Genomic DNA, 71,188 nt, shown 5'->3' on the forward strand with positions numbered 1-71,188 from the left:
AATACAAACAATGCTCTTTGTAATAACACAATAATACAATGATTATGCAATTTACATTGATTATCCCTATGTATAGTGCAGTATTATTTCCTAGAGGTTTTACACCACATAACAGATTCAGCAACAAAACAGCTTTTAAAACATTAACATTTTTGTTATAATTAAATACTTCAGTCAAGCATATCACATCACTGATCTGCCATAATATTAAACCACCTGCCTAATATTGTGTAGGTCCTCCTTATGCCACCAAAACAACTCTGACCCATCAAGGCATGGACTCCACAAGACCTCTGAAGGTGACCTGTGGTATCTGGCACCAAGACATTTGTGGCAGATCTTTTAAGTCCTGTAAGTTGTGAGATGGAGCTTCCATGGATCGGACTTGTTTGTCCGGCACATCCCACAGATGCTCGATCAGACTGAGACCTGGGAAATTTGGAGGCCAAGTAAACAGCTTGAACTCTTCAAGTTCCATCACAACATTCCTCAACAACTTTGGATGTGGCAGCATGCATTATCCTCCTGAAAGAGGCCACTGCCATAGGGAAATACGACTGCCATGAAAGAGTGTACTTAGTCTGCAATGATGTTTAGGTAGGCGGTACGTGTCAAAATAACATCCACATGAATTCCAAGACACAAGATTTCCCAGTAGAACATGGCTCAGAGCATCACGCTGCCTCTGCCAGCTTGCCTTCTTCCTATAGTGCATCCTGGTGCCAGCCCTCCCCCAGGTGAACTACGTAGACATACTCAACCATCCACGTGGTGTAACAGAAAATGTGACTCATTAGACCAGGCCATCTTCTTCTATTGCTCCATGGTGCAGTTCTGTTGCTCACCTGCCCATTTTGGGCCCCTGTCGGTGGTGGACAGGGGTCAGCAAGGGCACCCTGACCGGTCTGTGGCTACACAGCCCCATACTAAGCAAGCTGTAATGCCCTGTGTGTTCTGACATCTTTCTATCATAGTCAGCATTATGTTTTTCAGCAATTTATGCTACATTAGTTCTCCTGTGGGCCTGGAAGCGATGGGCTATAGCTACTGCTCCCCAATCACATCAAGGAGCCTTGGGTGCCCATGACCCAGTCACAGGTTCTCCGGTTAGCCATTTTTGAACCAATTTTGCTAGATACTGACCACTGCATACTGGGAACACCTTAGTCTGGGCTAAATGTAAGTGAACAAAGATAAAGGCCATTTAAACTGGGGTAAATTAAATCTCACAAGTTATCCAGGTAAGCAAGAAATCTTGCTTTTTGAAATGGGTCCCTGGTATTGCTAAATGGCTTTCCAACTTGCTGTACTGGAACATCGTTAAGTCTTTTGTGACGTCATTCCCGGTTCCAAGTTCCAAAAGACAGCATATGTAACATTATCCCGCTAATAGGTGCTTGTAAGTTCCACCGCCATCCCAGTAATATTAGACAAAAGTGTATTGGAGACACAAGCAAAAAAATGAATTAATTGATGCATTAAATGTAACTGGAATACAAAAATAATTCCATCTGCTCAATTTTTGCTCCGCTTCATATTTTCTGCACTTCCGTGTAACTTCCAAGATAGCACCGGTGCTTGTGGTCAACAAGTCAGCAACCAGTAGTTTGGGTTCGAACAAAAAGTACCTTAGTCTGGCGTGGGATCTGCCTCTCAGGAACTACAATTGGGGCAGGTTTTTCACGTGTGAAAAAGACAAAAGTCCCTGATACCAGAAAAAGGTTCTGGTTCCAGAAAAAAGTTCCAGCCGCATGAAAGCACCTAATGTTACCTTTGACAGGTGCCATTACAACAAAATGATCAATGTTATCTCACCTTTCAGTGGTGTTAACTGTATGGCCGATCGGTATATATCACATAAGCATATTTGTATACTTTGCTGTCTAGTATTACTCGTTTTGTCCTGTATACTCCTGCAATTTGCATTATCTAAATTGTAATGGAAAATCCTTTTAATTTCTCCCAGCAAACAGCAATACGTCCAGAGGACGTCCTCTGGCTGTCCCTAATTGTTTGTTGGGCTGATACCTGCTTGCTTGAATCTTGAATGCAGGCCTAACTATTGCATTCTGTGTAAGTATTTTTGTGCAACTATTGTATTCGTATTCTTCAACTTTGTTACATTTCTTTAGACATATCCAGAGGTGTGTGTGTGCGTGTGTGTGTGTGGGGGTATATGCCTCCCCTCCAATACTCCAACTCATCCAACATCAGACAGGGTTCATGTACTGTATGACAAAGAAAAGGGCACCCATGACAATCGGTGGTATTAACAATAACACAAACAGGGGCTATTTACAGTTTTCCCAGCATGCTCCTGGGCTGTTACTGGCATCTGTCATATGCGGAGACGTTAAATACTGTGCAGCATTCACCAAAGTTACTATAGCAGTGTCACAGACGCAGGTGCGCAGGCTCAGCATGCAACGTGGGTTTGTATTGTGTGGAAAACATGGCAAAAGGCAGTGACGAGAATTTTTCTCATCCGTGTAAGAGGACTAGGCACAGCCGGATCTTGAAGTGGCCAGGGGCAATGCCCACCCAAATTTCTGCTCTGCCCACTCATTTGGTCAACTTCAGCCTGCGCCAACTGAATCTGCCAATCACGTTTATTTCATTGGTCCCATCAGATACTCTTTGGTGGAGCATTTGTAGCCCCCTGTCAAAATGCATGGAGGAGTAATATGTTACTTTATTCATATTAAATCTCCTTCTTGTTAAAGTATATGTTTTGTTGCTGCAGTCTGTAATGTTGTGTTGAATAAGGATCTTTGCTAGTACTTTTATCCAAAGCACCTGATGAACAGTGCAGAAGCCACCAACTGTCTGCAGAGTCAATAGCTACAGACCTCCAAACCCCATGTGGCCTTCAGATTAGCTCCAGAACATTGAGTACAGAACTTCATCGAATGGGTTTCCATGGCCGAGCAGCTGCATCCAAGCCTTACATCACCAAGTGCAATGCAAAGTGTCGGATGCAGTGATGTAAAGCACACTGCCACTGAACTCTAGAGCAGTGGAGACGTGTTCTCTGGAGTGACGAATCACGCTTCTCTGTCTGACAATCTGATGGACGAGTCTGGGTTTGCCGGTTGCCAGGAGAACGGTACTTGCCTGACTGCATTGTGCCAAGTGTATAGTTTGCTGGAGGGGGGATTATGGTGTGGGGTTGTTTTTCAGGGGTTGGGCTTGGCCCCTTAGTTCCAGTGAAAGGAACTCTTAATGCTGCAGCATACAAAGCCATTTTGGACAATTTCATGCTCCCAACTTTGTGGGAGCAGTTTGGGGATGGCCCCTTCCTGTTCCAACATGACTGCGCACCAGTGCACAAAGCAAGGTCCAAAATGACATGGATGAGCGAGTCTGGTGTGGAGGAACTTGACTGGCCTGCACAGAGCCCTGACCTCAACCTGACAGAACACCTTTGGGATGAATTTGAGCAGAGACTGTGAGCCAGGCCTTCTCATCCAACATCAGTGCCTGACCTCACAAATGTTCTCCTGAAAGAATGGTCAAAAATTCCCATAAAAACACTCCTTAACCTTGTGGACAGCCTTCCCAGAAGAGCTGAAGCTGGTATAGCTGCTAAGGGTGGGCCAACTCCATATTAAAGCCTATGTATTAAGAATGGGATGTCATTAAAGTTCATGTGTGTGTAAAGCAGGTGTCCCAATACTTTTGGCAATATAGTGTATGTTCTATATGTGTATTTATTGCAAGTTGCCTTTGCATCTGTAATAGTACATTTCATAAGAAGTGAAGTTTATTCTCACTTTAAACCAGAATGTCTGCCATTCGTTATATTTTGTTATTTATTAATTTGTTAATCTTCCTCGTAAATCTCACAAAGGACCGGATTTGGGATTACAAGGTAGGTCCAGCCTACGTGAATTTAGATGTCAGGTGCAGGAACATTTAATACACCTTGTTTATGGTCAGATTTTGTCGCTTTCATTTAAATGCGTCTGCTAGTTTAAATGGTGTTAAATTTTGACAAAACGGTTTCCTGTTTCAGTCGTTCTAATAATAATACGTGGCAGATTTCAATAAATCCGTAAAAGTCACCAGTGGGACCTCGGCGGTCCTGTGCCTAATTTTATCCGTTAAAAAAACGAATCGTTTCGGGAAATGGTATTATCGGAAGCCCATCAATGAGACGCTCCGCCTCTACGGCGCTGGCAACCGTATCTAACAGATAGAGAGTCCATGAGTAACCAGCTAGGTGGGGGTGCATTAAGGAAATTATAAGAGGAAATTATAAGGCATCGCTGATGACGTACATATCGGGAGAATAATGATATATTACAGGCGGACTTTTACCTTTAGAAGAGGACACTGTGTTACTGCTTTGTAAAACTGGCTTTTAAATGCCATCGTCATGTAAGGATTACAGGACTGAAGATAAATGAGAACTCCAACGAATTCCGTTAAAATTCCTTTTAAAAGGTGGATTAAAGAAGTATTTTACATCCACTAAGAGCAGTAAAGGAACCGTCAGAGAAAATTGATCCCCACTATAACGGTAAGATGTATTTAATACGGTATAAAAACTTTTTTGTTTTTGTTATCTATCAGCCATGGTAACTGCTGAATGTGTTAAGTCAGATTTAGCCTAGTTAGGGAACATGGATTCTTCGTTCATTCCTTACATAGCCTATTGTAGGCATAACATTGTATTTGCCTTTAATGCTGGCAACTGGCTGGGCAATGTAATTATTTAAAAATAAAAAAATCCCTTATAAAGCGTGAACTACTTAACATGTTTGCTGCTATAGTTGACGGAACACACTGGTGACATCAGAATTTAACCTGTAAAACCTGATAACGTACAGTACTGTGCAAACGATTTACGCAGACAAAGAAAATGTTTAAGGATTTTTATCTGGGTAGTAAGTGAATATTTGCTCAGAAAAATTACATTTAACATTAGAACATATGCAAATTAACAGTAACAAAACAAACAAGAACTACTTCTGCATTCCAAAAAGTTGCTGATATCTTGTCGGATGCCTAGACGAACATCCCTCTTCAGCCAATGCATTGAGTGTTCATTAAATTTCACCACCAGCTCAATTAATTAATGGACTTCATTAGCTGAATAACTCGATAAGAGAAGTTTTAAAATGGTTAAACTGACGCACTCTGACAGACATAGCTTAACTATCACAATGTGCTTAACACCAATATGAAAAACGTACCATACAAGACACAAATTATGTATTTTTCTTCACCCATCAGTGTATTTTTGTTTGGAGGATTTGATTTTTTTAAATTATCCATCAGTCTTTATCCATATTAAATGGTGTGTTTTATGTTGTATATAATGTGTTTAATTTATGTTTCAGTGGTTTTAGAGAATGCACATTACAGAAAAATGCCATTTTATAGTAAACTTATCATTGTTACTCTGTTGCTCTATGAGGGCACATTTCATGTACACTGTGTGTGTGTAGGTCTTTTGCATAAGCACACAGTATAGCTTAGACAGAAATGTCAAGAGGAAAAGCAAAATTGTGTTGTTTGTAAAAGTAAGCAAATACTGTGGGTGATGATGATGTTTCAGAATGTGACATTGCACTTAAAGCTTCCATCTGCAGGGATGTCCCTCCATGCATTCAGACAATGCACTGGTATTCTGTTATCTTTTGGCCTGCCGTGGCATAATGAAACTATATACCCCTCATTCATTTCCCATGAGTTTCTCTGAGGGATTAGTGAGGATTGAATTTCTCTGTAAGCAGAGAGGGAGCTTCAGGGAGCAGACATGCAAACGGGCTCTGTTTACATTCAGTCTCATGTGTCAGAACAATCAGTGAAATCAGAGGGGAATTTATTAACAATACAGCCTACAAGACAGACGTCAGGTAGAAAACATTAATTCTGGTTGGGCTGCTTACAGGAAGCTCGAGAGGGTCCCAGCTGGAGCCAGCACATGGCGCACTGAGAAGAGGCTAGACCACAGAGTGGAATAGGGGTACGAAAGTGAAAGCAAAGGAAGGAGCCGGACATCACCATGTCATATTTTGATGGGGAGGGCCTCTTCAACCCTGCCTACCATGACTCTGAAACACTGGAAATAGACAGGAGGTCTGTCTCAGCCGCTCTTGAAATCTGTTTCCATGTAACACTCGAGGCTGTACTGAGCTTCGGACATTGTGATAGTTTCACTCATTGAAAAACGTACCATACAAGACACAAATTATGTATTTTTCTTCACCCATCAGTGTATTTTTGTTTGGAGGATTTGATTTTTTTAAATTATCCATCAGTCTTTATATTTTTCCTGCGTAATAAGTTATTCATGTGTCTATACAGGGTGAGTATTGTTAAAATGGGACACTTTCTGAAAGTTTGCTTTCTGGAAAAATATACTGGATCACCTCAAAGTCTTGAATACCAACTTGATACCATTCTAAATACATTAATGCCCACTGAACAGTACATAGAAGAGTAAATAAAGTATTAAACACATATATTGACTGTCCCATTATAATATATACTGTGTGTGTGTGTGTGTGTGTGTGTGTGTGTAGGGGGGGCATGGTGGTGCAGTGGTTAGCACTGTTGCCTCACACCTCTGCCCGGGTTCCATGTGTGTGGAGTTTGCATGTTCTCCCCGTGTCGTCGTGGGGTTTCTTTTGAGTACTCCACCCCCCTCCCACCCCACAATCAAAAAACAAGCTGAGGCTAATTGGAAATGCCAAATTGCCCATAGGTGTGCTTGTGTGAGTGAGTGGCAGGATAAGCTTTGCCCCCCCCCCCCACAACCATGAGTATGATAAGCAGTTTCGGAAAATATATATACAGTGGTACCTCAGTTCTAGAACTCGAATTTCTTGAAAGTTGAACAAACCAGTTTGACCTAGAACTCAATCTGAATATCAGAAGTTGAACCGTGAACGCTGACCTAATATAAATTGTAAGCGCCAGGAAATGAGTCATACTACAATGCAATTCTTACTTGAATGCCTTCTTCACAGACTGGACGATTAACCAAATAAAGCAGCGCAACATTACAGTAACTAACAATAAATAAACCACTAACTTACGTGTACTGTTAGAGCATTTATGTCATTTATTTAAACTTTATTTTACCAGGTAAATTAACTGAAAACCAGGTCTCACTGCTTTACGTGATATTCGGGAGAAATAGCAGATTGCGCATCGGAACTGCCTGGGATACAAACGTCATGCGTGTAACTAAACTCTTCAGCCAATAAGGGCAAAGGTGTGTCGTCACGGAGGCGGTTCCAGTTTGTGCAGCCGGGTGAGAGATCGCAATGTATCTAACCATAATGCATTGCGTCAGGATCAGAATGCGTTGCTTTAAGCCAGCGCTGTAAGCAAGTCGGATGCACCCAATGACCGGACTGGGGAAACAAACTGAAACGCGGACTTTATACAGAGGACTAATGACAACAACCAGAAACAGCTGATCACAATGGGATCCCACACGAGGTTAACAAGGGGGCGTGGCACACGGAAGGAGCGGACAATCGGGGCAGGACAGGGGTAATGTTGGGATAAGATCTTTATCGTTTTGGAAGCCATTAAGAAAAAAATGCTCTTGTTTTATCCTGTTCATTTTGTGTTTAAATGCTAAAAAAAAAAAAAAAAAAAAAACCTATTTAGGTGTAATTTTCGGGGGCCGGGAACCAATTAATTGGTTTTCCATTATTTCTTATGGGAAAAATTTTATCAGAACTTGAACTTTGTAGGATTCGATCCGGAGTCCGGAACGGATTAAGTTAGAGAACCGAGGTACCACTGTATATAAAATGTATGGAAATGACATTATTGTTTACTGGCCCCTGACAGTCCCTCAAGAAAAGATAATCATCACACCCATTATGACTGGAACCCAGAGCCCGCTGCCATGCTGCCACTCCATGTGGGTGGGGGGGACTGGCTCAGGGGACAGGGCAGCTGGAGGTCTCCGGACAGCATTCCCATGGTTCCACTCTCCAGCCAGTATGGAAACAGAGCATGGCAGCTTAACCACGGTATGCTGACAGAAAGGTCACCATTTAAAAGACGGCTGTTCCCAAATGAACTATTTGACTATGTTTACGATGTTTACCCACAGCGTTGGTTAGCATAGCTGCCTTCCCAGCACTTAGCCCATGTTAAATTCCCGGCCAGTGCAGTTGGGCTTATGTTGCTCTGAAATGCTGATTACATATCTTCTGGTTTTTCTCGATAGAGCCAGACAACAGTCAGATACGAATTAATTTGCCGAAGGATTCCAGTACATTCCGCCATGAAGAGCAGCCCCCAGGGACACTGCGAATGGGTAAGACTGTAAAGTCTATAAGAAAGATGTTACAAAGCAGAACAGCTCTAATGCTAAACACTACCAATCATTAAGAGACTGATGGGCACAGTGATTATATGGTTACCACCATGACCTTACACTTGCAGAATTATGGGTTTGGTTCTCATCCCTGTATAGTGTGCCATTCAGTTCAAGTAAAAAGGTGTCTCTAAATCGCTTAGAGTGTGCGACTGAGTGACTGCAGTCCCTGTGAGACACTGGTATCCAGTTCAGGGTGTCCCCGCCTTGAGCTTTGTGCTTCCTAGCATAAGCTCAGCGTGACCTTTATTTGGATAATAAACCTTTATTTGGATAATTTAAGTGGGAATGGATGATCAATTAGTCAAATTCTAGGTCAATGCGTAAAACCTGAGTAAGAGCATATTATACTACTCAGAGATAGAGATAATCGTGCTAGGTCACATTTAGCATAATACAATGCACCCAGAGTCCTGAAAAATCATACCTGTTTTACAGGTGAGTCTCAAACCTTTGTTCTGGGTAAACATGTGTAGAACTCAATGAGTTGAGATTATTCAGGACTTCCTGCCTGGATTCCTGCAGTGGAGAACCTTCTTCTGCCTGCTGCATAGACCACAGTGTCGCCCTTAGTCTGGGGTCTTAATTACAGTCATGCAAACAATGACATGCACACAGGCTTGACTGAATACTAGTAAAAGGAAATGTCCAGTTTATGTGTGCAGAACACAAGTTATGAGCCAAAGGTGTCAAGACACTTAAATGTTTTCTGTCTGCCGTGCTTCCTGGAGTCTTTTACGGTTTCACAAGCCAATTAGAGCCACACTGTGTCTAACACCTGGGCTAAGTGGAAATAAGAGGCTGAGCTCCCAGCTGGTTTGGTTATTTGCCGGTAAAGTCTGACCTGCTGTTTGTGTTTCACTTTATTATTATAAGCATGTTGTAGGTTCAGTAGCTCTGAAGAATAATGGACCTTGACTTGAAGTTAGTCATTATCTTCAAAAAAAGCTTCCTACCTCAGACTGGGGACAAAGGGCAACTACTGCTAGACTCACAAACGAGAGAACAGGCAGGGTTCAGACGGGAAATAGTTCATGTCTGCTGCCATCTGCCTAATGGGTCCTTATGGTTAACTGGAGATAAGGCAGCTGGGAGGTAGGACAGGGTGGAATGTTACCTATAAGGAAAAATGGTTTTTGTTTATTTTTGTACGTCACAAAACAGTTTCTCGGGTCTTATCTTGTGAGTAAACTTTGATTTGAAATTTAATATTTAAAGGCTATTTTATTACATTTTTTCCTGATAGAAGGTAATAAGTTAACTCATTTTTATGATATATTATCTCTCCCCATCTCTGTCTAACTTTTCCTGGATAAAAGTCCCATGAGACATTTTCTCTGGGCACTGTTCCTCTTTATATGTTCCAGCAAATGGTCGGATGAGTTTCCTGTAGGGGAATCACCTAATTTGCTTATACGCATATTCTTTATAATTTGACATATATACTAATATTGTGATAACCAGGGAATCACGAGTCGGGCAGACAATGATCCAAAATACGGGGTTTTAATGGGGATAGAACGGACTATACGGGAAAACACGGTACAATGACGGATCTGGGCAAACTGACTTGGACGCAGACTTAAATACACAGGACTAAACAGGCAAAGCAGGAAACAGCTGGTTACAATTGGGGTTTCACGCAAGGTAAATGAGGGGGCATCACAAATATACTGTATACTTTAATTAAATACTAATAGAATATACTATATAATTTAACATCAGCTCCTTTGGTAGCCAGATGAAACAACTGCTGTACCTAGTTATACTGAGTGTGCTGCTTAGGCATTTGTTGAAATATCATTTGAACTCCATATAATTTAATTATCTGTTCAAAAATGATCAAATATAGAGAATAAGTTGTATTTTTAGAGGAGCTGCAAATGCTCAAGACAATTAAAAAGATTATTTTTCCTTTAAATCAGAGCTAAATAAGATTTTACCAACTCTGAGCTATTAGTTAAGTTCTTGTTGGGCCGAATGCTTGATGGGCCAAATGGCCTCCTCTCCTTTGTAAATTTCTTATGTTCTTAGGAGTATAGAGTAATTAATGAGTGAATTGCGTGAAAATAAACACTTCATTATGTACACCTACGCAGAACTGTTTCCTGGGTAGATGAGTTGTGTGTTCAGAGAAGCCTGGTCGCGTTAATGAGTCTGGCCGCTCTCCGCTGACCTCTCTCATTAACAAGGTGTTTTCAGCTGCAGAACTCCTGCTGCCCAGATGTTTTTTGTCCATCGCACCATTCTCTGTAAACCCTAGACACTGCAGTGTTCCAAAATCCCAGCTAGGTGGATATTTCTGAGATACTGGAGCCACCACTTCTGGCACCAACAATCACTCCACATTCGGAATCGCTCGAATCACACATCTTTGCCGCTTTAATGCTTAGTCATGCAAGCACTGAACCTCTTGTCTTTTGCCCAGGTGTCACATCAATGCGACGGAGAGGAACACTGAAGACAGGTCTACTGCCAGGTGGTAATGTAGCTCTGGAGAAGATTGGCCTGACCGAAGAAGACGTCAGGGATGAGATCATGAGCGGTGAGATGTGTGAGAGCAAAGGGGAGTTTAGATGGGGTTAAAGTGTAAATTATCCTTCTCAAACGCATACAACATTTAATTGCTAAAGAAAAAGGCCGCTGAATTCATGTAAACACAGATATTAACCAATGAACTGAAAACGTATCTCAGAAAAAAAAACCTTTTCTGGACTTTTTCTAGATCCCTAACTTGCTAGATACTTTCTGTTTTCAACAGAGGAGCAGGACCTGGTGAAAGAGCTGGTGACCATGTCAACGAGGGAATGTATCCAGGCCATCCGAGACCTACCCATGTGCATGGAAGACAAGAAAAATATCCGGTAAGCCAGGCTTTGTCCATGGTCAGCTGCTGGTTTTTATACAGTTAACACTAAACATATTAATATGTACTGGTGAAGTAACTTGCCAGGTTTTATAAATCGGATGTTAAGCTACCCTCCCTCCCTTTATAGTTCCGTAAATGCATATGTCTGTACCGTTTACAGTGTTTGCAGTAACAATGGGTGTGATGGGCCATATCTGTCCTTCTTTACTTAGGAACCAAGTACTGGCATCAAAGTCTTCTAAGAAGGGCTTCTTGCTCACCTGTTCTGCGGACTGTTCTGAGCAGATTTCTTTGGTGAGACTGAAAATATTTGTTTTAAATTAACTCCCCAAGGGTTCTATTAAGACCATATTCATATTCAAGATTGCATAATTTATTGAGTGTAAGAATGCTGCAGGCATCCATTGATATACAGTGAATTTACAGAGAGAGTGACTTACTGCTTTTAATGCTTAAGATGACATCCAAGTCAACCTTGCACAAAGTTCCTCCAGGTCCCAGAGGCACCTCCCCCGCTTCCTGCACACCCTCCTCCATCGGACACGCCTCTCAGTCTCTCCGCAGGTGTGGCGTTGGCTTGTCGTCGGCCAGGCAGGCCGTGCGGCTGTGGCAGGGCACCATGAAGGAGATCGGGGGCCGTTTTGGCACCAGCGTCCTGTCGTACTTCAGCTTCCTGAAGTGGCTGCTCATGTTCAACACCATCTCCTTCCTGGTCAACTTCGGCTTCATCACCATCCCGCAGCTGGTGCAAACCTCAGGGCGGAGCCCTGATGTACGCTTCACAGGGCTGGAACTGATCACCGGTGCTGTAAGTTTTATGTACGTTTTATACTTCCTGTATTTATTTTTGTGATCACCTTGAACGGTCACACTGCCAAACATGGCCTTGAAGTCACCTATATAAATAGGAATCATTAGCCATTTTTTAATCGTTTCTGGCAATTATGATTAAAAATTTTGGTCAAATACATCAGTAAACAACAACCAGTGAATGTGCTACTTCGGCTCTCCACAGGGGTATTTCAATCAGACAGTAATGTACTACGGTGGCTACATAAATGGGACGAAGGACAGTGACTTCAAGTACAACATGCAGCTGGCCTACTTCTTCACCATCGCAGCCTACCTGGTCTTATGTGGAGTGTCTCTTATCTACAGGTTAGTGGACTGGAGCAGGACCAAGAATTCCCATCTCTTTAGCAAGGAATTGTACTTCTCTATAACCCCTCCTCCCAACAGCAATAATAATTACGATTATTACATAAATCAAATTGTGATTTCACATCTCATTGGAAATTACAGCTTTTATCTGGACTTTAATTTCAGGGTCTCATGGCGGTGCCTTTCTGTCTGTCTGCCTTTCTGTCTGTCTGACTCTTTCTCTCTGTCTCTCTCTCTCCTCCTCACTTCCCAACGTGAAGCATGGCCAGGTCGTTCCGGAGGAACTTTGTGCTCTCGGACCTGAGCTCGGGCAGCGCCTGGCGTCTCCTGTGCAGTTGGGATTTCAGCATGGTCAATGAGAGAGCTGTACGACAGCGTAAGAATAACCTGCGGGTCCAGCTTAAGGTGATCGCTTGGCTCCGCCCCTCACGGTCAGCATTGCCGCTCCCTTTGCTGCTCACTCTCCAGACCGCTTGTCTTCCAATCCTCTTTCCTCCCAGGAGTCTCTTTCGGAAATGATGCAGACAAATTTCCTGCCTGTGTCAGAGAGGATGAAGCAGCTTGGAATCCACCTGTGCACCTGGGTGGTTTCTGCGGGGCTTGCAGCCGGCTCCTGTGCTGCCATATATTACCTATGTCAGTACAACCTCCAGGTATGTTTAGTGTAAAGGACTGAGATACACACATTTTACACGTGCAGTATATTTACATCACATACAGCGGCTCAGTGGGCAGAGTGGTGGCTGTTGTGAACCTCGATGAATGCCAGGAGTGATTCTGCTCCGCTGGGCCCTTGAGCGACGCCCTTAAGCTGCGATTGCTTCATCCTGGGTATGATGTTAATCTACATCCAGCCCTGCAAAGCAGGTCCTCCAACTTTCAGAGAAAACCTAGGGGGTTGGTGGCAGGATTGGCACTCCAGCCACCGGAATAAACTTCACTGTTTCGTTCCACTCAAACTGTGTGGTACTGAGGTATCACTCGCCGCATGGTTGTACTCGGGTTCTCATCCCTGAGGTGGTTTGTCATGTGGTTGGTTCGGCAACTCTCTGTATCTCCTTACAGCGGCTCAGGAGCTAGACCTATAGATGTTCGTAGTAGAGCTATACTTGACCACCATCCCTATCAAATCGGTGCTATCATTCTAACATTTTGGCAGTCCTTTGGTTAGTTGACTATGTGCTCTCCCTACAGCAGATCAAAGTGTCTCAAAACCCTGGAAATCTGAAGGAAGAGGCCTCTACTCTACTTCTCCCATTCGTGGTGTCCCTATTCAACCTCGTCATCCCACTCCTCTACTCACTGCTCAGCAAGGTGGAGAATTACTCCAACCCTCGCTTTCAGATCTACGTCATCATCCTCAGGTTTGGAATCGGTCCTACCAGATCCACAGCTTCTCCGCTTTCTACATAATGTCCTGTTAAAAAAGAACTAGGCAATCATTAAGCTGAAAGCCTTTCAGTGCCTTCCTTGTAGATACTCAACTCAAAGGTTCTTTATGGAAGCTACTGATGCAAAACCACCCTCCAGAAGGCACTCAAGGGATGTTTTACACAAAATGTTGCAACATATACCAGCAAACTTTTTTATGGTGCATTAGTAGTACAAAACTAAATTCTAAAATAATAAAAAGATCAAAGAGGTGATTCAAGTACACCGAGATGTTGGAGATTAAACTGGACAGACCTTAAATGGAAGAAGAAGGAAGGAACAGCCAGCTGAACAGCACTGGGATGGTATATGGAATGAGGAAGTCTGGCATTTAAAGACTGTTTAGTTAAAGGCAATGATGAAGTGTGTCAGAGTGATTCAAGATGAACTGTCCTGTGGGTTGGTGGTACACTGCTGTGACCAAGACAGTTATTTTTGATATTACAGCAGAAGAAACCTATGGACACATAAATTTGTTTAATTTGCACATATATGCAATTGAAACAAAGAATTTTTAAGTCCTGTATTTTATATAAATGTTTGCACTGTGGACAAGGTGTTTTAATAGGATTATCCTGTAACTTAGTGTCAAATTTTAACCTTTACAAGAGAACTTGTTAGGTGTTTGTAAAGTCTGAATTTTTGATACCTCTTCCTCCAGAAATGTCTTCTTAAAGATGTCTATTCTCAGCATCCTGTGCTTTCATTGGGTGAACAACGTGACTACAAATGTACCAATGGTATGAAAGTGTCAATGACTAATTTTTATCACCATATTATACGTCTAAGACCTGATATACTCTATCGGAGTTTGCATTTTGTATGGATGTGTGTAACCAGTAACACAATGCATTATTGTCAGTGTTGGGAATCTTATGTGGGACAAGACTTGTACCGGCTCGTGATCGTCGACTTCTTCTTCTCCATATTTGGCTCATTCTTCGGAGAGTTTCTGCGCAGGTCAGTCTCTCTAATGAATGCTTACTGATACAGTTACTTTTAGCTATTTTTAATGATATTCCCCAAACGAGCTTGATGGGCTGAATGGCCTCCTCTCGTTTGTAAATTTCTTATGTTCTTATGAATTCCCACATTTTATTCCATTTGCTGACTCAGAATCATCGGAACCAGGTGTATGCCAAGCATTGGGATTCCAGAGTTTGATATTGCTACAAACGTTTTAGACCTGATCTATGCACAAACCCTGACATGGTACCTTTCTTCCAACTATGCATCTGTTTGTATACACGTATACTTAATCACATTTGGTATCTTCACAATCCGTCTCTTCACATCCTCTCACATCTGTCCATTATTTTTTCTCTTCAGGATTGGCATTTACTTTTCCCCACTTCTGCCACTTATACAGATGATAAAGTTATTTCTTCTGTTCTACTTGAAGAAGGTAAGGTACTTGACTCATCCTCAAAGTGACCTTCAAAAGGAATGGGAAACATTAAGTGCAGGTGTGAAGTGCACTGCTAGGACACAAGCTCCTAGAAGCAGGACTGAAGTCCCATAAAGCAAGAAAGAAGCCCTTCATTAATGAGAAACAGAGAAGAACCAGGCTGCAGTTTGCCAAGAATATATATATTAATCACAAACACCCACAAATTGAGAAATGAGTGAAATGAAAAAATGTGTTGTGGTCTCTTAATTTTTTCCAGAGCTGAATTTCTTACTATATCGGTTAGTTCTGTAAACCTTTGTGAAATACTATGGAACTATCGAAGGATCAAGTAATGAATAACATAAGTTAAATACTGATCTCGTGTTTATTCATCATTAATGAATCGTGACACATCTATCTCAAGTAGCAACTGTACTTGTTAATGATTTGTTCATAATTTGTGCATCAGTAGTAACTGAGCGATTACATAGTATTTATGCCCCATCAAGTAAAGTATTACCAGTTTACTTTGATAATATTACCTTGATGGTGAATTTTATAGAGTGATAAATTAATCCCACTGTCATGGGTAGGAAGTTGATCCCTTTTCTAACAGTAAACAGCAGCTAAAATCCACTTGTGACGCTTCTTTCTGTTCCACTCAGGTCAGCCTAAACAGGAACTGCCAGCCCCCCCGCCGGTCCGGCCGTGCTGCCCAGATGCAGACCATCTATATCGCGCTGCTCTTCTTCCCCTCCTTTGTGGGGGCGCTGTCTTTGGTGGCGTACACAGTGTGGTGGTAAGAGAGAGCGCCAGATCACTCAGCACTTGTGACATAAGACAGCAACTTTAAAAATATCATCTTTGTACTTCTGTCCTTTTTCCCGACAGCCTGACGCCCTCAGACAGCTGCGGGCCTTTCCAGGGCCTCAACACCACCTTTGAGGCAGTGTCCCTTTGGATGGAGGACACAGCCATCATCTCAGAATTCTCTTGGGCCGTGTGGATCTACAGCCATATGATTAAGAGCGAGCTCTTCTTCTTCCTTCTTGCCCTGATCTTCCTGTGAGCACCTCCCAGTCCCTTCATTCTCACCACAATCTCCCATTCGGACTGTAGTGTCAGATTTGTAAAGCATTAAAGAACTCCTTCAGAAGACTCAATGAATAGTATGTTATTGGTTATATGTTGCTGTCTGGCTTACAAGTTGCATTGCACTAATTTTCCTCTAGGTGTCCCCTGAGGCACCCTGTGTTCAGCAGTCATTTAACAATGAACAATTAGGGGACAAATTAATCTGTGTAAAAACAAATACTCAGCTGCTGATGAAAGACATATATACTCAATATATATATATACTCAGTATATACAGTATATACTCAGTATATATACAGTATATACTCAGTATATATACAGTATATACTCAGTATATATACATATATACTTTTTTCACATTCAAAAAAGGCAAAACTTTATTGCTCCTCTGATACATATCCCTTACAGCAGTCGCAAACCAAAAAACTAACCGGAGAAGCACTTTCTTGTAAGATACACTAATAAAACTCAAAGTATAATGGCAGGCTTAACACAAAATATGCTAACCATTTACTTAAACAGAAAATACACCATTCTATATAAAATGGCGCTTACATTTCTTTTTACCTGAAAGTTTTATTTTTCATTTGCCTGGTCTGCCAGCACCTCTTCTGCCAACTTAATCTTTTAGCAGTGTACTGCAGTGTAATGTGGGCATTGAGTTTACCACATCTGACACACATAATCATTCATGACGAGTGTCAGCTGACTCACTGCTAACTGAATAGCACATCTACATTAAATAAATAGCTGTATCAAGGACAGTCATTGAACACATGTCAATATGTGAAATATCTGATACACGGTAGCTAACCTGAGATATTATCATATCAACTTCTTGTTTCCTCTCCAGGGTGCTGATATACTTTTTTTGGCAAATAACTCAAGGACGCAAAATGTTGATTATTCTTCTCAAAGAACAGATCATTAATGTAAGTTCAGTTTCATTTGTGTTATTGTGAAAATAATAGTATTAAGTACAGCACAATTAGTTAAAGCATCCATCCTTTATTGATCCATATAAACCTCTTTATTTCTCTGGTAGGAGGGCAAAGACAAAGCTTTTCTGTTAGAGAAGCTCAGGACTTTTCAGAATCTTTCCTTGGTTCCCTATCATGCAGAGAATGTGCATGGACCTCAGGTCAGTGATGTTACATTTACTTTTACCTTCACATCACAGCAATACATCAGAATAATTGCCGGGAAACTTAAAGTGATCACACGATGATGATGGGCATGGACATCTAAAGGGTAGTAAACACACATAACAAGGTATCATTTTTTATTATGAAGTCACACCACTACTGACCAATAGCTAACGATCGGCTGTTTCTCAAACAACCATCATCCTGGTTTTCAACATGTACAACTTGAAAATTGTTTTCAAATTGAGCTGTTTTTCCCCCAGTACTTTGAGAGGACATATCAGACTGAATCAGATTACAGTGAAGGTGAGTTTTCTTTACTTAATGTTTTTAACCAAAAATTAGTGTAAAAATAGTATGTCCTGTAAAACTTTTAATGATCCGTGTAGGTCAACTACTTAGCTAACGCCCCATCATCTGTGTCTAAGGCTATCAAAGAGGGGCTTGCCCTGAAGAGGACACCCCTCCTTTTGCTTCCAGTGCTCTGATGCAGGCTATGATGGCTAGACGGCAAGCGGAGGAAGAAGATGAAGAGTATTAACAGCTCCGGTTCATTATATCATCTCTCCAGTGATATTTATTAGTTTTACTTCAGTTGTAAAGCAGGGGGTCTTTCTTGAGTGGTTTGCTCTTTAAGTAACCCCATTGCTAAAGGGTGCACCAGTTCTTCTGCTGTGATTTTACTTGAAATGCTACCAGATGTCAAAAGTGTTTAGTTCTCCCCACAAACAAAAGCACTCCATTCCTAGTTGCCCAGCCTTTAAATATCATAGTAAAAAAATGAGACAATTTGATACTTTCTTCTTTTATACCTGATCTTCTTCATGATTTCAGCTGTTATCATTTAACTTCATATTCCTGGCTCCTGTCTGCTGCAAGGAGGTTCCACACTGCAAAAAAACGGCATCACATATCAGGTCTTCAGATCTGTGTAAAATGATAAGACACTCCAACCAACCTTGACAGCTGTGGACATGCAATAAATTAAGCAAGGCGTGAAGGAATAAATCCCACTCTCACTGCATTACATTCTCCTTTAAAGCTAATTAATTCAGCTGCTAGAGAAAAACAGTGGCAGCCTTAAATGGTATGTCAGACAATGAACGCTGGAGAGCATCTTGATTAAATCACTCAGTAGCCAAGTAATTATTTCCAGAAAAGATTAAAGGGTGTAAAAGATAAATTGTCTACCACAGGCATATTACTCTAATATATATTAGATAAAATTGTTTGTGCATCTGTGGTCCTGCAACCTCTGATACAAGTACTGACATATAAAACCTCAATCTTGTAGTCCAGCATAAGAAGGTCGTATTCAGCCTAGTAATGATGGAAAGATAGGTGTACCTATATTCAGAACGTGCATTGTGGCTTTAATTATGTAGATCACGTCATTGTTTCGTATTCTTATTGTAAAACACATTCTATTGACCTACCTGTACACTGATCTAAACTGTAGTTCTGTAAACTGTAAATATTGTAGCATTAAAATGAATAAAACGAATCTTAAGAAATTTTATGGTATTTTAGTAAATATCTAAATTATTACATTCAAGTTGCCTAACATTACAAAAAGAATTCTTTTCGTGCAAATTTAAACACAATAAAATACACATAAACAAAAATTTTGATTAATTTTACTGGCAGGCAAAAAGCTAGGGGTATGTGGGAAAACATTTCAATTAAAACATATGCTATTCAGGCAACAGCATCTGTTATCATTCGTCAGACACCAGTTTCCATAACGCGACTATGAATTAATTCGATCAAACTATTTCAAACCACGTGTAATACGCGACAATGGCAACGTCATCATTAAACATCACTTCCCATAAGCCATCGCGAATCTCTTACGACTTCCGGGGATCGGAAACAATAACAAAAATACTAGCTCGTTAAGCAGGGAGGTGCTCATACGGTGGGACCTTGTAGTGTCCTGAACGTGGCGCTATTGTGAGGGCCTCGGCGCGTGGCGAAGGCTCCCTCTAGGCACGTGCAGGATGTTGTGTGCGGCGGCAGCCGAGAGGAACAAGGAGCCCATTCTCACGGTGCTCCGGAGCTGTGTGGACCCGCACAGGAAACTCCGTGCGCTGGAGGTGTCGTCGGGCTCCGGCCAGCATGTGATGCACTTTGCTCAGGCACTGAGGAATGTCACATGGCAGCCATCCGACATAGACCAGCGGTCGATAGTCAGGTAAAGGGTGGCATAGGACACCGTGAGGCCGGAGGCAGCCGGCGGAGCCTTGAGCTGCTGACGTAACGACCAGGCTGTCAGCTAGATGCTGGAATTGTGCGATGCTCTAGTTATCACCCAGTAGTAAAGCTTTCAGTGTATCTGGTTTGGTAACGTCGTTACTTAAATTTAATTACTGAGCTAATCACAATGCGGCTTTGGAGTTATGTTTAAAATTATTATTATGATATTAAGAAAACATTTGAATCTAAGTCAGCAGGGGCATGGTTCAAAACGCCAGACTGCAACGTGTTTTTTCCTCCATATTAGTATAGAAACGTACAGAGATCTTCTGCAACTGGACAATGTGAAGCCCCCGATTCATCTGGATGCCTCCCAAGGCTGGGAGTATTGGGGTGGCATGCAGCCTGAATCGTATCACCTTATCGTCAACATCAACATGATGCACATATCCCCGCTGTGCTGCACCGAGGTGACGGCTCATCCATCCATTTTAAAAATTTTCCACGCAGCTTCAGCTCAGTTAGACCTTTGAGAAGTCAGCTCTACAAAGAATCACCGTCAGAGTGAATAACATTATTCACCTGATGTGTGATATACAAATTGGTGACCCTCTATTGGATAGTCACTGGAAGATCAGTGGCTGTTGGGATGGATATGATAAATTTTGTGTGACTGTAATTTGTTCTGGCTTTACATCTTCTCAAATTTCAATTATGCAACAATAAGTTAGTCTTAAGGAAAGCATATACTAGCACACCATTTTCAATTTTATTAACCATGAACTAAAGTTTTGTTGAGGTGCACTTATGTTTTTCCATTTTAGGGTTTGTTCAAAGCTGCTGGGAAGATTCTGAAACCACATGGCTTACTCATCACATATGGGGTACACTTATCTGTGCTCATGGTCATTTTACCTTGGCTCCTTACGCAAAACATAATAATTATGTGAATAATTTCTTTATTACCCATAACTACTGTTCTGCAAAAGGCATTCTAGTTTAATTGTTAACCAATTCTACATCCAACAACCCTATACAAGCAAATGGCTGGATGGGTTTAACCATTTCTGTGCTTTTTCCCCATCCAGCCTTACGCCGTGAACGGACTGATCACTCCAGAAAGCAATGTCCAATTTGATCAGAGTCTGAAGCAGAGGTAAAGAGATGCTCGCTCAGGTGATCCTAGTGAATGCTAATTGTCTGCATTCATAGTAGCTTAGATGGTAGCATTTTGTTTTTTGTGCCCTTAGGAACATCGAGTGGGGTCTGAGGGACATCTCCTTGTTGAGTTCCCTGGCAGAGATGAATGGCATTTTCCTGGAGAAAGTGGTAAGAGATATGAAGACACTCCTGTCCACGCTGCCCAGTTTGTCTAGTCAACCATCTTGATTCCCAGTCAGCCAGACACCTTAACATCTGATTGTTGCCACTGTGACCTGCAGGTGGACATGCCAGCTAATAATAAGTGCCTGTTGTTCCGGAAGGAAAGCCTGGTCTGATGGTGGCTTCACTGCAAGCAGTTTCAACAGCTACTCTTTTTTTTTTCCACTAAATCAATCTGTCGACACATCAGAACAGGTCATTCAAGGTGGCCAAACAGAGTAGTACGTAAAATAGCAAGTACTATGGTCTTCATTTACTTCTGAAAGTACTTGACATTCCTAGAACCTCTTGGTTTATACCTAGAACCTTAGCCTATCCAAGATTAATATTACAAATTAGACCACCTCATCGCAGAATGTGAAATGCACATATAAAAAATGCATAGAGTTTTGTGAACTGGATTTCTTTGTGATGTTATTGAATAAATTAAATTCTGTTGTGAATGTGATTACTAATGCTAAATAAAGGCTATATGTGGAAAACAATCCTTGCTGAAACTGAGCAAAAATATATTTGAATGAATAACAGAACAGCTCCACTCAGTAGCTTTACACATCAATCATGAATGAACATGAACTTCTAAAGGTCACCACACGGAGAGTCACCCTCAGTCAAAACTCAAAACAGGGGTAAACGTAAATTAAAGATTTTGCCCAATCTACAACACAAATATATACAAACTATACTTTCAACCTATATCTATTAAAAACAGTACTTCTTCACATTTTAAACTAAACTGCCTGTCAACTACAATATTCAATGAAAGTCTCTCCAAAACTGCTATTTATCAGTAATTGCATTTCTAGTTGGGGTGACTATAACTACAGATAATGAATGGTTTTACCTTGGCTTTGTACCTACTAGCATGTCCCTGCCTTGGTAACTAGAACCAAAATTACAAAGTCTACTCTTGGAAGCGCTACAGTGTCTCACAGGTCTTCTTCTCCAGAACCTCGATGATCTTCTTCAAACGCCTTTCAGTAATGGGCCGTACGTAACTCTCTGGCTGGATAACAGCCATGCCTTCCTGCACCTCTCCCATGACCAGCAGGGGGCTGTCCTCCACGGTGATATTCGGACAGGGACACCTCCAGTCCATTTTGGCCAGCGTGACCTCGAGATGGCGGGTGTTGAAGAAGGCCAGGCCCATTTTCTCGTCGCGCAGCACTCTGTCGAGCGTGAAGCGGGCGATTCCGGAGTCCAGGTCCTCGATTAACTCCGTCAGCCGGCCCACGATGGCGAAGTCACTCTGGCACAGAAGGGACATTACCTTTCCCTTGGCGCGGCATGTCTTGCACGGCCGGCGTTTGGGCTGCGGGCAGTTGGCTTCGCATTCGGCTTTGCTGCGGAAGCTGTTGCGGTTCCCCTGGCAACCCCCGTAGGCGAACGCCTGGCACTGCTTTAACAGCGAATTGTACGCCCACCGTGACTCCCAGACCTTGCAGGGCCCCTGCACGGCTGGGAGGGAGCATATTCCCGTGCCCTCGCGCTGGCAGGAGGCGCGGCAGTCCTCGTACGTCTCGAAGCGGTTCCGGCTGCCCTCGCAGGCCCCGTTGACGAAAGTCCGGCAGGTTCCGCGCTTGCTGTCGTAGTACCAGTCCACGTGACGTGGTCCGCATTCCCGCCGGTCCACTTCCGCCAGGCAGTCGGAGGAAGAGAATGGCCGTCCCAGAGGCACGGCCATATCCAGGTCCTCAGAGGGGTCGTCCTCAGCGCGCCTGATAACTGACAGTGGGTAGTCCGCCCGCAGGACGCCAGCAGCATTGCGGGCCGTGCAGGTGTAGATGCCGGTGTCCTGCGCTTGGGCGTTGTAGATGACCAGCTGGCCGATGTTAGTGATGACCAGGTTGCCATACATCTGGTCGGGCCTCATGATAATGCTTTCACGGCGTTCCGTCTGCTTCTCCCAGGTGACGTCTGGCCTGGGGACCCCGATGACATCACAGTGGAAGCTGACTGTCCCCCCTATGTACACGGACTGATGGGTGGGGTTGCTGTACAGCGTGGGGGGAAGGGGATCCTCCTGGGATGATGTGGGTGTGGGATGTGCCGTCGTATCCAGAGGCAATGGGCTGGTGTGCGGCCAGGACAGGTGGTAACGGCAGGTGACCACAGTCAGTGTGACTCCCCGTATGCAGGCCTCGGCATCCATGTAGCAGCGGTTGAAGTAGGTGAGCCCATCAGAGGCGCACGTGAAGCTGGGCTCCTTCTCGCAGCGGTCCCGGCACTTACAGACCGGCTGTCCCTCCCAGATGTCACACATGGCTCCTTGCTGGCTGCATATGAAGCCAAGGCAGCTGGCAGTTCCGCCCCTCCGACCCGCACCATCCGCTCCACCTTGGGCCTCCGGTTGCCCCGCGGAGCTGTCTGCAAAGCGGGCAGCCACGCAGCTGCGCAGCCCGCACACGTTAGTGCAGCACTTCTCAAATCCTGCACAGTCCTGCCAGGAGGTAGGCCAGGTTAAATACCCCGTCTGTTCGAACTCATATGCATCTACAGAGATTTTACTGCAAGCTAAAATAAGCTCAGCACTGCATTTTTCAGCGTCAAGACCGCAAAGCTAGCATCGGGAAAATAACGCATAGTAGTGCACAGTTTCTGGGTGGATACAATTGAAAATGGAGACTCACCTGGTCAGCATTGCACTCCCTTTCGCAGGTGCTCTGGGCATCGACCCACAGATTGGCGTTCAGCTTGTTGGGACAGACCCCGGGGTGCTCGACCCCGGCCAGGCTGGCAGTCAGCGTCGGAGAGGGCAGCGTGCAGACAGAGAGCCAGAGTAACACGGAGCGTAGACCCAGCTCTCTGCAGCCGCGTCCGTCCTGCACACTGACGGGGGATAAGCCTCCATCCCTGACCTCCCGATATCCGCGGACAGCGCCGCTCATTTTCAACCGGTTACGAACACGCAGTCTGGCGAGCCGCCTCGCACTAATTTCATAACTCTCGCTGAAATAATAGTTAAACTTCTTCCCGTGCAGCAAGTCACCTAAGCGGCTTATTAGCTGCACGGCGAGCTGGGGACTTTGCGCAAGCAGAATTTATAACACAAAACGGGGTAGAATAAACCTGTATCCGCCGATATGGGGAATCTCTTCAGCGGTCGATGAAAGTCCTGCTGCCGGCTACAATACAGCGCGTTTCTTCGCCCAAACGCACCAGCAGTGAGGGTGAGGTATAACCCAGATAGGGTAAATGCATCAGGTAGGGCCGCTCCGGTAGGATCTGCGAGCAGGGTGACGAACTCCAGCTTGATTATAGGGGGAAAACGTGAAAGGAGCGAAAGAACTCGGTCCCATGAGGCGGAAAGGGCAGCCCTCTGACCGGCCCATAGGCGTCCAGTGTGGGGTTTTATGAAGGAGCAGCCTGCGCCGCGCAACTGGACAAACACCCAGGGAACATCAAAGGCTCGCTGGACTCCGCCGTGCGGCTCGCCGGCCGAGTTATGGGGCTCCAAACAATTAAGCACATTCCCCACTTTCATAAACACCGGGGAATTGATCTTTATACCAGCTGCTTGGCCATATTTTTGCCAAAGGTTTGGCAACCAGCGCATGGTTTCTCGCATGCATCACTAATGTTAAATCTACCTAAAAGGGGAAAAAGCTCCCCCCTCGCCGATGACGTTAACCTTGCACGAATTGCAGACCAAATATCACTGCGTCTCCGAGAGCGCAGCAGCCGATTAACATGGTCGTGACCACCCAGCCTACACCGGAACCCGGAGGCGTAATGAGTCGGGCTGAAGTATACAAATAAACACGAGTATTTAGGGTCTGTCCAAGTCTAGACTCCGGGTGGCGAGGCTCCATCCCTCATTCACACAAAGCTCCGACATGCCGCGGTCAGGTGGGAAGCGCCAAGCGTGAAATCCGCAATGCTCCGCGACCCAGCATTGTCCCCCGCAGCCAGGGAGACCCTGAGAAGTTACTCCCTTGCTTTTGATCGCAGGTGACCCTTCAACCTCCGGGTGACTCCTGACCCACGCATTCAGGCTTCCTGGGTCTTCAGGCCAGGACAGGCTACGGACAACAACGGCAGGGCTTCACTGCTCCGGGAGCTTTATTGCACTTGAGCATGGTACTGACATACTCCGCTTATGAAAGGACAAAAACTCTCAGGAGGACAAAGAGAACAAGAAGTTCCCACAGTTTGGGCACTAGCGACATTAAGACACTCAATGGAAATGCGCTGCCCGCCCTTGCTACCGCCCACACACTAAGTAATACGCTATAGTGTAGGATTGTTGTGTGTAATAAAAGGACAGAATGCAAGACGCCCCCTTTCTCATTCATTCATTCATTAATATAAAACCAAATGTAAAATATTTGGAGGTTTATTTGGGGGAAAAGTACTTCCATTTAATACGAACTGTACAATCCAAAATGATTAAAAAAGTTGTGTTTAATTACAAAGCATTCTTCATTTAAGTTACCCAGCAGCTTAAATCAAAGTAAGATAGTGTTTTACTCTAACCACAATATTATTACAGTTCCCTTTATATAACACGGAAAATGGAAAAATAGCAAAGACCAAACTAGCTGTTGTAAATGAACACCCCCCCCCCCTTCCCCCACATCCTACACACAAATAAGGAATGTTACAGTCAAGCCAAGTTGCTTAAACAAAAAAAATAATAAAATAAAAAATCCGACCATTCACCTTTAAAATTACAGGGAAATACAACTCAAATGGACGAAATTGGAGGAGCTTCATGGGCTGTTAATTGCATTTACAAGCCATGGTCACAGAAGTGTGTTTTACTTCATCCCCGAGGATAAGGTACATTGCTTAACATGGCAAATCTCCCTGATTAGCACGGGGGCACAGGAATCTGCTCCCTGCCAGCCGTGCAGGGGACCTGCGAGGTCTGGGGACCCCACCGGGCGTACATACATCCCAATGGCTCAGTCCAAGGAGGAAGACTTTAAACGTAACACTGCTGCAAGACTTCTGTAACAGGCAGGTATGCAGGAGTAGTGGAGGGGCAGGGCTGATGCAGCGAGAGCCTGCGGGGTCAGGGCATGGGGCCAGAAAAGCTCATCCTGATTCCTGGATCTCACACTGCCCTCTCACTCCTACACTGGGTGTAAACGGCAACAGACACGGCTACTTAACCCACAAAAACAAGAGACAGTTGCTCTTCATAAAAGGAACTTAATTATAATACATGTCCTTAGGAAACCCGACTCAGCCAGTGCTAGCCTGGCGTCACAGACAGGGCTTGCAGAAGCGGGGGCGATTGGTCCCTGAGTTTCGGGGAGGTGGGGGTCAGAGAGGAGAACCGCGAGGGGTGGGGGGGGGGGGAACCAAAGAGCAAGAGTTTGTGAGGCTCTGTGCAAAACACAAGACGATCCCTGAAAGGGCATACCAGAAATGAATTAAATAACAGGATAATTACAATATTACACCGTGAAGCTTTGCTACAGCGACAGGAAAAATACCTAAATGAAAGCAGGAAAAACACCAGAGCGCATTTTAACAGACGAAGCTCCATAGACGAGCAGTGAGTAATGATATCAGCAGGCATACAGCTGCTTTTAAGGGGTCTAGAAGCCGGCACACCGGCAACCTCATTAACAAAACCGCTCTCTGCTTAATTCACAGACGGAGCCACCTACTTGGCTTTCATTCTGTTGATCTATTGAAGCTTTTCTGAAGATGAACTGATCTAACTTCAAGCTGTATACATCGTGCATTTAAGAAGCACAACCCTAATACTCAGTTACTGTTCTAAGGGAAAACAGTTCATTTTGTATGAAAAAGAGATATCTATTAAAATATTGCGACTATGAAACAGTTGCAGGCCTCTCTGCATTTCCCCAGTAGTGGATTTGGCGGAGGAAGGCCGGCCGTGCAGGCTACTGAAACACTGATGAGTGAATGAGTTAATGGCAGAAAGGCAAAGGAGTTTAGCTGAAGTCATCAGTGTGATGTGGAAGGTTACAAAAACAGACCCATGCATTCAGCTGAAAACCAGCCTGGAAGGACTGGGAATGAGGCCTGGCTGTGTTAACAAGCATGTTCATTAGGCAGAGTGAATGATGGCAAATAAGGGGGCACTTCACCTTTATTATTTAAGCGCCTGAACTGGACCCCAATTAACAGCTCATCCTTTCATAAAACTCTCCCCAGCCAAGGATGGCGGCTACACAGAGGCAAAAGGGTAAAACAAACAGGACTTGTGCTCTGACACACTTGGGCCCCGTCGTGTTTCACCCGAGTTATTGACTTGAGTTTACTTGGTAACTGGAGGGTATCTGAGGTCCAGTCCTATGCATGTGCTGCAGAGCAGTAGCTTTTCATGGTGTTTCGCTCCACCACATACAGCTATTATACATTATACTGTTTATACACATACATGCGCAGTTCCTGGTGCACTTGGATTAGTGATTTTCTATAAATTCTACTCTAGGGACCAGGGAAAGAAGTTTCTTCCCCACAAACAGATTAAAGATTTCCTTTTAATCTCAAAAATACATGCTCTGCTTGGCTACATCCATAAAAATGAACTTTAACCCCAGCTCTCCAAATAATAATCAAGGGTGAAATCTTGATTTAAAAAAAAAAAAAAAAAATTTTTTTTTTTTTTTTTTACACAAAAAAAGGGGTCAATTTTCTAAAATAAGAATAATGCTATAAGGATTGTGTTCAGACTGAATTAACTGGGGAACCTAGTATGAAGATCTGTAAAACTGTACCACATTTTAATAAGACTCACCATCACCTCGTTCTAAAACTCTAGTCACCTTTATAATGAAAATGAAGAAAATGTAAATAGAACCAAACAGAAATGAGATCAGGGAAGATGGAGAACGGATAAGTAAAGATCAGAGTCTGCTCACGGCCTTCACTGCCATAATACGTCAGACGCTAATCTGCGGCTCCATTCTGAGGGGTCTTCAGGATGGCCAGATTAATCTGGAGCACTTGAGGTTCTCGACCTCCTGCTGCCAACATAGGTCAGTTGGAACAGCCGTACTCCAAGACCACGTTCCCAGGGTCAAGTGTGGAGGAGAATGAGACAGGAGCAGCTTGTCAGCTGGGTTACCCGATGTGCGGCACAATATTGTTCAGTAGTGCGTTGTGTACAGCTTCCAATCATCAGAAGAGTGTGGATCTCTTATAGAAAAGAAAAACCAGAAAAGAAACCCCAACATCTGAGAGCAAAGCGCAGACATCCTCAGGGGCAGGCAGATAACGTTCACCTGTTCCAAGCACAGGGCTAAAAGGTGCCATCTGAACCATCTACAAGCACATGAGGAATTTCAGTGCAAAATTTCATTACAAAATAAAGCAAACTGACCACAGCCAAGAATCTGTTTCCATTAAATATCAAGTGTAAATACTGTATTAAAATAAAATGCAGAGAAGTAGTTCCAACTAGCTATAGTGTTGAACGGCTCCAGAGGGTTGGAGGAGCCATTGAGATGGATGGATGGATGGATGGATAGCTAACTGTGGTGGCTGCAGGAGAAAGACCCTGGGTCCGACCACATGGCCCCAGGCAGGACAGGGTCTTCATAGGAGGAGATGGGCCCCATCCAGGGCCAGTCCATGGTTCTGGCAATGCAGTCTCTGAAAGGTGATAGGTAATGATTGGGGGCTCGGGGCCCCACAGCGACATGCTATGAAATCTTGCAGTTATTCCTGGCACAATTCTGAGGTGGACTTTGGGGAGGCCGGACAGACTTGGAGCGCTTAAGGCTGTTACCCTTGCTGCTCCCGGTGGTGGTGGTCAGTGTGGGCCAGTAAGAGCGACCGTGCATCATGACTGCGTTCATCCCGTTGGCCATGGAGAAGGACTTGAGGTGGCTCTTGATGGCCACAGGCAGGGGCAGCTTGTCGATCAGGTGGACAGGTGTACAAGACACGATGGCACGGCAGCACAGGTCCTGGAGGCTGAACACTGAGGAGAACGAGCACACAAATGTGGAAGTCAGCATCTTTAACTTTTTGCAATGACCAGGGGTGCTGTGAAGGGGAGGGGAGTTAGTCAGAGATCCTTGGAATTGTCCTGACAGAGGCCCTAAAAAGCGGTACAGCGTACCTCCAATCACCTCTTCTCATAGCACACCTACTCTCTTTATATTTAGACAGATTTACAGAGAGACACACTTAAATTTCCAAGGAGAAATTAATCATTGATTAGCAGAAATATTCAGTTCAAGGCTCTGGTTTAGCCAAAAATTGCAATTTATGCAATTATGCATCCAGTAATCATAAAAAAAAGGTTCAGTTGTTCTGAACAGGAGTGTTAAAAATGGTTATGTAACTTCATTGCAGTACACTCCAGAGGGCGACTGTTTACAAATTAAATTTAACTAGATTACTGTTACCATTCTATGGTTGAAATTCTTTTTATAAAATGGTGTAATTACTGCTAAAGCATACATATAAACAGAACTCGACTAAATAATTAAATGATCAAATTTAAATATTACATTCTTACTATACATGAAGTCATTGGGGGAAAAAAACACTTCAAATAAGATCAACGCCCATAAAATCTCAATTTTAAATTCAACTATCATCTTCTAAGAAAATCAGACCCATGTTATCATGAATGAACCAAGTTCATAAGAAAACAAGATCAAGAAATATCAAATAGGCTGCTTGTGATTTTGAAAGCAGGCTTAAAGCTATTAGGGAATATTTCTGAAAATCTAATGAAAAACTTCAAGGACATTAAGAGCACTTAGTAAAGGCCTCAGGAGGTTAACATGCTAATAGTGCTGCCTGAGGTGCCCAATGAAGTATCTATCAGCAACTTCTACAGGAAGAACCTCATTTACTAGTTCTACAAATGGGGAGGGTGTGATGGATGTCTGATGTTCTAAATTGAATGGTGCTGCTTTGGATGGGGCACAGACAGAGGAAGTGGACAGAGAGCTTTGCTGAGCAAGGCAATCTCTTCACCTCCAGCACTTTGCTCCTGAAAGCCTGCTCCCTTCCTTGCTGATTGAGAAGACATCTTAAGTGTCAGCTGGAGCACGGCATTTCTAACATGTATGTTTGCAGGCAGTACTTCCAACCTCAAAGTATGACAGCTGCGAACTTTGAAGGTCAAGAGACTGGGATTCCTGAAAGTCCTGTCTGACTGGAAATAAATATAAACACTAACTTGTAAATGACGACGCTTCTGTTTCAAGTCAAATGACTGACAGTTCAGGGTTTCTCACTGAGCTCCCCGCCAGTATCACAATGAATCACTCCGAACCGGATGGTCTGCCCGCCCTGCTCCCTCACCTCGGTTGGGTCTCCAGAACTTCTCCATGCCGTGTCTCATGAGTACGATGCGGGACAGCTCTGTGAAGGACTCAATGACGTTGAAATTGCACAAGGGGCTCACTTCGAAAAAGGTCATTCCGTTCTTCTCAGCGTAGGCGCGGGCTTGCTCCGTGGGCACCTGCCGCTTGAAGGCCAGGTGCAGTCGGTTGCCCACTAGGATGCGTGGCACACCAGGGGCATGCTGGGAATTCAGAGAAACAGGCAATCAAAGGGGACATAGAGGACTACTGGCTCAGGTATCACCCATGCAATAGTTAGATGACATGGCTCTTATTACCAGCAAATATATAATGCACTGTAATTAAACTACTGTTTATAATTTCAGTAAATAATTTCTAAACGAGCTGAGAAAACGTCCTCATCACTGGGATGGTAAGAGCAGAAAGTTCAATATGATCACAGATCAGATTTACAGCAGTGATTCTCAACCAGTGATTTGAGAAACACAGATTTAGAGCAGTGCATCTACAACTTTTGCACTGAGTATAAGCTACAGTTAACGTCTACTGACAGGATACGAGGAAGCAGGAAACAGTAGAGCCCCACGTGTACGGGACAGGGCTAAAATTTGGATGCCAGCACCCACAGGATGTCCTATGAGGGAAACGGAGGGGCGCTTTCCACTGAGAGGACAGGAAACACAGGAAGACCACGGAGGCAGGAGAACCCATGCCTTGCATTCCAACGATTTAGGCTCCTGGGTAGTTAAAGGGCTTCTGAGTGGGCCCTGTGAGGATTCGCTTGTAAAGCAGCTTGCTTGCGTAATGGGCAGAGCAGGCCGATAAGAACGGCAACTGCAGCTCTATGTCAGAGAACCACACAGATCAGTTAAAGGCGAACCCTTACCTCATCAATCTCACGGATCCAGCGGTCAATACCGTCAAAGGACCAGCGATTGGTGATGTCATACACCAGCAAGATTCCCTGAGCAAACAGAAAAAAGGGAGCACAATCATTTTCATCCATACATTGACAACAAACAGCACAGACTCTGGGAAAACAAACAATCCACCATCTACTGTCAAGGAGTTGCCTAAAAAAAATCTTTGGTTCATGATCCACCAATGATAATGCCTTTAAAAAAATTAATCAATGGTCACTGTGGAAATTAGCACACTGAATGACCTGGCAATTGTCCCACAATCTCTCTGGGAAGTTCATGCGGCTGATTACATTTCAAGAGCTCTGTACTTTCCAGCTAAATGCTGCAATAAACTTGCAGCAATTGTAAGGGGGTTGGGAGCTTAATTCTGATCAAATTAAGATAAATGGCAGTATTTAAAGCTGGCCTAAGTGGCTACTGGAAGACAACATGTTCTTGAAATCCAATCACTGTTGACAAAGATTAGGATTCATCATACCGTTATCAGCCCACTGGCTACAACTCACCAGTAAGCAAGACTGATAAGGTGCAAGATGCCTACCTGAGCACCTCTGGAGTAGGACCTGAAGATGGTGCAGAACCTGCCCTGTCCCGAGGTGTCCCTGAGAAGCAGACAGACAGATGAGTAAGTCTGCTGTTGACAGCGGGCAGGGTAAGTATGCCAGGCTCAGCGGCTCCGAAACAGCCTCAACCTGTGCCAGGTGGCTGACTCAAGCAGAAGCCCTTACACCTGAGGTGTTATTTTATAAAGGACAATACAGAGTGGGAATAAAGTTTCATGGCTATTAACTTTAATGAGAAAATCAGTCTAAGGGCCTATTTAGAACAACACACAGAGGCATGTATTTACATGTAAAATTATGGCGAGGCATGAAGAGATTTCCAAAGTCTTGTTGGCAGTTCACACAACCTTAAACCACAGCTATAAGTCATCTCTCAACTACCATGTTAAGATATTTATCATCCTTTATGATCATGTACATACCACAGCTCCAGTTTGACTCTTCTCCCGTCCAGCAGAATGGTTGTGGTTTTGTAGTCAATCCCTGGGAAGAGAGAGTGAGATTGAGAAAAGGGTAAATAAGGAGAAACTCGTACTTGCGCCATTACTGTCTGCCAGCACACAGCCCTTGCTGCTGACTGCCTGAATGGACATTTTGGGGATGAACCTCCCATGATGTGCTGCTGTGAAGCTCAGGGCCAAGGCGTTAATGCAGGACTTCTTATCACCAGGTTTCTGTTTCAGCCTTTTCACTGAGTGTTTCCATTAACAGCACCCTTTTTCAGGCCAGCACTTGCAATTCTCTGTACACCACAGATAAGAGCTGCGGTCACCCATTAGCATTGTAGCGCTGCTATACGGCCTAGAGTACTTCGTAGCATCTGTGCTAGAAAAGAGAAGCGAAAGCCATGTAGTGTTACCCTACAGCTTCTGCAGTGTGGTAAACAAGCAAAGCTGATGACCTCAGCATAAACAGAATCCACAGAGTAATACACAATTCAGAAGCCATCAGAAGTCGACTGACAAAAATGTACACTAAAAGCACAGAACCTGAATAAGAATAGTGATTAAAACTTTGAGATAAGTACAATTCTGTACAGGCTCCACAGGATCACACAGATGCATCATATTGTTGTTGATAGCATTCCCGTTTTTAGAAAATGCCCTTTTAAAATCAGAAAAGAAAAGAATCATCGCCACACCGGACAAAGGATGACCATGTATTTACACGTACAAACTTACTTGCGGCACACCTAAACTTAGTCGGTGACCAGCCCACTTTGTTATCAAATCCTTTAGTAAACAGGTCACTGTTTCCTCTTTTGTACTGTTCACACCCTGTACAATGAAAACTCCACATCCCAGCTGTATCACAGACCACCAGGCCAACTGAGATGGCAGACTTTAAGGGGGAAAACAAAATCAGCAGGACTAAAAACAAGGCCAGTGCAATCAGAGTGATCAGAGTAAATTATCCCTGAAGGCCATGCAATCTAGCCCTGAGGAAGGACTCATCCCCAGATTCTGAACATAAACAACCAAACTACCACTACAGGGCTCTGCTAGAAGTCTCAGTTATACTACAGGATTAAACTACTAAGTGAGGAAGACACATGCAAGACATTCAGTTGTCCTGAATGGAAAATACTTTGTGTACCTGTACACTGTTTGCTTAAGAAAGATTTAGACACAGTGCATTAAGGTACAGGAATTCTAGTTTTAAAGATGACCCAGTATTAACTTGAATAATGGAGCATTGCTGTTGCATAAGAGGTACCATTAAATATCCTTGTAAATGTATTCTTGCTTGTTCCTTCTAGTTGCACAGTCAAAAGAGCAGTTCAGGATACATTTCACTGCATGTTGTACCTGTTTAACTATGCAGGTGACAATTAAAAGAAGCTCTCTCTCTCTCTCTCTCTCTCCTGAATAGCCCACTGAACATTCATACTGGCAGGAGAAAGTATTGTACATACTTTGATGAAGACACAGCAAATATAAACATCAGTTATTATCAAACATTCTTCTGTTCCATTTTCAATAATTGCTCCTCCAAATTAGGATGCCAGTGACCCGAAACCTAGTTCATGAAACATATGGCATGGAATACTGATGTATTACAGCACACTTAAAATGACAAATTAAAGACATCTGAAAGTCAGCATTTCACCTAATCTGTATGTCTCTGGACCAGGCACAGTAACCTGAGTACCAGCAGAAGTAGAAATAATCCATTGCCAAAAATTCTGGGAAAAACGGCGTATTTGTCAAAAAGTCCTATGACACGAGACACCCTTATGACACTATCCCCAAACTCAGTGTTATCTACGAAGGAATGTCTACAAGGATAAGATCAACTGAACTTCAGCTTCCTATAATCTCAAATGATTATTGCAGTGAAAAATTACTTATTTTGAAGGAAAAAACATTGTTTTACTTCAGCCACTTCAGCAAATGTTACATTTATTTAAATACTATCCAATCAGTTGAATTGAACCACGCTGAATCTTTGCATGAATAAGCATGCTCTCTTTTATGCAACATACTGCAAACCATGTATCTAGATAATATCTAGATATAGATAGCTAGATGGTACTGTCTCAGTGGGAGAGATACACGCCCCATGCAATACACTTTGGTTATCATCGTCTCAGGTAGAGCTTCTTCCCCAATTTCAGTCTTCTGGCAGAGGCCAGCAGCGTTCCTTCAGGAATCTGTCTGTATTTGGCATCATCCAATATCCGTTAGCCTCCAGGTCCCCCACAGCCCAATGAAGAGAAGAGAATCACTGCCATAAAAGGACGAATCTGCTTCAGATTGCAGTGCTGATCTTTGAGCAATGTGCCATCTCCGGTTTTTAGACATAACATTTTGCAATGCACCAGAAAAAAAAACAATCTATCTTGCTTTCATCTGACGAAAGAGCTATTTCCCAAATGACTCCAGACCTCCCGGAGTGCAGTTTTACTCATTTGTAACTTCTCCTCAGCACCCTCCTGTACAGAGCATGTCTGTGGTCTGAGTTTATAATGATGCAATGTAACAAGCAGACCGTTCTTTGACAGAAGGCCTGCAGGTCCTGTAAGGTTCTTCCATCATCCCCTAGGTCTCCTTCCAGTTTGAGGAGGATGACCCCATGGTGTCACCATGATTCGCACTTCTTAAAAATTGTTTTTATGATGCAGCAGAGACTTTCATCCCATGGTGCATGACTGTGTGCGAGTACATGTGTGTTTTGTGATGACCTAGTATCCCATTCCCCCCCTAACCAAGATAAATCTCTGGAAGATGGGTGTATTTAAATATCTTAATTAGTGAAGCAACCAGCTCTAAACAATAGAAACTATGTTAATTACTACAAGGTGGTTGGGGGTGAAATGCATTGTGTGTGTCCTGCCGAATATGTCCGGAACATTTTGGGGGGGAAAAAAGCATAAATAGCAAAAGCTTCAAATATATTTCCACAATTCTTAAAGAAAGAACCGAAAATGCAAGATTTCTATTAGAGACCACTCACTGATTTCAGGGGTTTAGCTTTTCCAGCCAAAAAGGCATCAGTTGCCTCACCAGAGAAAAATATAGCCTGGCATTTAACTTATTTCCAGAAATTTCCTGAGACAAAATTCCAGCAACTAAACTGAGATTTTATCTCGCCCCTTAATACAGATGAACTTCAAACTATGAGGACAGATTACCTCAAGTTAGATGGCTTTGCCTGTCCAAATACCGTGGGACACACACAAAAAAATACACATAGGAAGAAATATACTCAAGTTGTGGAGCACACAACCTTAGAGTTAACAACAACTCCCACAACTTTCCCTAATCAAAAGCCAATGTAAATGTTCAAGATCAATTAATGCTTAACCTACTGCAATGTTCCAGTAATGAGGGTTTTCATATATAAAGACAGCATCCTTCCTCTAATTTCAGACAGTGAGTGCTAGCTTGGTACCATAAAAAGGTCAACAGCACTAAACATTGCTGAAATGCTCACAGACATTCATCCACATTAGCTGAGCAGCACACAGATTAAAAACAGCTGTCTTATAAAAGCTGAATGATTATTTGGAGCATACAGATTCCTATTAAGGAGAGCCACTATGAATCTATGATCATGTGGGCGGGTGGGCTATTTTCCTGTCATTGCTGGCTTTGAACAGCTGCATGCCTGGCCCAGGGGCATATAACCACAGACGACTACAGCTGTGTTCTGCACTTCTGAAGTGTACCATCCACCAGTTTACATTCCACTTGTGCAAAAACAGGACACATTTTACCAAGCACAAATATGCTTTAAAATGCTGAGCTGGCCTTGTGCAGCATACCGACATGCTTAATCGGCCATATCACATTCACATCTGATCAGTTTGTATCCATCAGTTTGTATTTTTGGCCATAAAACAGAAACATGATGTACCAGCCATTCAGATTCATATTAAATTTCTGGGACAGCTGTGCCCTACCTTCAGCAGAATAATGTTGCAACCATACATAAGTGACACTGGCAGGACATCCCATGGGGAGGTGAACATCACACATCTAAAATTAAACAGCACTACCACAATTTTGAGCTGGCGTCCTATGGAGGAAAACATCTGAAGGTCTGATACAGGCAATAGAAGGTAAAGACCATCAAAGGGGTGATGTTACAGTAAAACTGACAGCAAATATATTGAACAATACCTGTTTTTCTAGCACATCACCTCCAGAGTACTTTTTGGTGGCATTACAATTTCTACACCATCAGTAAATCTCACAACTTCTAAGATGACGGGTCTTTTTAGACTAATAGATTTTTCTAGCCTTCTGTGAATGCCTGGTCTACTCATCACCAGTGTTACCTACTGAGCAACATTTGTGCTCTGTGGCTCCAGGAATACTCACCACTGCTGTAGGCATATGGTGACTCTGCAGATCCATCCTGCAGACTGTCTAGGATCTCGCCTTTCCCCACGTCGCTGTCTCCAACCAGCAGGAACTTCAGAAGGTAGTCATAGCTCTTGACGGGGCTACCCTGGGTGCCCATCCTTCCTCTCATTTGCACAAAGGTGAGCTGAGAGCTGGTCTCTTGGGAGCACCCTTGTGCCCGGCCGGATCCAGCTGGAACCGAGGTCACTTCTACCCCTTCTTGACAGGGTGCAAGCTAACGTCGAAATCCCCAAATAGTCGTGAAAACAAGTAGGAAAAAGACTGACTAGGACTTCCACACAGGGTAGGGTAATTAAATGTAGGCGTGCAAAAAATAAATTCACACCAAAATTCAGATAATAGAGAAACACCAGGTTATAGAAAGAAGACTCCCTGCAATTTACCACCTTTTAGTGTGTTTATGTAGTATAATTATGATTCCGAGTCCAGCTGCAGGCAAATGACCTGAAATATGGCTTTAATACGGATCAACCGTCTCTGAAGCTGCACAGTTGTCAAAGAAAGTAAAATGTGAAGATCGTCCATTAAAAAAAGCACACCTCCTGCTGAACAAAGACCCTGAGGTGTAATGCAGAATGAAACCCAAATGGTACTCGGTCCTTAGCAGGAAAATCACATCTTTGTTTTTGTTATGGTGAGCCCAGCTGGGTCCGGGGGCTCATTGTCTTCACCGATGGTTTAAACAAAGACGACCTCACCGCAAACCGTGTTAAAAACGGTCCCAAAGCGAACATTTAAAAAATCTTCATTAACAACACAGACATTGTTTTGTATTTTATTTTAAAAACTAAACGACCGTGGACGTACCTATGGAAAAAGAGAGATTTCCGCCCGCTGGCATCTCCAGCTAAGCCAGGCGTATTAAAGCGAGCTTTTCGGGGCTGCAGCGGCTAGGGACGCCTGGAATCGAGAAGAATGAACTACGCACATCCATACTGCCAATTAAACTACCAAAGAAGCTGGTGAAAGTCACGTCTAACCAGAAACACCAGTTAACGACTCGCTATTCAGAGTTAGCATGCTAGCTTGCTAACAAGCAAAGCTAAATGCTAAGACCTACTGGTGGTAATTATCTAAATGCCATTTACTAAAGGCGATAATAAATAATAAAAAGCAGTATTCTAGGAAAATACACCGGGTTATTTGCTTTTTTTAAAAATAAATAAAAAAAACAAGTCTCGCTTTTCACTCAGCGGAGTCGGTCAGAAAAAACGGTCCTTGTGCTGCCATCGAATCCGCCCCTGACGTTCAAGGCGTCGGATGTGCAGTTACATATATCCCGAGGTCTGGTACAAGGCCTGTGCTAGCGCGCTAGCTCGACAGCTTTCTTTTTGCGAATAGTCCGGTATTGGCTTTATTTGGCTTGGTATCTCCGAGTAACAACAAATTTAGCTAACCTGATAGCACTCGTCATAAACAACGTACTGTTGTCCATAGGTAAACTACACACGCAGGATAGCGTCCCACTGTAACGCAGACGACTCAGCGCTGTCACTGAGAACACGGAGCAATCTTGCTCAGGCTCCAGCTTCAGCTTCAGTTTAGCTCTAACCCGACTCGCTCTGCCCCAACTCTGCCCACCCCCCAGCCGCGCTAATCCCACCTCTTTCTGCAGATGCTGTTTATAAACTGACAAATATTTATTCACACGATTAGTGTCAAGTCATGAAGTGTATTGTTGTAAATAATTAAATTATATAAATACATTTCAATATGGTGATGTTTATGCTTGTCTTTAAAATTTCAATGGTTTCAACATTACTTATACAGTTAAAATGCATGTTTGGCGTCACTAAACAAGCAATGCTTCATTGTGCGTTTCCCCGTTATCATTTGTCGTACGGTTCTTTTAAAAAATAATGTTCACTCTGGATTAAATTTGCAGTAAAAGTGGTGTCAGCATAGCGACTGTTGGTTATCAGGTTTTTGTGACAACAAAACACAAAAAATAAACACGAAACATGAACAACTAGTATTCGGTCGAAAAATAAATAAACTCGCATAAGACAGCCTTAGAAATCCTGGCACTAACAACTTCATCTTACTTTTCCATTTCGTCAATTTGTTAAAGTCTCACACAGACATAATATCGTCCATATTTGCTTACATACGCATTAATACTGTACATTAGTCTAAACATCAAGGTATAATATATGTGTTTACATAAATGGTGAGTTATTTGTCCATTATTGCTCATGTTCGTGGTTATTTCGAAGCGGATTATATAACTGCAGAGTGTAGCTAATAAAGGAAGGTCGTTTTTCTGGAAGTCCCCAGGGCGACCGTATCCCATCCCTGTTCGTGCTGACTCAGCGAAATCTCCCTGAAACAGCAGCGGTAGCGCTACGCTTTTTATTGTTAGTAAATGATGGTTAAGCAACAGAAAAATTCTCTGTCTTGAAGGCTCTTCACACAATTGGATATATGACATTATATATAGATTGTAAAAGCTCATAGAGCACGTACTTTATTAGGAAGATCTGTACACATGTTTATTCATGCAAGTATCTAATCAGTCAATCACGTAGGAACAATGCACACAATCATGCAGCTACAGGTCATGAGCTTCAGTTAATATTCACATTAAACACCTCAAAGGGGGGCAATATAATGTGATCTCCGTGATTGGTGTCAGGTGGGCTGGTTTGAGTATTTTTGTAACTACTGATCTGATATTTTCATGAACAACAATCTCTAGAGTTTACTCAGAATGGTGCGAAAAACAACCAGAGAGTGGCAATTCTGTGGATGGAAATGCCTTGTTGATTATAGAGGTCTGAGCAGAATGGCCAGACCGATTCAAGCTGATAGAAAGGCTGCGGCAATTCAGATAACCACTCTGCACAACTGTGGTAAGCAGAAAGACATCTCAGAATGCACAACACGTCAAACCTTGAGGTGGATGGATTACACCAGCCGAAGACCATGTCCGGTTCTACTCCTGTCAGCCAAAAACAGAAAGCTGAGGCTGCCTTGGGCAAAAGCTCACCAAAACTACAGCTGAAAACTGGAAAAGTGTAGCCTGGTCTGATGAATCTCAATTTCTGCTGAGGCACACAGATGGTGGGGTCAGAATTTGGCATCAACAGCATGAATCCATATACCCAACCTGCCTTGTGTCAACAGTCCAGGCTACTGCTGGTGGTGTAATTGTGTGGAGAATGTTTTCTTGGCACACTTTGGGCCCGATAAAACCAATTGATCATTGATCATGAATGCCACAGCTTATTTGTGTGTTGTTGCTGACCATGTGTATCCCATCATGGTCACAATTTACCCATCTGGTGATAGCTACTTTCAGCATAATGTGCCATGTCACAAAACAAAGGCTGTCTTTACCTAGTTTCTTGAGCATGACAATTAGTTCATTTTTCTTGCTAAATATACATAGATACGTAGTTCTATCTATAATGTATTCACAAGGATAAAATACTGCAGACTTTTCTAGTTATGGATTTGCATTGTTACCTAAGTTTCTACTTCACATTGAATGATTAAAGACATTTAAACCTGTCAGGCAAAGATCTGGCATCCCGGACAACACATTAAAATTCAGAATTGCAATGACTGTATTGTTTGATGCACTGTTGTTGTAATTGTTTTTTTTTTTTGTTACTATTGATTATTTTATTTTAAGGATACACAGCATGTCAACTATGCAGAGGTAAAAATTAGGAACTGGGTGTCATCAATAAAAATGGTCTAGAACTGATTTAATCATTCTGCTACAGTTAGTTTTTATCCAGGCAGATTGGAGATGAAAACTAAACTTGCAACCAGTGGAGAGAGCATAGATAAAACGGGCACATATCTCCGCACACTCGTTCAAAACGCCAGTCTTGTAGGCATGAGTCAGCAGTGGTGCCCAGTATATGTGCCCTGTGATGGACTGGCATGCCACCCAGCCTTGTACCCAATTCTGCCTGGGATACTCTCCAGGTCTCCCACCTGGCACTGACCACAATAAGCAGTTAGAAGATGTCCGTACCACTAGCACAGTCATATTTCCCAACCTAAAGTATATTTCTTGCCTTTGGCTGGCATACTATACGAAATGCAGCATTGCACCATAAACATTGTGTCAGCTATTTAATAATAAAAAGGGTTTTATTTGGCCATTGTGCTGCTTCCCTAATGGTGCCAGCCTGCAGACCACAAACACACTGCAGTATATGGGCATAGTGATGAAAGGATTTGGCTCAGTAGGAGTCTACAGAGGAGGTCCTCATCAATGACAAGAGCTAAGGCGGGGTGGGGGGGTGGCAGACCACCAGCTGGTTGAAGTTTGTCACTGTAACTATTATAGGATTTTTTGTTTTGTTTCCTCCATTGTATTCTGATATTTCACTTCTTCCTGCACTTGTAATTCAGTCAATGTTCTTGTTAAATTTTAGCAAAGGTGCCATATAAAACTCTCCTATATCCTTTCATCTGCCAAAATTCCAACTACTTATCCTGGTCAAGGTCACTGGAGGGCCTGGAGCTTGTCCCAGGCAGCATAAGGCAGAGAAACACCCTGGATAGGATGCCAGATCATCACAGGGCATACACCCCGTGGAAATTCATAGATGCCATCATGATTTTGGACTGCAAAAGAAAACCGGAGCAACATGGCCAGTCGCGCTGGAAATAGTGGTACCGTGGGTGCTGGAGCACCCCTTCTGGTTATTTGTGGTAATGCAGTGTCAGAATACTGTAGGGCAGGGCTATTCAAATCGCGGTCCTCAAGGGCCAAGCACTGCTGTTTTTCCAGCTTTCCTTTACCTGTGAGCCAGTTGTGAAGCCTCTGGCCAATTAGAGCTAGAAATTATTAAGCGAACTACCTGGGAGACTTGAAAACAAGGCCTGAATTTGGAATCGAGGGCCAGATTTGAATAGGGGTGCTGTAGGGCAATGTGCCCATGCACAAGATTTTGTCAAAAAGAAAACCATGGCATTATGTTAATTATCTTATTGACTTTATGACTTAATGACTTTCTCCAAAAGGACCAATGTTGTTGATAGCTACCGTTACAGAAAAGTCTATTGGTCGTTCTGAATTTCAGCACCCTGAACTCAAAACATCTTTGTAAAACCATGTTGGACAGAGATTCAACAGACATATGGCCGAGGTGGGATTTGAACCCCCAACTCTGGCGGTGCTAGGCACTCCCCATTAGGCCACTATGCTGCTTTTACATCAAGCCACATTGGAATTAAGTGATATGACTGAGTAGGTCTTCTGTCACACAATGTGGCAGTTCAGTATTAACAAGGAAAATTCACTGCATACACTAAGATATGTTCAGTCTAAAACAGAAATACTGCAGCTTTGTAGGAAATCAGTTGTTTGACATTGACTTTGACAGTTATGCACATTATTATCTAGCTAAACATAGTCGACTGTCAGTTGTTGTGCTTGATGTACTCTGGTAAACTTCAGCTGGGAAAATATAATTTCTACAAAACAAACCAAAGCAATTTTACTTGCAAATAATGTCGTGATCTTTGAAAATAATATGGTATAGTTCATTAACACAACAATGCATATATAATGATATGAAAAAGAGTTTCTGCGGTGTGCACCTTGCAGTTATTATTTTAAATGCAAAAATAAGAACAGCAAAGATCATTTGTATAGTCTTTTAGCAGCGTCAAGCGACTGAATATTTAATATCTCTTCTGATCACCTGCCAACCCATTGAGGTTCCTGATCCTAACCAGCACTTTCCCATTGTGAATTTCCATTTAAAAAGCTGACAGTCCCAGAGAAGGTGGTTGAAGAAACGAGTTTTACTTTCACAAGGGGGGCATGAGGGATGTATTGTGGTACTGAATCACAATGAGACTGACAAGGCCAAGACGAGAGAGAGGAGGTAGCTAGCTTCTGCTATCTCATTAAAATTTAGTAGGATAGGCTGTTATACTCCTGCTGCTATGGTGACAGTATGATCATTTATACAAGTCAACTAAATTTTAACTAAAAAAAACATGCACGAGATATTACATATATTTATGCAAGTATATGTGCATTAGTCAGAGGGTAATGTTTATAAGATGTTGAAAGAAGAAGGATAAATATTTTATGCATGAGCCTGCAATGTGAAACATGCTCTCTCCAGGTGGAGGTTAGACATGTCACAGCACTTCAGGACGTCGTGGGAGGCATATGCAGGGCGTGTAAGACACCTCGTTTATAATAAAACGACACACGGCAGCATAGGGCGTCTCTGTCTTACTGTGATGACTTGTTATAAGTCACTGAGAATAGCTTTGGAAAAAATAAGGTTTTATTTAAAAGAGTAGGAAAGGTGTGTGAATATATTGCTGTCATTTATGTTCACCAAGATGCTAAATGTATCTAAATATAGCAATGTATCAAGATAGCAAAATAGTTTGATGCCCTTTGATTACTGGAATGTTCCTGAAATAAACTAAATTGCATAAAATGTGCACTTGTGTTTGTGTGAGGCGTGCTAAAGTTAATTACTGTCTCACTGTGGATTTAATAAAGCAGCACAGCTTTATGTCACGTGGTGCCACCACAACAAAACAATGTAGGGAATTTTATAATCATTTTGTGATGATAACTTTATAAATTGGTATTTTTTTCCTTTTAATGATTATTATTTAATGATTATCATTTAATGTATCTATTCAGTTAAAGGGCCTTAAAACTGCAATTCGTATGCTAAGTAATATGTATAATAGGACTTAAAGCTCCTTAAATGACTTTGTGTTAAAGGGTATTATGTGCCAGCTAGAATTTAATTCAGTTTTATTTATATTTGTTGATCTAATTAGATTATTGTTAATGACTAACTTGTTGTTTTTGTTTTAGGTTTGCTAAGTGTCTGATATGTTTTGTTATCAAATTAATTTTCATTATGTCTACAGCTGATTGCATTTATGTTAATATTTATCTGATAGGGTGAAATTACAACTGCTTTTTTGCTTTTTGCAGTTTGTAAACATTGTGCACTCAGTGATCAATCCATCCATTTTCTATAACCATTTTTCTGGAAACTACTGGCACTAGGCAGGGCATAACCCAGGATGCGGTGCTAAACCATCGCAGGACACACTCACACACCATCCATGCACACATGCACAACAACTGAAAACATGGAATCCTCAATTAATGTCATCATGTTTTTGGATTGTTGGGGGAAATCAGAGAGAACCCAGGGGAAACCCCACAGTAAGACAGGGAGACCATATATACTCTACACACACAGCTCACATCTGCATTCTGGGACAGTGAAGACAGAATTGACCCAATTCAAAACTATGACGATTATAACAGAGGATGGATTTTGGATTTATTTGCTGTATATCTGTGTCCTTGAATGAGACTCATTGTTAATTCTAGCATAAGAGTATAATGGTTTCCAAAGGTTTCCATGGAATCCAAATTCACCAAATCACTTTCTGTAAGTGTATCCTAGGAAAGGAGTATCTTTGGTACTTCTATGTCAATGTGGTAAAAGAATAACAACAACAATAGCAATAAAACACTACTACTACTACTACTACTACTACTACTACTACTAATCCTAATAATACAACCAAGAATTAAGTAGGTTAACAGTTGGACTGGGTGTACATGTGTGCTGGAATTGTGTGTTTGTAAATAATAGATCTGAAATCTTTTTATCCAAGAGCTATAGTTCTCAGCATTAGCTGAAACTTCCAACCTAAAGCAGAGTTGTCTTCTGTTTTTCATAACTCTAGCTGAGTTTCACACCCAATCATCGCCTAAATGTCCTAATGTTGTGTTAAACACCTTTAACATACTTTGTAATAGAATACACTGACTGGCGTGAGGATTGATAAAGAGCCACGAAGAGTGATATAAAAAACACAGACACATTGTATAATGTCATCAACCTGTTAAAAGCTTTACCAAACTTGGAAAAAGCCTTTCTAATAGGTGTTCATAGTGTAGCCAGTAGGGGGTAACAGTGTTTAAAGAATCTTCTTAAGTGAAGTAAAATTTTGGTTATTTGGTTTGCTGTATTAAAAGCCTTTAAGTACCATAGAACTTTGTAAAAGGTTTTTCATTTCAATCTGCAATTTAAATAATAATAATGTAGCTTTGTTCACATATTACTGGAAATACATGTGGATGCTTGATATCCAGTGTCATTCTACTATGTATTGGATATGGCAATATCCTACATTTTTTAGATGGAACAAAAGAAAATAAAGAAAAATATATCAGGCATATTGTCACGATAATATTAATATTTTAAAGCTAATTTGCTCACTCATAAAATTATTTCTAATCTTGTGTTTATTGTAATGTTTTTAATATACTGGAAATAATATACTTTTAAGCATTAAAAGCATTTTAGAAAAGTTTTTTTCTTTTATAGAAGTAATTCTGGCCATGTCATGTTTGTAAATTAACTTCACAGAAATCCAGACGGATACATCCAGGCACAGGTAGATTGGGGATGTCCTCAGGCCAATATTGATTTGGCGGATGGACAAGGCTTTGAATCCCCAAAGTGAATAAAGAATCAGGGAATATGAGAGAGTGTGGAGACAGACTTGTGGCAGCTAGGAACCCCAAACCCCAACAGTGGCTCTTACTTCACAGCTATTGCTCAGATACTGAAGGCCATTAATGCTTGTTTCTCACTCTGACCAGAAATTATGGTTGAAAGAGTATGCTTTTTGTTGTCCAAAAAAAACATTTCCTGAATCAACTGAAAAGTGACATCACCTAGTACATAAAGGGCAAAAGTTATGGCTTGTTATCTCCTCTAATCATAGGGTGGAGTTTGGCAGCTTTACACACAGGAAAAACACCAACAATAATGTATTATATGTTTTCCTGTTGCTTGTTGACTAAAAAAACATGCTTTCTGTTGGAAAGCATTTTTCGCCATAAAGCACTGGGCTTTTAACGGTTTCTAAAATTGGACCGCAAGCAGGCTTGGAGCTCAGCGTGAGTTTCGTGGCAGATGGTTGGGTAGCCGTTTCTTCAACCCCGCAGGCTGCTTTTGCCATGACCTGTTACACCCGTCTCATTTATACAAATGAAAGACAGAATGTGTTCAAAAAGTAAGGATGCTTTGGATAGGTGTTTAGGTACATTTACACATTCACCTTTTAAACTGGTCCCAAATAGCACTGGGTACTAGGCTTGGGTACAAAATGGATGAGATGCCAAACTATCACTGGCTAAGGCATGTACACACACACTATGGGCAATAAACCCCTGGATGTCTGAAGCAGCAGTGCTAACCGTCTGTTGAATTAATTTATTTATTAGCCGTTAGGTAATAGCTATGGTGGCTTAATATTTTATGGGTTGATACAACTGAATACCAAGTGAAGCAATTGCAGGTGAGTGCCTAGCTTGAGGGTATACCAATATGGCCTCAGTAAAAAAGAAGCTCAAGATATTAAAAATGGACCAAAACCCCCACACACTTCACAAACAAGAACCAAAAATTAATTCCTTGGGGAGACCATTAAACAAAAACGGCCTTGTCGAAATCGAGAGGACAGAAACCCGACAAGAAAAGTAGAGTGTGGGATTATTCTCTCCTACCAAAATGGATCAGCTGACACAGGGGAGCAGAATAGTCTTTGTGTCTTGGTAGAATTTCTTACAAAATATTCTCATTGAACCATCCTTAATGAGTACCTTGTAGCAGTATTAACGTATGTGATGTATGTACATTACTAAATACTGTTCATCTTTTATACATGAAAGGGAGTGCATACAATATATTCAGTCATATAATTCTCAGTCCTTCTGTAAATATATGCACTTGGAGTAAAGAGACGCATAAAATGTAAACATAAATAAAGTAGCTTTAGAAGATAAAATAAAAATAAGTCATGAATTTGTTTCAATACCAGTCATTTTTTTGGTTCCTTGCCTGTTATTTGTAAACACTTAATAAATGCTATACGATAGCTACGTCTTTCTGAATCCATAAAAAAAAAAACTCAAGTCACAGCAATTGCAATTAAACTATAATTTTAATTATGCAATATTTATGTTATGTTTGCATGGTTGAACCCCAATAAATGCATTAATTTTCTCCTTGAGGCTTGCCTTATTTTCCAAAACATTACAACAAAAGACTCCCAAACGCTCCTATCAGCATTCCAGCTAGCTATATTTAACCTGCCGCTGAACTGCGATCCATCCACCCTCAGCCCAGGAGAGCTCTCACCAGCGCGAATCTCTGCTCTTACTGGGAAACAGTCAGGCATCTCAGTAACTCCTGTGAGCTGCCTGTCACCCAGCCTGTCAGACTGCTCTCTTTAAATGCCATAAGCCAGCTTAGCCTCGTCCTCACTCCAAATGGGAGGGGTCCTCACTTAGACTGCTTTCTGGGCTCACTTACAACGAAACATGCCTCTCCTTAAAGCCACGGAAATGATTTTATTCCTCTGGACTGATCTTCACTTGAATAAATGTCCATCTGAGACTGCCCCACAATACATCAATACTTCCACAGTACCTTCCCAGTAATCTCTGCTCCATATTCATAGCTCTGACAGAAAATCCCATGTGGCGACTATAGATACTGATATAACTTGTGCAACTTGTTGATCTGTTTGTTTTTCCCCTATCATATTGTACATATGTTTATTTAATTTATTCTGCTTATCAGGTTCTGGTCTCAAGTTCTCCCTAAACAGACCTTCTACTTCTTTGTTCTAGTGCATCAAATGTGAGAAGACATACATGCCACGACCAGAACCAGCTATTGTTAAAAGTTTAGTGTGAAATATATATATAGGTTAGCAGTAAAGGGGGACATGATCCAGGTATATAAGATTCTAACAGGTCTGGATGCTGTTCAGCCAAATGGCTACTTCAATATTAGTTTAAATACAAGTACTCGCGGGCATAGGTAGAAATTAGCGAGACAACATTTTAAAATGGATTTGAGAAAGCACTTCTTTACACAGCGTGTAGAGTATGTCTTCCTGTTAGTGTAGTGGAAGCTAAAACCCTGTGTTCCTTTAAATCAGAGCTAGACAAGATTTGAACAGTTCTGAGCTATTAGTTGAGTTCTCCCCAAACGAGCTTGATGAGCCTCGTTTGTAGATTTCTTATGTTCTTAATACTATGAGCAGGATAAGCAGTTAGAAAACGGATGGATATTTGGGTAAATTTTGAATCTTCTACTAATGTCATGCAGTTTTTGTTATTTAAAAACTTTGAATGTTATCTAAAACATCAGAACCTCAAAATATATTATATGTATAGAATTGATCAGACTAACACAGAAAATGCTTGATACTATATGGATGATAGTCTGTGATTAAATATTTCAGATTTGTTATTATTTCATGATTTCTAAGGAGGAAAAGGTTCATTACTGTTACTATTTGATGATTTCTAGGGAGGAAAAGGTTTATTGCTTAGAATTCATTTGATATGGACATCCTGGAGGCATTTTTATGCATGACTATCTTTGGGGTACAAAGCAGAAAAGCAGAGTCATCTGATTTCTCTTTCCATCAGCTGATTGGACTGGAATGTTTCAGCGACAGGAAGAGCCCTTTTGGCTATTCCTCAATACAAGATAACGTGGTACTCTTGTCTGATGAAACAGTACATTTCCAACCAACATGATAAATCAATTCAGTTTAATTTCTAGTAGCAATTCTCCCTATAACCCTACACAACATGAAGTTAGCACTCAAGAAAAACTTTCGTAAATTAGATTATATTATTGTTGCGATTATCGTGTCCATGAACATCAATCATGATGCATTGCTGAGTCAGCAACACGCTGATCTCAGATACACCAAAAACACTATCTTCACTAAGTCACACACCAGCGACACAGACAAATGAAATACTTCTAGTGCTTTCTAATTAGCCCTAATATTGAAAACAGCAGTTCAACCTAAAGGAAAGAGCCCACTGGTATGGAATTGCTGTTTAACCTTTTTATAAATGCCCCAGAGCTGCTGCGCTTGCCTGATTGCATCTCATTCAGAGTCACAGTGGTCAGAGGCCAAACTGCCAATTTTTTCATTTAAAAGGTTCCGTTCTGCAAAAGCTTGATTTTTTTCCAGATCAAGAGGGCTGCCAAGGTGCTCCAGGATATATATCAACTTTCAAACAATAAAAGTTATTAATGTGATTATTTACTTTGAAGCATAGGGACATGGGGGAAATGTGCTCATTCTTAATTAAATGAAGAAAAAACTGAAATACTTACTAGGCAACATACTTTTGTATTGGTGGTGTAAAAATAACTTTTTATAGTTTATAGTGTTGTGTGTGCTGGGCCTCATTCCTGCCCATATGTTTTGGACCTCATTCCTGTCTATGTGTTCTGGGCCTCATTCCTGTCTGTGTGTGTTGGACCTCATTCCTGTCTATGTGTTCTGGGCCTCATTCCTGCCTGTGTGTGCTGAGCCTCATTCCTATCTGTGCATGTTTGGCCTCATTCCTGTCTGTGTGTGTTTGGCTTCATTCCTGTCTGTGTGTGTTTGGCTTCATTCTTGTCTGTGTGTGTTTGGCCTCATTCCTGTCTGTGTGTGTTGGACCTCATTCCTGTCTGTGTGCATTTAGCCTCATTCCTGCCCATGTGCGTTAGACCTCATTCCTGTCTGTGTGTGTTTGGCCCTCATTCCTGTCTGTGTGTGTTTGGCCTCATTCCTGTCTCTGTGTTTTGGGCCTCATTCCTCTGTGTGTGTGTGTTTGGTATCATTCCTATCTGTGTGTGCTGGGCCTCATTCTTGTCTCTGTGTGTTTGGCCTCATTCCTCTCTGTGTGCATTTAGCCTCATTCCTGCCCATGTGTGTTGGACCTCATTCCTGTCTCTGTGTTTTGGGCCTCATTCCTCTCTGTGTGTGTTTGGCCTCATTCCTGTCTGTGTGTGTATTTGGCCTCATTCCTGTCTGTGTGTGTTTGGCCTCATTCCTGTCTGTGTGTGTTTGGCCTCATTTCTGTCTGTGTGTGTTTGGACTCATTTCTGTCTGTGTGTGCTGGGCCTCATTTCTGTCTGTGTGTGTTTGGACTCATTTCTGTCTGTGTGTGCTGGGCCTCATTCCTGCCCATGTGCGTTGGACCTCATTCCTGTCTGTGTGTTTTGGGCCTCATTCTTGTCTGTGTGTTTTGGGCCTCATTCTTGTCTGTGTGCATTTAACCTCATTCCTGCCCATGTGCATTGGACTTCATTTCTGTCTGTATGCATTTAGCCTCATTCCTGTCTGTGTCCGTTGGACCTCATTCCTGTCTGTGTGTGTTGGGCCTAATTCTTTCCCTTATGTCTTGGGCCTCATTTCTGCCCATGTGTGTTGGACATCACACCTGCCTGTGTGAGTTGCTTACCTTCCCTTTGAAGCCTGTGCTCCTCATTCGCTCCAAGCGCTCAGCCTCATGAAAACCTCGAGCTCCATATGGCCGCTGTTCACTGCTCATTCTCCTGCATTCGGCGTCTTTCTAGTCAGGGTGGGCGCTGAGCTTTCTCCTCTAAATGCCGTGTAGGAACTATCATGCTTCTGCCTTGCACATGATAAGAGTCATCGTCAGCCATCAGATGTCCTGGCCTCCCTGGAAAGGTTTGGCATTAAAGGCATTGACTTCATTTATAGCTCCCTGCCGGTTCCTTCGAGGTGAGCTGGTACAAAAACAGCCAGTCTGGAGACTATAGTTTTGTGCTGGGTTGCTTCCACAAATGACTACCTAATATGTTCTAAAAATGTTTCAAAACTCATGTAATCTGCATCTCATATTGTGCACACAGGAACTCAACAGGATAGGTGACAGGTCCTCCCCTGTATGCTGCAGTTGTCGGCTTGGTTATCCCCTCTCAAGGCATGGCATATCACATGACACTAAGCTTTACTGTTCTTTACTTTAGGACTACAGGCCTTCTTTCATCTCTCTGTCTAAATTAGGAAACCCACAATTTACAGTTAAGAATTTTGGTTTCTTCCTGCATTGTATAGTGGCCTGGTGAAACAAGTGCAGTTAGTAGAACTGTTATAGGCAGGAGTATATTGCAAGGACTCCTTATCAAGATTTAAATGGACAATTTTGACTGAGCCAATAAAGGATGTTAAATTTCTCATTTCAGTGGCTTCTAAGCAACGTCAAATGTGTTATTTATTAAGCCTTTCTGTATTGCTTTCTAACTGAAGTCTTTATAAACACTTTTATCAATCACACAGTTGCAGTTTCTGACGTATCGATACCTCCTGCAGTATTTCATTCAGCTTACAAGAAACAGCTTAGGTATAAAGTCAAAAGATGAATGAGAGTGCACTTGGAACGGAAGTGTGAACAACATCTTGGAAGAAAGGCTTACTGACATGAGTCTGGGATTTGTACAGCAGCAGAGCCACAGTGGATGCCTACCCCAGCCTCAGTGCAAAATTACATAAGACATATTGAAAAAAAAAAACACACGAAAAATGTGAGGTTTATGTTATGGAATATATTATTGTAAACATGTGAACTTTGTTGGAGCTTGAAATGCAATAAATTCTAAGGAACAATACTGAAGGATCATGAACAATCGATAATTAGCAATTACTTGATTCATTTTCATTTAGCAGCTCCTTAAAACCTCCAAAATTGTTTAACTCATTGATGCGTGTATGCAAAAGCAGAGCGGACATAATCACTGATGGCACATAGGGGGTGACTCAGAGGCTCAGCTACTTTGACCTAAAAGAAGGACACGACGGCGTCACGGCGACAATCCATCCTGTCAACACGCTCACAATGAAGCATGTGGGACGGGGGCAACCCCGCCTCATTAAATATTCATAAGCCAATCGTGTAAATATAGTCCGTGTCATATCCTTGGCATAAACACTGTCTGGCTAAAGATTTGATGTGCCCCTGGGCCTGGCGATGACTTCACACTTCCCTCATTTAAGTGCAACCTTCCCGTAAAAAAGTCATTGGTCCAGATACGTCATGAAGCGGGTGCTAAAATATAGGATGGCAGCCATTTCAAAAGAACGGAGCAGAAAGAGTATCGCAGAGCCTGGTTAGTAGGGGAATCTGCAGACGAAGTTGCCACAATCATGGCCCGATGATGTCTGAGACAATATCAGTCATTCACAAAGCTGCGGGACAGAGATTGACATCACTTGTGATCCCATTCTGCCCCGAGCAACTAGGGTTAGAACTATGCAGGCGATATAATGACATGCATACAGTCACTGCTATTATAACAGAATGCTTTGTATGATGAAACATGGTTTCAATAAAAATAATAACAGCAACAATAATAATACATTCAATTTCTAAAGCACTTTTCATTATCAAGAATGTTAAAATGCTTCACATTTAAAACAAATTTTCTAGAATTCTTGGAACCAATAAACCTGCTTAAACACGCAAGTTTTAAGGTGTTTTTAAATGACTCTTAAGATGCACCTTTTCAGATGTAAACTAGAAGGTTGTTCCATAATCAGGAGCAAAGGAGTATGATCCCCATAGTACATCATGTAGGCCTGGGAGCATGTAACAGATTACATCATGCTGATCCTGGAGGACATGTGAAGGGCAGAGGTGGAAGGGAGGTTAGTGATATGTGGGGCCTTTGCCATTGAGAGACTCTTCCAAGCAGCTCTTTAGGTTCTCAGTGACTGCAGTCATAGGCTTTGGTACTGATCTAAAGTAATCAGTCATCTACTTTGAAAACCAACACTTGATGTATGTAGATAAGAAAAATAATGGGTCCTAACCAGTGTTGGGAAAGGTTCCACTAATCCGCTACTAAGTGGATTAGCATTTCTGTTAACTTTGACATCGATAGATAGATAGATAGATGGATGGATGGATGGATTAATACTTTATTGATCCCAAAGGAAAGTTAGGCATCCTGTGGGTCAAATACAATGAAATACACACAATAGCAGACATACTGACACACAGCAATAGAATAGCACTCAAGATTCTAGAGGTAGAGAATGTCTATGGATGCTGTGGAGTTGATTAATACCTTGTGAAGTTTTGAAAAGTATAGGTCAAAGTGATTATCTGTGCAAGAATAATAGTTGCAAATAATACTTTACAAAATAGAAAAAATAAACAAATAGAAAATATATAAGGTATATACAACATGTTATATACAAGGCTCTAAAGTTTCATCAAAAGTTTGGATTAAGATTGCATCTGTAAAGGGGTGGAGTGTGTATCTCACAGTCAATGTGTGAGACTAGAGCCCTGCCTACCGCATTTATCTGATCTTGCTCTTCCACTTTCACCTTGTCTGCACCCCATATGTGTGCATCCATGTAATAACATGCTTGCAGTGGGATCACATGCAACCAATGCTATTTTCTGATTGGCTGGTAGGTGGCTATTAATTTTGTATAACTTTGGACAGTTATGGCTAACTTTGCGGAAAATTCCACTCCATATGCCTGCGCATCATCCATTAATTCTGTATAACAGGGCACCTTGGTCGGCGTTATCCCTTACTTTTCAGCGTGACACCTTGTGAGTGTGTGAACTGGTTGAAATGTGTCTGTCTCACGGTCAATGCATGAGACTTGACAGCCCTGAATATATAATCTTTATACTATTATATATAATACATAATATAATATACTATAACATAAATTGTAAATATATCTGAAATATATGTAAAATATAAATTTGAAATATATATATCTGTGTATGTATAATATGTAGGCTACTCTATAAAATACACATACTCCATAAAGAGTACATATTATAAAATAAAAATGGAAGGAGTTCTTTGAGGGGATGATGAATGAAGAGAATGAGAGAGAGAAGGTTGGGTGAGTGAGGATGAAGAAGTGTACAGGTACCAATTTCAAAGACTAAGGGTGACTACAGATGGGTGAAGGGGATTAGTCACAGCATGAAGTTACAGGAAAGAGTAGTGGAACCTAGGTTAAGATGAGAGGTGATGATTGGTGAACAGCAGTATGGTTTCATGTCGGGAAAGAGCACTAAAGATGCAATGTTTGCTCTGAGGGTATTGACGGAGAAGTATTGAGAAGGTCAGAAGGAGTTACATTGTATCTTCGTGGGCCTAGAGAAAGCCAATGACAGGGTACCTAGAGAGGAGTTGTGGTACTATATGAGGAAGTATGGAGTGGCAGAAAAGTATGTAAAAGTGGTACAGGATATGTATGAGGGTAGTCTGACAGTGGTGAGGTCTGTGGTAGGAGTGACATATGCGTTCAAGGTGGAGGTGGGATTACATCATGGGTCAGCTCTGAGCCCTTTGTTTGCTGTGGTGATGGACAGGTTGACAGACAAGATCAGACAGGAGTCCCTGTGGACTATGATGTTTGCAGATGACATGTGATCTGTAGTGAGAGTAGGGAGCAGGTGGAGGAGACCCTGGAGAGGTGGAGATATGCTCTATAGAGGAGAGTAATGAAGGTCATAGGACTAAGAGAGAATACATATGTGTGAATGAGAGGGAGAACAGTGGAAGGGTGAGGATGCAGGGAGTAGAGGTGGCGAAGGCGGAGGAGTATAAATACTCAGGATCAACAGTTCAGAGTAACAGGGAGTGTGGAAGAGAGGTGAAGAAGAGAGTGCAGACAGGGTGGGGTGGGTGGAGAAGAGTGGGAGGAGTGATTTGTGACAGACGGGAATCAGCAAGAGTGAAGGGGAAGGTTTACAAGATAGTAGTGAGACCAGCTATGTTATGTGGGTTGGAGACGGTGGTACTTTTTTTGCATATATTAGAGGGACAAGCCAGGTTGGATGGTTTGGAGACAAAGACAGAGGCGAGATTGGGTCCTGGATATTTTATTTTCTAGGTTCTGACTGAAAGAGCTATAGATCAATAAAGAGAGAACCTCCTTCCTAGTTCTGGGAAAATGGCGCCATGTTTGTAGTCCCCAAATGGCTTCACTGAGGACAAAATGTCAGCATGAGCTAACTGTGGAATAGGATTCCTCTGACAAAAACGGTTATGTCTCGCAAATGGAATATCATTGAATGAAAATTTATTCCAAAGACTCTACAGCATCCAGGAATCCCCAATAAGTTATAAATATCCTCAGGTAATCACTCCAGGCCTGTAGAACTAAATTGTTAAGCAGGTTAGAATTTCAGCTCTAGGTATGTTTTTAAGGGTTTCAGAGCCAAAAAATCCTGAAACCAAATTTATGTAATAAAACTTAGCAGTTAGCGGTTATCATTAGCTTCCACAACATTTTTTAGTGCTTTATCGGTATAGCGTCATCAACGTAAACTTTGGAGTTAGCGAAGTAGCGTTATCAAAGCTACTCCGCTATCGGTTAGCTGTGCCTTCCATGGTCCTAACACTAAGCCTTGGGCAGGGACAGGTTTGTTCTTGGGGCTTCACTCAAAAAGTCACTATAGGGTCTCCTGCCCTCCCTCGTGGACTGATTGTTTGTGGTCAACAGGGTCCCCCAAAGCTCAGGGGCCCCATGAAAATGCATGGCTTGAGTGGCGGTAAACACTGCCGCTGTCCTCGGGGGACACCACAAGTGACAGGTGATTTATCTGATCTAATATCTACAATAGAAATAAACTGCTGTTTATTATAAATACAGTGGTACCTCGGTTCTCCAACTCACTAGAACTCGAATTTCTTGAAAGTCGAACAAACCAGTTTGACCTAGAACTCGATCTGAATATCAGAGGTCGAACCATGAACGCTGACCTAATATAAATTGCATGCACCAGGAAATGAGTCATACTACAATGCAATTCTTACTTGAATGCCTTCTTCGCAGACTGGACGATTAAGCAAATAAAGCAGCGCAACATTACAGCAACTAACAATAAATAAACCACTAACTTACGTGTACTATTAGAGCATTTGTGTCATTTATTTAAACTTTATTTTACCAGGTAAATTAACTGAAAACCAGTTCTCACTGCTTTACGTGATATTCAGGAGAAATTGCAGATTATGCATCTGAACTGCCCGGGATACAAACGTCATGCTAAACTCAAACTAAACTCTTCAGCCAATAAGGGCAAAGGTGTGTCGTCACGGAGGCAGTTCCAGTTTGTGCAGCCGGGTGAGAGATCGCAATGTATCTAACCATAATGCATTGCGTCAGGATCAGAATGCGTTGCTTTAAGCCAGTGCTGTAAGCAAGTCGAACGCACCCAATGACCGGACTGGGGAAACAAACTGAAACGCGGACTTTATACAGAGGACTAATGACAACACCCAGAAACAGCTGATCACATGGGGATCCCACACAAGGTTAACCAGGGGGCGTAGCATACGGAAGGAGCGGCCGATCGGGGCACGACAGGGGTAATGTTGGGATAAGATCTTTATCGTTTTGGAAGCCATTAAGAAAAAAATGCTCTTGTTTTATCCTGTTAATTTTGTGTTTAAATACTAAAAAAAAAAAACATATTTAGGTGTAATTTTGGGGGGCCGGGAACCAATTAATTGGTTTTCCATTATTTCCTATGGGAAAAATTCGATCAGAACTCGAACTTTTTAGGATTCGATCCGCACTCTGGGACGGATTAAGTTCGAGAACTGAGGTACTGTACCACTGTATAAGGACAGAACTATTTCAGAGCTATGGTATGTCTGTAGAACAGTATGATCCCTTAATTTTCACAAGATAATGCTATGATCTGTGCAGAACGCTGTTGAGAGTTTGAGAAAGATGAGTACTGAAGGAGAACCAGTTAATAGTCATTAGCAAGGCTGCCTTCTCACCAGGGCAATCTCTGTACTTTGTAAAAGCCTAAAACCTGATTGAATTTTTTAAAGGCGTTAGGGAATCTCATATAAGACAGTAACTGATTAGAAAGCGGCTTTTCATGAAACTTGGAAATAAATGGGAGGCTAGAAATGGGACCATAACTGGAGAATAAGTTATGATCAAGACTTGGTTTCAGCAGTCAGACAGTGACAGCAGCTATTTTAAAGAGAAGTGGGACTTCGCCAGTCTTGAGAGATTTGTTAATCGAACAGGCAATAAACTGAGAGTGAAAAGGCTGACTGTAGATGGCCAAATGGGGCCCAGAGAAGATGTGGACAGTTTCGTCTTAGAGATTATGGTAGGAGCAATTTTGCTGAAACTTGAAACAGGCAAGTTAGCTGGAGGGAAAGGTGGTAAATCTACCTTAGAGGTTAAAGAATTTTTTATTGATTTATGGAGAAGTCAGGCAAGATCATTAAGTATTTGTGAATGGACTAAATCAGTCCCCTAGCTGGGTTTAAAATACAATACTAACAGCAAATGATCAATGGTGTCATTAATAAGCCAGCAAAACTTCAAACTTGGAATTAATTTTGGAACTTAATCAACCTTATTCTGCTGCTAACTCACTTTCGTTGAAAAAAAGAGCACGTCAATCAGCTGGAACCCATTATTAAAAAATGAACATGCTTTTGTAACATTACTGTCCTCGCAGGAGAGCGTGGCGCCCCAAAAGTGACCCTGGCTCATTTACTTTTAATTCTGTTCTTCTGCTTTTGACATTAGACTTTATATTGACATAAGAATCATGCTTCAGCCCACACTGATGTCAAGCTTCTCTTCCATTCGTTCCAGCTCCGCACAGGACATAATGAGACATTTCTGTGAAGGCTAGTGTAAATTGTCTCTTTCAGAAGGTTCCTTTCTCAAATCATGTGGTTATCTGGACCTGTATTAAATGGTAGCTAAAATTTGACAAACTGATTTTTTAATTTATGGAGCTGCAATAAATCTTCTTAATCCTGGCTCAGTGTAAATTTCTTTACGTTTTTTTTTAGCATTCAAGACTACATCATAGATATTAAATGGAAGCTTGCAAAAGAGGTAAGAAACAAAACCATAAAAGAATATAAACTGTTCTTAATGTTGCACTTCTGGTCTTTGTACATCCTTACTAGGTTCTTATTTTGTATTGTGTAGTTCCTGCTCCAATACTGCTAACACTTATACCTAGACATTCATTTGAAGCTCACCATAGCGAAATTTATGCCTAATTGACTCCTCCAGAGAGCATGTATGTCTGTAATGTGCTATTTGCCTTGTTTCTATGTTGCTTTGGACAAAAGTGTCTGCTAAAAAAAATAAATGTCAATGTAAATGTGAAAGACATCTCAAGATGGATTTGAGTATGTCCCACACCTTTAATAATTCTGATCATAACATTGTATAATCATACTGCATCGCTAACTAGAAAAAAGTAATAAAAAAATCTTCTTTTACAGAGCACTGGACAATGACCTAATTACAATTATAGATATATGTTGATATATACTGATATATTTAAAAAATGTGTAAACAAAGATTTCCCCTTATTATGAGGTGCATGTTTAGCAGTATGTAATGCTCACCTTCATCCTTACATTAACAAATCCTGCCCATATGCTTCAACTCTGGGATAATACAATGTAGTTAGGGCCTGAGCAAGCTACAGGCATCATTTTTATAGATTCACAGATGTTAGCATCTCTTCCACTGTTTGCCCTAGAGCTACACTGGAACTTTAATGTAGAAACAAGTCATAGGTGTGTACAAATCACTAATGATAAAGCTACTAATTTCCTACAAGATTAGTTTTTCTCTAAACTTTCAGTACTGTTTTGATCTTCATGAAAGCGGCGATACATTAATTGTGAATGAAAACTTAAATTGCAAGGGAAGTATAGTTACTTTATATATTTTGGGAAGGTTTGGTCAACATAGCTTCATTGTACGAAAATTATTCACACAACTGCCTGTGATCCCTTATTTAGGCACCACCAGACAAATGAAAGAAGCACAGGAGTCCTTCTATATACCTACTTCATCCTGACCAAAATATGGTTGGTGAAGATAATGTATCTTCATATTGGCCATTGGATGCTTCAGCGATAGCCGAGTACCATAACAAACTATATAACTTCATAAAAGCCATCTGCTGAATGAGCATGGTGGCTTACACCATAATTAAACATTTCTTGCTATTTACTCTGGTTTCGCAGTTTCCTCCCTCTGTAGCTGAGTAATCCTGTACAAACACCAAATAATCTGTCTAGAAAGCTCTCTCCTGTGATATATGTCATAATATTTAGACAAGGGTACTTTACATTCTCCCAGTACCAGCACGATCTCAGAAAGGTCTTGCAAGGGGCATCTGTTTTATCTGCGCAGTGTTAATAGTCAATAGCAGGCTGGACATCAGCTTCAGTTCCCAGTAAGGTGTGAGGATGGTAAAAGATGTTTCTGGTGCAGATTTCTCTGATTCACCTGCACGGCTTGTATGCAGTGGCTGTGAGCTGTAGACAACCCATCTTTCAAAATGGTAACGTTTAGGATGTTATGGCAGAAGGACATTGGAGATTTTCCCAGAAGCTGCAGAGTATATGCACTGATATGATGGTGTTGAAATCCTGCTGGTAACTGTAGGGTAATAACACCACTTAGCATTTGGAAATGTGATGAAATACTTCAAGGATATGTTTCAGAATATATTAAACAACAAAGAAATAAAAGTTAACCTCTATCACAAACCATTATTAAAACTCTATTTCTCAGACTTTACTTGCTAATCTGCCTTAATAGATGGATATTGGGACACAAAGAAATGTCAAATTCTGGCTTTTGCTTACAATTCCAATGGCGGATTAACATGCTGATTTCATTAAGAAAACGTGTATGAAACAGATGATATGTAATGTACATGCATCTTTTTTAACAGTGGGGTAGTGATCACAGCAGCCTCACTCGGGGGCTTGTCTGATTGCTAATGAAGTGATGGCGCCACCTTCAGTATGGAGGAGTGTAGCTCTTCCCTCTTTATGTTAGCTACTACAGTGGAGGGACAGACACACCATCCCAAAGGGGAAATTTTGGCATAAAACTGGGTTTAAAGGTGTAGTCCTTGATTTATGAGGGCGACAACTTTCCACTTGGCCACCGCTGGTATGGGGATCAGAGACCATTCTACAGGCACCTCTAGAGGCAACTCGTAAGACCAGCAGAACGTTTCTGGCTTTTATTAGAGCAGATACTGAACGGGCAAAGAGCAACTTCACGGTCGCAGTGACGATGTGGTGATTAGCAGTGCCGAGATGAGTGCTACGCCTTTAAAAGACCTCACTGTTTTGGTGACGTAGTCAAATTTGTGTATAGTAAGAGCAGGTTTTGAGTCCTTCATCATGTGAGGATCATATGCACAAAAGCTTAAATCGCCAACATTATTATAAAAGCGTTAGGCCTGAGAACATTTCAGACCCATGATTAATATATGGTACTTATACTTCGTATAGAAAAAAAATGCAGACCAATCTTGTTACATTCTGATATGCTGCACATATTAAGTGAGAGATAGGAAATTAAATGTAGCTGTATTTTTAGTTACAATATTAAATTTGAAGTCGACCCATAAAGGGAGTGGAGGAGACTCATCTGTAGCATTTTCTTGCCAAGTAACATAAAAAATTGCATTATGGGAATGATTTTCCTACAGTGGTCATTTCAAGCAGGAAGATGCCCTGTGCAGAGTAATATGCTGAAAGTTTGAATTGGATACAAGAATTACTTGACGATCTGATTCAGCTCTGCCTGACATTTCCTTTTATAATGAAAAATTATTTCTGCAGGAGTGACAAAATGTAAATGAGAATCTGGAACAAATGTCCTACGTTTGAAAACATTAGGTGAACAAAATATTTAATTTAAGCCACTAGTAAAACTCTTTCGTGCTTTAAGTGTAGCTCAGGTGTGAAAATCGACAATGGTAACTATTGAAAATGACATTTCAGTCATTTCAGATCAAAGGTGGTTATTACCAGTGCTTTAAATATTAAGTTGCGGTGTGGCTTTTATAACACACTGTTGGGCAAAAAATGGTTATCTTGAATGCTGGTATTTCTGTTTATTTCTTGCACCATTTCGGTATTACATGTTAACACAAATAAACTGAGAATGTGGGCGACATTGATAAGAACATATGAACGTTTTTGGAAGACCTCAGGCAGCTTAAGTGATCTCTGGAGTAGAGTGATAGGGAGGTATTTTCCAGAGCCATATTCGTACTGCCATAAGATAAGATCTGTGGTCTGTTTCACAAAGTAAGTAATTGTACGCAACAAATGAATTGAAAATCCGAAACAATATTTGTATAACTATAACTGGACCTGTAGGAAAAGATTTTGCAAGTACACTTCTACTGTGATATTTATGACAACAGTTGTCAGTTCGCACTACATGTGTTGCACTCTAGGTTTACAGATTCTCATTTTACAAGAGTAGTTTAGACATTTTCTAGCTGCTAAGTACAACATGATGATCTTGTAATTTTATGAAACACAAATCCATATTCATGCTTGCAAAATGTTTACCTGTGCCTGCTGCCTAAATTTCAGGAGTGCATTCCTCATTTTACAATCACAAATCACAATATATGAGTTTATGATGTTCAAGTTGTGATTCCAAATCACAGTTTATGCATTTGTAACTTCAGTACTATGCTGACGAATCACTAATTATATGGGGAAAGTTATGTCGCCAAGGGCCAGTGGGTTTCAACAAAAAAATCTGACTGTGATTTCGGATTTGCAGTAAATTTTTTACTTTAGATGTACATTGTCTTCCGCTTTCAGGCCAGCCCCCGCAGTTCTCTGGAGCTCTCCCTTTGGCTTATGCTCATCAGAATTTGATGACAGTGAGATTCTTTTGTCAAAACCCATTGGCTAAGCAAGAAATCCTGCTTCATGAAACAGGCCCCTAGTGCTTTCAGTAGAAGTAAGGCTTCTTATAAACTTTAGTGTAAAATGAGAATGCTAACTGGAAAAAGGATGTCAGCATAAAAATGATAATACAGCAGTGAGCAAAATACATACACAATTTCTAAAAGCATGAAGTAATAAATCAATGTATATAAAATGTTCACCAGATAGGTGTTTAATTACTTCGCAGTTTGCCTTTAATGAATGAAAGACCGAAGCTATGCACATATAATAAAGTTGCAATGTATAATAAAATAGGCCATTTGTCCTATAGAGAGCAAATGTTTTCTTGAATGTTTTAAGAACAACATGAAAGGAACAGGGGAGCAAGAGATTCCCATCGCGATAAAATCCTCCTTCAAGCCAGAAGCATCTGAACGCAATAACATCTGTTTGTTTACTGTTCAAGGATAGTTTTTGCTGAAATGCAAAAGTTGCTGTGTGTTCTCCCATGATATTGTTCTTTAAAACTCCTTTAAATGTACAGTTGTTTTTTAAACAGCACAGGCAAGAGGAAGAGAAGAATTAAGAAATTTCAAGATTATCTGCCAATCGTCAGTCTGGTTTTCATACTTTTTACTCAGTCCAGGGGCATGGTTACCCTGGAACCAGTTCCAGGAAGGACAAGGCAAAAAGGAGAGGGGCATTCTGGGAGGGACGCCAATCCGTCACCGGACATACCCCAGACGACCAAATATGAAGACACAAATGAAATCAATCACTGAACATGTAGAAACATACTTTGTAGAAAAAATTACAACCAGATTTTTTTTTTTGTTAAATTGACTGGAATAAGCAAACACTTTCCTCTCACACTTTAAAGCTTTGTGAGACACCAGTCTGGGATTTCTGATATCATCCATCCATTCATCCATCCATTTTCTGTAACCGCTTATCCTATTCAGGGTTGCTGTTATGTCGGCGTGCGGGCGAGCGGGGAAGCAGGCGAGAGAGCCGCAAATGCGGGTAGAACGGGGTTTATTCAAGGCAGACAGGACACAGGGAAGCACACGGCAAACTCACGTTAATGACAGACCTGGGGAAACAGACATGAACACGGACTAAATACACCAGACAAGCAGAAAATAACAGGCAACAGGTGATCACAATCAGGGTAGCACGCGTAGGCTACAGGCAGGGAACAACCCAGGATGGGGCGCCAACCCATCGTAGGGATTTCAGATACCAGATATTTTTTATTTTGCATAACAGTCAATCACCGGGGTTTATTACAAAGTTCATTCCCTTCCACAAAAGGGCAGAGGAGACAGTCTAATATTGGGGGGGGACCTAACTTAATAATTAAAATGGGAGGTCTATTATTGAGTGGGGGGGGGGGGGGTTAATGAAACCAAATTAAATAATGGGGCTTACACATCCCCCATCCTCCCTGGTACTCAAGCCCCTGCTTCCATAGCAGTGAAATTTTGTTGCTTAAAATTTGGTAAAAGTAAGTTTTGATTAGGAAGACTGCTCAGAATAAAGTTGGGAATTTAAACATAATTTCAAGGGAAATAAAAATAATGAACAAATGATAGTAACATATCATTGTAATTACGCGACAGTAAAATTACACAGAAGAGAAGTAGCTTACGCAGATTAACAACCATAAAAGGCAACCTTTGTGTTTGGGACTTAGACTGCAGTCAGACCAGCCGAATAAGAATCACGATGCCATGCGGCATCTTGTGAGGACCGATCACAAACAGTCCTCTGTGCTACAGCCTTTCTCCGCTAACAATAAACCCTCCCATGCTGTAATCGATCAGTCAGCCATATTGTAATTACCTTCCTTCCCCAGGCTGTGACGCGGGTCCAGATTTACAGGCCCGTCGGTTTCCTGTCTGTGACTGACGGATCGCCGTGGCGTTTCTCGCTTTGTTGTTCTTCTCCCAATTTTAAAAATTAATTTGAGTCCCAGCCAGAGACTCCAATTCGTGTCAGATAAGAGAAGCTACAGACTCCGGGGACCCCGGCAGCCTAAGCTCCCATCGCGAGGGTTAGTCAGGAGGTCTTTGTATTCTGAGCCTCTCAGGCTTCTTCCCTTTGCCGGACTTTAGCCACTTAGGTATTTTGGACATTCAGTGGGGTCAGGACCATTGCGGCAGGGATGCTGGTTCAGTGGGACGTGATTAGAGGGCACAGAGGTCTTCACTTCACCTTCATTCTGAGAAGTAGGGAGAACCCTTCTTACAAAGCTTTTCATTAAGCAATTTTCAAGCATAACCTTGTGCTCTAAGCTGCCTGAGACAGACCACCATGACCCTGACAAGGATAAAGGATTAGAAGGTGGATGTATGGATGTATGGCTCTGGTAGAATGTTAAACCTTATTCATAGTTTCAGCCCAAAACCAAATTATAAAAATCAAAATGCCACAAAATCACATGTACCTTGTACCTTTTTTCCCAATCCTGATCATGTGGTTGTGTGAAATATTACTGGTCTTTTCATTTAGTTTAGAAGCACCCATCTTTCTCTTTTTTTGGCTCATGACTGTCAAAGACACTCCTTTCTCCCAACATCTAGTAACTATTACATGCAGCTCAGTAAAATGTCTGTCATTCATTGCCTAAAGTAAAATCTCTCTATGATGTATTACACATGCAAAAATTAGTAGGATATCCATCGACCTCACGTCAGAATGAATCAGTTCCAATTTCCATTTTAACATATACATGAATTTAAAACGAAAAGCTCGTCAACTTCTGCTTATTATCAGAGAAAGAGCCCATTGGTAAACACCCCACAACAAGATGACCTTTTCTGATATAAAAAATCAGTCTCTGCCAAGCATAATTTGATATTAGTTTATCTTAATTTCCCCAGACCTCTCATAAAGAGTCTCCAAAATCTATCAAAATTAGACTCAACACACAACTGAATAAGCTCATTTTCAGAGGCATATTTGATATACACCTGGCATATATTTCCAACAGTTGCTTATTTAATTATCTTTTTAGGGCCCCAGCATCAATTCCGAGAAGAGCAGGGAATAAGGGCGGCTTTACTGTGGAGAGAGCATAAGGCCGCTGTACCAGGCTGCACAAATTCACTCATTCGCACACAGTCACACAGCAAAGGTAATTCATTCATCACTTTACCCGAACAGGGACTATGGGAGAGCACTGTGCTTCATTATCTTTGCCAGATGAAAAGTCAAAATAAAATGTAAGAAAGCAAAGGCTGGCAACACGGGACATATGAACATGAATATTTTGAGGAGAAATCATATGGGCTTCTCCTATTTTTGGCATACTTGCATCCCAAAGAAGTTTAAGATGCAATAATAACATCTGATTAAATATTTATTTGCTCTCAGGCAATTTTACCACTGTGAACTTTTGATCTGAATGAAGGAAGTCTAAGGAGAGGTATGTTGTATGGATCTACAGACCTTACTTTATCATGTTAATTATGACGGTCTCCAAAAACTCCACAGGGAGTGTAAATGCCTAGAGCAGGGCCCTTCAGTAGCATGGCGGCATTAGGACCTGCTATGTGGAAGCTAAGCTGGCTCTAACGACGTTTCTCCACTGGCACACAGGAACTAAGCTGCAGCGGACCTGTACAGTGAAGAGACAGTAGTTACAGAGCAGTTCCAGTTAGCTTCAGTATTCTACTGTAGAAAGGTTGGCTCGATTCGTAATGAGCGACAGTGTCGTAAAAACCGAAGAGATGCTTTACTGTTCACACAGTGAACATCATGATTTACAATGAGCTAATGTCTGCCAGCACACCTGTGAGAATCGCCGTCTTATGTTAGTATCAAATACTAGAGGAAATAGCATTAGCTTGCATAAATTTGCATCCATTCCATTCAGCCATTCTCCAGTACTTTTTTGAGCATGAGGTTGGAAATTTTCAATTTCTGAGTTATCTGGAATGCATCAATGCATTACAATATGCAATACTACTAATAATGAATAATATATAGAATATGCCCTTTTCTCCTCCAGATAATCCATGCATATCGACATAGATCACTGGTATGCCATTGCATTTCAACCAATTAGATGGTGGTGATGCAACCAGCATGGTTTAATCATGCTTTGGGGCCCAGCTAGCTTGCAGGGCCATTTCAGCACGGGTACGGCTTGGATAATTTACAATGGAAAACAGTCTCTTCACAGTACAGTTCAGGTATGGCTCAGTATCTAAGGTTTCAATAACCATGGTTTTAGTTATCCACAGTATAAACCGATCTAAAAAAAAAATTGTAATATGTCTATGTGTTTTCATTGTTCCATCGTCCTTTGAGGAGTGTAAAAAGCATGATTATTATTGCTCTGTAATGCCTTAATGCATACTTTTTAATTGCTCTATCATCTAGACTAAATATCAGAATCTCATTCATCCTTTCGACAGAGTACAGCTGTACAATATTGTATAATAAAGTAAAATGTACTTTATTGTTACTGTATTTAATGTTGATAATTTCTTACTGTGTGCAATTTATCAATCACCATACAGTATGTAAATACCATACACAAAAATCACCTGTAATATAGGTTCACCGTTATCCTCGGTTTCAGCTATTTGCAGTAGGTTTTGGAACGTGTCACCCGCGGATACGGGGGGCTACTTTAATGAGATGCTACTGAAGGGCCTCATTATCTGTATCAGGTGTGTTAAATTAGAGCTGCGCCTATGCTCTGCAGGGTGATCGATCTCCAGGAGCAGGATTGGGCAGCACTGGTCTAGAGAATTCTACAAGTCACAGCATGATATCCACAGACTATATAGGAAAACGAGCAAATACATAGCATGAAATTCAAATCCTAAATCTGGCCTGAAGTTACTTATCTGAACATACACAATGTGTCATGCCAAGCCCCACCCTGCATGTATGATCCCTGCGTTACCCTGGGGCGTGGCTTCTTATCAGCCTGGCCTTAGCCTTACCTCTTGTTCCTGGTCTCTCGTTAACCAATCACAGCTGCCTTGCATTTGCTCCTTTGTTAGTGCTGCTACATTAGCATCTCTTTATCCTTTGCTCCCTGTTCGGTCATTGTTCTCTGTCTGTGTGTGCCACCCTGCCAGTTTCCTGCAATAAACACCCCCGTGTGGGTTTATTTATCAACAGCCTGCCTTTGGGTCGTCCTTCTCCCGCTGCCATGTGACACAATCATCCTCTCTGTTCCCATGGATGCAACTATAATTGGACCAATTTGAACAGCATTTCATTTAATATTGTAAGAAAAATTAACCTATAATTTATTGTGTAATGCATATTTAAATAATACCTGCATTATTTTATAGTTATGTTGGTCTATCTTTATGTTTGATGTTTCATGGCTTCCAAAACCCCAGTCCATATCATTTATCATAATAATTTACCTTACAATGGTAAAAACATTTATTTATTTATTTAGCAGAGAGTTTTGTCTATGACAATATACAAATGAAACAATTAGGGTTAGGAGCCCAAAGGAGAGACCACTCTGCCAACCAAGGTATTATGATCTGGCGACAAAGGAACAGAATCTTAACCCAGAGTCAGTCAATCCTACAGGCAACATATGCGATTACCTAGGATCGGGGCTAGACTGGGATTAAAAATTGGCCCTAGCCTTTGGGGTCCCTCTGACTCGAGGGGGATGCCATGATAAATTTTGTAGGCACACATACCCACCAGCCCGCCAGGAAAATGCCCGGTGTGCCAGATGGGCAGTCCAGGCCTGCCGACAGTGCCAAATGCAGAGGGGTGCTAAATTATCCAGCCAATTCCGCCATGTCGCATATTCCTGTGTTTTCTCTTCATCGAAAAAAGTGCTATCTAGACATCACAGACATCACCAAGTTCTGTAGCTGTCCGAAACCAGTAGAGTGCCAGACGGGTTTGGACTGGCCTCATCCTAACCCACTGTGCCACGCACCACCAGTGAAAAACCTCATACCAACTGCCAGTCTCCATCTACTTCCCATTTGTCCTTGCCAGTAACACATTGGTTGTTTGCTATTTAGTCTTTATGTTTAGGACAAATTAGTTTAGATATTGGCCACTCCATACTGTACTAACACATTTTGAGATTGTCAAACTGAGAGGGTGAAAGTGAAACTTTTCGCTAATATGCTGCTGCTGTTATGATTGTTTTTATAGCGTCTATGTTGCAGCGCTGCCGGCTCTCCTGCTTTGACCATCAGACTCCCACAATTGGATCCAATATCAAGCTCTCACACTAAGCTTGTAATTTCTCCCCAAATCTTACAATTCTACCCAGCTGTAATATTAACTAGAGGGGTGAGGCGAATATCGGGTCGAAACAAGTATCCAGTATGAATAACGTCTTCTTTTAAAAGCTGAATGTCGTCCAAACATTATTGACAAATATTTGTTTTTCTTCAGTGTTTCTTTATGTTTTTTCATTGGATTTCAGGGAAACAATGAGCCTCATTGCCTGCTACACATGTTGCCTCCCGCATAACCATTAACTGCACGATTTTCTCCTTGCTGTTATATGGTATTTTGATTGTGGAGAAACTGCAGTAGCCTCCTCTCAACCCATAGAAAAACGTTATGGTTTATATATGGGTATTACTTAGCTGGCATGACTATGGCACCTTCCATATATGATTCATACTGGTATGATACATGATCTTACAGGATACTGGTGGTGACATTTATGGTCAGGGATGGGCAAAGATATAAAAAAAATGCATTTAAAAATAAAATACCCTAATTGTAAGTGTATCAAAATAAACTACGAAATACAGCAGCCATGGCATGCATCAGAATAAACTACTGTGTTTTTGTATTTTAAAAATACTAAAAATATTTCACCAGGGGAGCATGAAATCACTCTGCAGACCTTCTATCTATCAGCTATTTGAGCTATCAGCCTATTTGAGCTATCAGCCTATTTGAGCTATTCCTTCAACAGTACACTCACTCAGTTGATTAAGTGGACAATGTTTGAGAGCAAGAGCTTTTCTCCGTCTAACGAGGCATGCTAAGAATCTGAAATAAGCAGTCAACAGATCAAATCAGATCAAATATTCTGACCTGCCTGTTACATCCCAGATCCCCACATATCCTTATGATCACCCAGATGAAGGTTAAAGTAACCAACAGTTCAATGTTTAACTAACAGCTTGTTAATGACTTATAATTGTATAATAATTTAGTAGTTGGTGTTTGGTAATAAACGGCCTACTTTGCATCAGCAACACTGACTCAATGACTAACAAGTCATTCATTAGCAAACAGCTGATGGCACCTTTATCCATAGCAACTAGTTTCTAAGCAATTAATTATTCAGTTCTTAATCATAAATATAATAATAAATTATGTGTCAGCTAGTCATTCATGCGATGTTATGAAAATATACCATCCTACTAAACAGCTGCTTCAATTAAGGTACAATCGTTTAGTAATTAATTATTCAGTTATCATCCTTTTTGACAGCTATATGAAAGTTGAAAACAAACATTTTAGAACTTAGTCGACAATTTTTAAATGATGAATATGCTTTGATTTTTAAACGTACCCAGAAAAGTAATCAGAAAGTAGTAAATGAACTCGTCAAGGAATACAAACTCAGTTCTAACCACTGATCCTATTGAGAGCTGCAGAATGGGGCTTTAAAGGACACAAACACATTCATACTCTAGAAAAAAAATGACTGGAACTTCAAGAAGGCTAAATACAGAATACCACAAAGCAGGTATTCCAAAACATTTCAAAAGTTCTACCAAAAAACAGACTTAGATATATTGGACGTGATCCTTATGTTATGAAGAGAAGTGATTTTTCAACTGAATTGAAAGACGTCTGAGCAGGCACCATTCACAGGCTGCCTGAATCATTTTGCATTTTTCCAAAGAAAGTATTTTACAGTATTTTTGCACTATAAATACAAAATTATGAAGTATTTTGATCATTATCAAATGAAATACATTTTACAAAATCCTATTTTGCATTTAAAATCGGTATTGTAAATACATGCATCATAGACACTGCCCCCGTCCACATCTGCATTGTCTATGCATATCTTGGTACAACATACTAAACGTATACGGTCAATGTAAAAGAAATAAGTCATATGGATTCTTTCGACACTTTTTCATGTGGGAATATCAGCTGAAGTACACACTTGGCCACGCCCCACTCTGCCTCTCTCCACATCTTACTCCGACAAATTTCTGAAGGTTGGCAGCCCTGATGTTGTTAATACCGATGTACACTGCTCCACGTCAGATTAGTTTTTTTTAATGCAAAAATCGTATTAGCACTCACGCGTCACTATAAAGGTGCCTTCGCAGTATATGTCATACATTTACAATGTGACCTATGTTGCGTACTTACAGCTTGCTGACATAACTTTCATGTCACGCTAGAGGGCGTCGTTCCTTTCACTGAGCAGTCTGCAAACAGTACTACAACAAAAATAGTGAAATCCTAAAATATCGAATTGTTTAATTAAATTTTAACTACAATAATTCATTATATTTTAATGTGCTGGCTTATTTGGAATTTTTATTTTATTGTATGGTATAAATCGTTAATATATAATGGTTTAAAGTATAAATGGATACAATAAATGTACCCTTTGTTATTAGGGGACCAAGCATGCAATGCTGGAATCCAGCTGTATTTGCTAGTGTAATCCTTGTTTGCTTCAATATTAAAAACCTTGATTTCAGTTTTAACAAATACTCATCTGTATCCCCATCCATCCATCCATTTTCTGAAACCGCTTGTCCTATTCAGGGTTGCAGGGTTCCTGATCCTGTCCTGGAGAATACAGATGCATGGCAGGGTACAAGCCAGAATGGGGTACCATACCAACCCATCGCAGGGCGCACTCACACACCATTCACATATACGGGCACTCTGGCATGTCCAATTGACCTTGGCATGTTTTTGGGTTCTGGGGGGAAACTGGAGAGGAAACACCGCAACAACACGGGGAAAATATGCAAACTCCACAGACTCGGAGCCATGGCAGCAACTCAAACCTTGGTCCCAGAGGTATGAGGCAACAGTGCTAACCACTGCACCATATCTTAAACTAAAATCATTGTATATCTGTTTATACTGAGAAATCAGAGTGCTATCATATTAAGCATATTTGAGACAAAAAGAAAATCTGTTTTCTTATATTGAGGATGTTCTTACAGGGATCAAGGAAACAGGTCTTGTAGATGGACTTCCCAACAGAAATAATATTCTATGCTGTTTTTTAGTTGAGATGATTAATTCATACGGTTTGCCCGGTCATGCTGTATGACTCGCTTTTAGAAATGGGTGTGAGTTTATGGCCTTTTGGACGTGGGTGTGATTCCAGTTAGAAGCTAGAACAGAAAGTTACCAATTGACTGTGAGGCTTGATGTGGCCACTTTAACCTTTTTTTTATTATTAATTTAGCCAAACCAAATATGATTATTGTAATGATTATGAAATCAAATGTATTACTGTATTACAATCATTTTTCATACATCTGTAGGCCTATACCTGAATACTCACAGCCTCCAGATGTTCATTCCAATGTAATTTTGCTGCTACTATTTTCCACTGCTTTTGGAACATGAATCATAGGCCTAATGTTTAAATGGCACATCCATCCATCCATCCATCCATCCATCTATATACTCCAATAAGCTATATCCATCCAATGATCCTGGTCAAGTTTGCCAGGGGAATAAATACTTACAGAGAAGTAATGCAGCGTAAAAATAAAAGAATATCAAGAAAAAAAACTTTGAAAGCAACTGATGTCTTTATGTGGTTTGATTTACGTCGTTCAAAAATTTCGCGGACCAGTGAAACGGCATATCGATCGGCGGTTTCGTACGTTTAATCGTATTCGTTTGTTCAAATGCGAACAGAACAGAACTCGCGATCGTAAGATGTCGTATGAAGCAAAAATATATAATTTACTCTTTTTTTCAACCAATTACTAAGCAAAACCGCCAGCGTTCC

General features: G+C 41.5%; 4 protein-coding genes across 13 annotated transcripts; 2 read left to right on the top strand and 2 right to left on the bottom strand.

Annotated features, from left to right (window-relative positions):
- The first annotated feature begins 4,063 nt into the window (after window positions 1-4,063).
- Window positions 4,064-18,958, top strand: tmc5 (transmembrane channel like 5). 8 transcript variants are annotated; one of them, XM_072712486.1, is made up of 22 exons: window positions 4,074-4,522; window positions 5,900-6,087; window positions 7,819-8,003; window positions 8,204-8,293; window positions 10,782-10,898; window positions 11,115-11,217; window positions 11,435-11,516; window positions 11,776-12,030; window positions 12,238-12,380; window positions 12,644-12,788; window positions 12,884-13,036; window positions 13,578-13,747; window positions 14,476-14,554; window positions 14,677-14,774; window positions 14,931-15,026; window positions 15,144-15,219; window positions 15,870-16,003; window positions 16,096-16,269; window positions 17,153-17,231; window positions 17,345-17,440; window positions 17,708-17,750; window positions 17,873-18,958. In XM_072712486.1, exons 2-22 carry the CDS (start codon window positions 6,014-6,016, stop codon window positions 17,983-17,985), a joined length of 2,505 nt encoding a protein of 834 aa, XP_072568587.1. In that variant the 5' UTR covers window positions 4,074-4,522; window positions 5,900-6,013; the 3' UTR covers window positions 17,986-18,958. The 8 variants fall into 8 exon arrangements, with proteins under 8 accessions (XP_072568586.1, XP_072568588.1, XP_072568587.1 ...); XM_072712485.1 differs by having other exon boundaries at window positions 4,064-4,522; window positions 14,931-15,219; XM_072712487.1 differs by lacking the exon at window positions 14,931-15,026 and having other exon boundaries at window positions 4,072-4,522.
- Window positions 18,959-19,049: 91 nt separating this feature from the next.
- On the top strand, window positions 19,050-21,508 carry mettl26 (methyltransferase like 26). The gene is made up of 7 exons (XM_023825196.2): window positions 19,050-19,403; window positions 19,434-19,638; window positions 19,948-20,110; window positions 20,465-20,524; window positions 20,729-20,796; window positions 20,891-20,969; window positions 21,083-21,508. The coding sequence occupies exons 2-7, from the start codon at window positions 19,445-19,447 to the stop codon at window positions 21,137-21,139; spliced, it is 621 nt and encodes a 206-aa protein (XP_023680964.1). The 5' UTR covers window positions 19,050-19,403; window positions 19,434-19,444; the 3' UTR covers window positions 21,140-21,508.
- wfikkn1 (WAP, follistatin/kazal, immunoglobulin, kunitz and netrin domain containing 1) lies at window positions 21,509-24,979 on the bottom strand. Its single transcript, XM_023825191.2, has 2 exons — window positions 23,654-24,979; window positions 21,509-23,463 (listed from the first exon to the last, which is right to left on the bottom strand). Exons 1-2 carry the CDS (start codon window positions 23,909-23,911, stop codon window positions 21,943-21,945), a joined length of 1,779 nt encoding a protein of 592 aa, XP_023680959.1. The 5' UTR covers window positions 23,912-24,979; the 3' UTR covers window positions 21,509-21,942.
- Window positions 24,980-25,343: 364 nt separating this feature from the next.
- LOC111850865 (ras-related protein Rab-40C) lies at window positions 25,344-38,810 on the bottom strand. 3 transcript variants are annotated; one of them, XM_023825193.2, is made up of 7 exons: window positions 38,795-38,810; window positions 36,587-36,845; window positions 32,183-32,243; window positions 31,739-31,799; window positions 31,161-31,238; window positions 30,273-30,495; window positions 25,344-28,932 (listed from the first exon to the last, which is right to left on the bottom strand). In XM_023825193.2, the coding sequence occupies exons 2-7, from the start codon at window positions 36,738-36,740 to the stop codon at window positions 28,652-28,654; spliced, it is 858 nt and encodes a 285-aa protein (XP_023680961.1). In that variant the 5' UTR covers window positions 36,741-36,845; window positions 38,795-38,810; the 3' UTR covers window positions 25,344-28,651. The 3 variants fall into 3 exon arrangements, with proteins under 3 accessions (XP_023680961.1, XP_023680960.1, XP_072568593.1); XM_023825192.2 differs by lacking the exon at window positions 38,795-38,810 and adding an exon at window positions 37,439-38,218; XM_072712492.1 differs by lacking the exon at window positions 38,795-38,810 and having other exon boundaries at window positions 36,587-38,218.
- Window positions 38,811-71,188: the final 32,378 nt, after the last annotated feature.

The sequence above is a fragment of the Paramormyrops kingsleyae genome, chromosome 5 (genome assembly GCF_048594095.1).
Source record: "Paramormyrops kingsleyae isolate MSU_618 chromosome 5, PKINGS_0.4, whole genome shotgun sequence".
Taxonomy (NCBI): Eukaryota; Metazoa; Chordata; class Actinopteri; order Osteoglossiformes; family Mormyridae; genus Paramormyrops; species Paramormyrops kingsleyae.

What these genes read in the sequence shown, in the direction of transcription:
- tmc5 (XM_072712485.1), top strand. Translation starts at nt 6,014, where the DNA reads ATGTCATATTTTGATGGGGAGGGCCTCTTCAACCCTGCCTACCATGAC. An exon ending in AGCATGGCAGCTTAACCACG is followed by an intron (nt 8,004 to 8,203) that starts GTATGCTGACAG and finishes TTTTCTCGATAG; the next exon opens with AGCCAGACAACAGTCAGATA. An exon ending in CTTCTTGCCCTGATCTTCCT is followed by an intron (nt 16,270 to 17,152) that starts GTGAGCACCTCC and finishes TTTCCTCTCCAG; the next exon opens with GGTGCTGATATACTTTTTTT.
- mettl26 (XM_023825196.2), top strand. Translation starts at nt 19,445, where the DNA reads ATGTTGTGTGCGGCGGCAGCCGAGAGGAACAAGGAGCCCATTCTCACG. An exon ending in CCCCGCTGTGCTGCACCGAG is followed by an intron (nt 20,111 to 20,464) that starts GTGACGGCTCAT and finishes TTTCCATTTTAG; the next exon opens with GGTTTGTTCAAAGCTGCTGG. An exon ending in GCATTTTCCTGGAGAAAGTG is followed by an intron (nt 20,970 to 21,082) that starts GTAAGAGATATG and finishes TGTGACCTGCAG; the next exon opens with GTGGACATGCCAGCTAATAA.
- wfikkn1 (XM_023825191.2), bottom strand. Translation starts at nt 23,911, where the DNA reads ATGAGCGGCGCTGTCCGCGGATATCGGGAGGTCAGGGATGGAGGCTTA. An exon ending in GGGAGTGCAATGCTGACCAG is followed by an intron (nt 23,464 to 23,653) that starts GTGAGTCTCCAT and finishes ACCTCCTGGCAG; the next exon opens with GACTGTGCAGGATTTGAGAA.
- LOC111850865 (XM_023825193.2), bottom strand. Translation starts at nt 36,740, where the DNA reads ATGAGAGGAAGGATGGGCACCCAGGGTAGCCCCGTCAAGAGCTATGAC. An exon ending in ACCATATGCCTACAGCAGTG is followed by an intron (nt 32,244 to 36,586) that starts GTGAGTATTCCT and finishes CTCTCTTCCCAG; the next exon opens with GGATTGACTACAAAACCACA. An exon ending in GGATCCGTGAGATTGATGAG is followed by an intron (nt 30,496 to 31,160) that starts GTAAGGGTTCGC and finishes CTGAATTCCCAG; the next exon opens with CATGCCCCTGGTGTGCCACG.